General features: G+C 44.4%; 1 protein-coding gene and 1 pseudogene across 2 annotated transcripts; both read left to right on the plus strand.

Moving 5' to 3' along the window:
- The first annotated feature begins 6,203 nt into the window (after positions 1 to 6,203).
- Positions 6,204 to 11,786, plus strand: LOC311121956 (zinc-binding protein A33-like; annotated as a pseudogene). Its single transcript, XR_014615274.1, has 6 exons — positions 6,204 to 6,573; positions 8,896 to 8,991; positions 9,494 to 9,723; positions 9,880 to 9,902; positions 9,995 to 10,113; positions 10,312 to 11,786. The product of XR_014615274.1 is annotated as a zinc-binding protein A33-like (transcript).
- A 9,232-nt stretch (positions 11,787 to 21,018) lies between these two features.
- Positions 21,019 to 51,504, plus strand: LOC311121636 (multiple epidermal growth factor-like domains protein 8). Its single transcript, XM_084157983.1, has 43 exons — positions 21,019 to 21,451; positions 22,562 to 22,742; positions 22,935 to 23,098; positions 23,346 to 23,555; positions 23,927 to 24,107; positions 24,536 to 24,624; positions 25,588 to 25,801; positions 31,305 to 31,488; positions 31,780 to 31,925; positions 32,103 to 32,213; positions 32,306 to 32,457; positions 32,931 to 33,032; positions 33,214 to 33,361; positions 33,492 to 33,655; positions 34,584 to 34,787; positions 34,912 to 35,115; positions 35,264 to 35,509; positions 35,624 to 35,742; positions 35,865 to 35,996; positions 36,189 to 36,386; positions 36,627 to 36,866; positions 37,041 to 37,225; positions 37,361 to 37,574; positions 37,742 to 37,985; positions 38,135 to 38,267; positions 38,427 to 38,677; positions 38,829 to 38,939; positions 39,027 to 39,145; positions 39,346 to 39,583; positions 39,764 to 39,935; positions 40,236 to 40,399; positions 40,574 to 40,709; positions 40,814 to 41,045; positions 41,220 to 41,346; positions 41,493 to 41,709; positions 41,833 to 42,047; positions 42,235 to 42,430; positions 42,619 to 42,787; positions 43,900 to 44,092; positions 45,805 to 45,975; positions 46,195 to 46,325; positions 46,566 to 46,698; positions 46,892 to 51,504. The coding sequence occupies exons 1-43, from the start codon at positions 21,428 to 21,430 to the stop codon at positions 48,389 to 48,391; spliced, it is 8,664 nt and encodes a 2,887-aa protein (XP_084014109.1). The 5' UTR covers positions 21,019 to 21,427; the 3' UTR covers positions 48,392 to 51,504.
- The last annotated feature ends 20,585 nt before the right edge of the window (positions 51,505 to 72,089 follow it).

The raw sequence follows: 72,089 nt of genomic DNA on the forward strand, positions 1-72,089 counted from the left end.
TAACGAGTGGAGGACAGAGGAGCCTCTTAAAGAAGAAGTTACAGGTCTGTGAGAGCCAGAAATCTTGCTTGTTTGTAGGTGACCAAATACTTATTTTCCACCATAATTTGCAAATAAATTCATTAAAAATCCTACAATGTGATTTTCTGGATTTTTTTCTTCTCAATTTGTCTGTCATAGTTGACGTGTACCTATGATGAAAATTACAGGCCTCTCTCATCTTTTTAAGTGGGAGAACTTGCACAATTGGTGGCTGACTAAATACTTTTTTCCCCCACTGTATCCCGCATTCATTAAGATACTGTATCATCCAACAATATATTATCAAGAGATAAAGCATTGCAATGGCAGGACATTATCGTAGGCCCCTAACACTAGCTATAAGAGACAGTTTCAAGGACATGACAAACAGGAGACCACCTAAAGTAGAATACATGATACAGACTCCAGACAAAACACCTACATGCAGACAGTGAAAAACTAAGCGGTACCAAAACCTCACATTTCTTGTGCGGCTCACTCAACACTATTGTTCAGAATCTCTGTATTTTACTGTTACAACAAACAAGGCCACCCAGGACTCTAACAAAAGACTTGAACAAAACTTGGTTCACTAGGATCTGACTTCCTGTGTCTCAGTGAGTGTAAGAGGATGAGCGATAGATAGCTGTGACCCTAGACCAGGGGTAGGTAACCCTGATCCCGGAGTGCCGCAGGCACTTCATGTTTTTGATTTAACCAACCTGGAAAACCAGGTGTGTTGAATTCAGGCAATCACTGAACTGATCAATTAGCTCAGTTGGTCAGGTGTGGTGCCTAGTTGGAACAAAAGCCTGCAATACCTATGGCACTCCAGGAACAGGGTTGCCTACCCCTGCCCTAGACCCTTTGACTGAAAAGAGATTTGAGTGTGTCAGAGTACTCATCTCAACATCACAATCGACGGCTGCACCATCCACTCCAACTCCACAGTCAGGAACCTTGGTGTTACATTTGACCCAAGTCTTTCATTTGAACCCCACACCCGGAACATCACCAAGTCAACTTCTTCCACCTCAAAAACATCTCACGACTCAGACCCTCTCTCATTGACCCCACTGCTGAAACCCTCATTCACGCCTTTGTTTTATCACGCCTGGACTACTGCAACGCCATTCTCTACAGACTCCCCACCAAAACACTGGACAGATTTCAACATATTCAAAACTCAGCTGCACGAGTCCTCACATACACCAGACCTCGGGGACCACATCACCACCACCCTTATTAAACTCCACTGGCTCCCAGTTCAATACAGGATCATCTTCAAATTGTTCATGCTCACCGACAAAGCACTCAATGGACTGGCGCCCACATACCTTACTGACCTCCTGCACCCCTACACTCATAGCCAAGGGTGCTGAGGGTGCTGCAACACCCCCTGAAAAATCAGAATTGTTAAAAAGTAATTCATTTTGTCTATATACACTACCGGTAAAACGTTTTAGAACACCTACTCATTCAAGGGTTTTTCTTTATTTTTACTATTTTCTACATTGTAGAATAATAGTGAATCTATCAAATCTATGAAATAACACATATGGAATCATGTAGTAACCAAAAAAGTGTTAAACAAATCAAAACATATTTTATATTTGAGATTCTTCAAATAGCCAGCCTTTGCCTTGATGACAGCTTTGCACACTCTTGGCATTCTCTCAACCAGCTTCATGAGGTAGTCACCTGGAATGCATTTCAATTAACAGGTGTGCCTTCTTAAAAGTTTAATTTGTGTAACACCAAGGTTCCTGACTGTGGAGTTGGAGTGGATGGTGCAGCCGTCGATTGTCATGTTGAGATGAGTACTCTGACACACTCAAATCTTTTTTCAGTCAAAGGGTCTAGGGCAGGGGTAGGCAACCCTGTTCCTGGAGTGCCACAGGTATTGCAGGCTTTTGTTCCAACTAGGCACCACACCTGAACAAAAAATGGTTCTCCTATTGGCTCAGCCGAATAACCCTTTTAGGTTCTAGATAGTACCTTTTTTGTTCTGAGTGTGAAGACACACCTCTTCATACAGGCTTAGCTTTTACCCTCTGTAGTTCACTAAACATGAGGACATACTAACCATGGAGAACACTAATCAGACAAACTAGGGAAGTGTTCTCCATGGTTAGTCTGTCCCCATGTTTAGTGTTTTCCATGGTTAGTCTGTCCTCATGTTTAGTGTTCTCCATGGTTAGTCTGTCCTCATGTTTAGTGTTCTCCATGGTTAGTCTGTCATCATGTTTAGTGTTCTCCATGGTTAGTCTGTCCTCATGTTTAGTGTTCTCCATGGTTAGTCTGTCATCATGTTTAGTGTTCTCCATGGTTAGTCTGTCATCATGTTTAGTGTTCTCCATGGTTAGTCTGTCCTCATGTTTAGTGTTCTCCATGGTTAGTCTGTCCTCATGTTTAGTGTACTTTTATATACTTACTTATTTTAATGTGTGATTGTATTGCTTTTTATCCTGCTGATTTTCTTGTGTATGTAATGTGACTGAGTGTTGTGAAAAGCAATTGAAATAAAATGTACTGTTATTATTATTATTAATGTCAAAGATGAGTCATAAGGGAACCTCTCTCTCTCTGAACCACTGTGCCACTTAAAACCCTAAACTTGCCCACTTCCTCACCCTTTCTTTCCTCTGCCGCCTGCCTGCCTGTCGTCTATCTCTAATAGTTGCTCAGTGAAACGACCTGTCCTGATTTGTCATTGACGCTTGCTAAAAAACTTGAATGAGCAAGCCTTCCTTCATGACCTGGCCTCTGTAAATTGGTATAGAATCAGCTTGATCCCCTCTGTCGAAGACGCTTGGACCTAATTTTTTTTATATTTTCAGCGGTATTGTTAACAAACGCCCCCATAAAGAAAATGAGAATTAAAAACAGGTTCAGCCCCTGGTTCGACTGTGATCTGGCAGAGTTTCTCCACCTCAAGAATTCCATTTGGCGAAAGGCTCAGCCCACGTATACTCAGGCTGACTGGCTCTCGTTCAGGCAAATGAGAAATAAGTGCACTCTGGCTATCCGGAAGGCCAAAGTTAGTTACTTTAAGGAGCAGTTCTCTCTCTGTGGGTCTAACCCCAAGAAGTTCTGGAAAACGGTTAAAGACCTGGAGAATAAACCCTCCTCCTCACAGCTGCCCATGTACCTTAATGTTGATGATGTGGTTGTTACTGACAAGGAGCACATGGCTGAGCTCTTTAATCACCACTTCATTAAGTCAGGATTCCTATTTGACTCAGCCATTCCTCCTTGCCCGTCCAACATTGCCTTGATGACAGCTTTGCACACTCTTGGCATTCTCTCAACCAGCTTCATGAGGTAGTCACCTGGAATGCATTTCAATTAACAGGTGTGCCTTCTTAAAAGTTGAATTTGTGTAACACCAAGGTTCCTGACTGTGGAGTTGGAGTGGATGGTTCAGCCTTCGATTGTCATGTTGAGATGAGTACTCTGACACACTCAAATCTTTTTTCAGTCAAAGGGTCTAGGGCAGGGGTAGGCAACCCTGTTCCTGGAGTGCCACAGGTATTGCAGGCTTTTGTTCCAACTAGGCACCACACCTGAACCAAAAAGGGTTCTCCTATTGGCTCAGCCGAATAACCCTTTTAGGTTCTAGATAGTACCTTTTTTGTTCTGAGTGTAAAGGCTTACCTGGATTCTCTGTTGTCTTAGCTTTTACCCTCTGTAGTTAACGTCCCTAGTTAGTCTGTTTAGTGTTCTCCATGGTTAGTCTGTCCTCATGTTTAGTGTTCTCCATGGTTAGTCTGTCCTCATGTTTAGTGTTCTCCATGGTTAGTCTGTCCTCATGTTTAGTGTTCTCCATGGTTAGTCTGTCCTCATGTTTAGTGTACTTTTATATACCTACTTATTTTAATGTGTGATTGTATTGCTTTTTATCCTGCTGATTTTCTTGTGTATGTAATGTGACTGAGTGTTGTGAAAAGCAATTGAAATAAAATGCACTGTTATTATTATTATTAATGTCAAAGATGAGTCATAAGGGAACCTCTCTCTCTCTGAACCACTGTGCCACTTAAAACCCTAAACTTGCCCACTTCCTCACCCTTTCTTTCCACTGCCGCCTGCCTGCCTGTCGTCTATCTCTAATGGCTGCTCAGTGAAACGAGCAGCCATTACACAGCTAGCCGCTAACCTGACACACTGACACAGTCAGACACAGCTGGAATCAAAGGGGATGACAAGCTCTATCTAGTTATGAAACTATAGCAATATTATTCTAGTCATCTGTAATCATCTGAACCCTGTTAAATCTTGCACAGGAGCTGATATCCTTGCTATCAATTATATTCTGAGTAATTGCTTCATTACCAGAGTAATTATGCCTATTTCTCCAATCATCAACTTGACAGGGGTGTACATCCACAGACATGGTGTGTCTGTGTGTGTTTGGCCACTGGGGTGATGTGTAGTGTGTGCTCTGCTGTAGCCTTTGTGTGACAGAGATTAGTTTGTAGAGTCCACAACAGATCCACACAGATATATTTCTATATATGGTCTGGTCTAGATGTGTGTGTAGAGGATGTTGTAGCGTGTGATCCCTATAGTGTGTGTTTGTGTGTGTGTGTAGGGGACGGGCATATAACCCTTTTACATAGTCTGCTGCACTTTTGTGGGTTTCCTGTGTGTCTCTTTGCCTGAGGCCTTTTAAGCTTAAAGCGTTGGTTTCATACTAGTATTACTCAGTGCTTGACTTGGGCCCGAGCTTACCTGAGCAGAATACAGCTTGAGTTCCGGTTCCTCTTATAAAATATTAAATCAAAAAGTATTTTGGAGCTCCTGCACCTAAATATAAACAGTACCGGCACCCAAAATGAGTACCGGCACCTATTTCAGTCAAGCACTGCTATTACGATCAAAATGATGTCATATTGTGTCTAAGGCTACTACACACAGACCACAAGGGGTGGGAGGTTGCCTAGCGGTTAAGAGTGTTGGGCCAGTAACCGAAAGGTTGCTGGTTCAAATCCCCAAGTTGACTAGGTGAAAAATCTGTCTGTGCCCTTGAGCAAGGCACTTAACCATAATTGCGCCTGTAAGTCACTCTGGATAAGAGTGTCTGCTAAAACGCAAGGGAGATTTAGCGCTGAAATGGTAGCCAGTCAGACCACGGGATCAGATCCTATTAGCAACATATAAAACCAGTATTACTTTGTAATAACTGTGCTCAACAATGTAGTGTGTCTAAAGCCTGACTGATTCGATTTGTTTTTTGAAATAATGAGAACTTGTATAAATAAATAAATATTATTGGAAATATTGAAAAATAAGACGTTTCCATGGTGATGGACCCTGATGCAGAGTGGGGCCATGGAGTGACTCATCCAGCAGATGAAGATCATTTGATTGACAGTGAGACACGTGCATTCACATAATGTGGAATTCAGGTCTTACTGTCACTGATTTTTAATTTAAATATACTTACAATAATAAAAATGTCTTAAACTCTTCACAATATAGAAATAAGAAATCACGTGCATTTCATTTTTTTGCATTTAGAAATATTTGATACTGGAAAAATAATTTCACAATTTCATTAAATAAATGTGATTCATAAATCAAACAATGGTAAAACTCTTATGAGCATCATTTATAAAAAGGTTTGGGCTCCCTCTGTTGGAGAGAAAATATTGATCATGAACATACATGTAGTCTATTTCTAGGCCTAAATCTATTTAGGAGGATTTCATGGATTGTGGGAATAAGGGTGGAAACAGCAATGACAGCAGCAATTTTCCCGCTGGCACAATGTGCAAAATGTAATGCATGTTGACACAGCATTCAATCATGTATACTTTACTTTGCATAACTTGTACCAATTCAATAGCAACGTGTATAATACATGGTTGTACACCCTAAACTCCGCTAGGGACTGTTGTGCACCATACACACACCCACTCCATTGCGGAAGGAAGTCTGAAGGGAGGTCACAGTTGGAACTCCAGGTTACGGCTCTCCAAAAAGGCAAATTTTACCTGTTTCCAAACTAAAGTTTTGTGTTGGCGTCAACAAATCTACAAAGAATAAAGGAAAACCGTCAAACAGAACGGAAGAGTGTCTCTGGACAACTGTCAGCGTATAAAAAGGAGCATTTTGAAGAAAGCGAAAGTAAACTTTACGCGTTATCTGAAAGGGCCTGCAGAGCGGACAGCGACACCATGGCTGAAAGTGCTTGGAATTAGGAAATGTCAGAGGGTTCATTCCTCCTTCAGGAGGACCTGACCTGTCCGGTGTGTAAAGATCTTTACCGGGAGCCCGTGCTTCTTTCCTGCAGCCACAGCTTCTGCAAGGAGTGCTTGGAGAAAAGCTGGAAGGCGCTGGGGCAGAACTGTCCCGTGTGCAGGAAGAGCTGCGACGGCGAGCAACCAATCTCCAACCGGGCGCTGATGGCCGCCACCGAGTCCTTTCAGAAGGAGAAGTGCTGGCGGGGACCGAACGCAATCAGTAACGTGCCTCTTTGTAACCTGTGTCCCTCTACATCGGACTCGCGAGCTGCTGCCACTCAACAAGGGGGCGCCGTTTTGTAAGGTGAGAGTGAGGAGATTCCCATTATCTGGGCCGGGTTTCCGCGGTGGGAGGAGTTTGTGGGCGGGTGAAAAGTGATTGCATTAGTTTTGGACCGGTTTGCCTCCCGGGCTTGAGCCAGGTGCCACGCTCTGGCCGACGGCGAAGTCGGCTCAATACATAAATTGACATAGGTTAAGCACGTGGAGTAATTAATAGGATGCTGTGTTTTGACATACAAAGTGATTGCTTTTAATAAAAAACGCTTTATCTGTCTTCCCAATGAAAACTATTTTGAAAATTATAACATTTATTTTACGGAAAATAGATGTTGTATGTTTCTGAACGATGCACCATGCTGCCTTGTTGACAACATGATAAAGCGCTGCAGATTACTGTTCATTTGAGAAGGGCGCTACTCCCTCACCGCTTTGGCCCTTCATAGGTGGTTTGAAGTCAGATACAAATCTGATTCCTGGGCATGCGACTTGTGTCTGAACTGCTGTGGCTAGCCAAAAAGGACTCGTTTTGAAAGTTGGATCATCTTATCCTTTGAGGCTTTAAAAGTGTTCTTACGCTATGATTTGGAACATTCAAAGCACCTGGGAAACGTCCATGGCAGGTCTTCTTCTTCTTCAAGATTGTATTGGCGGACTACATCCAAAAGGGTATTGTCGCCACCTACTGGGTGGGGTAGAACTGAGAACGAAAATTAATAAATAATAATAATACAAAATAAAACACTCATATTATTCTCAAAAAAACAAAACAAAAGTCAATGTACTCCTTCACTTAGTCAAATGTACTCCGATCCCTACACAGGTTCTGGGGCCTGAGAGGGGGAAGCATCTTCAGACATTATTCCCTGCAAAGTTTCAGATGTGAAATCCTGGTGATCTAAGAAACTTTTAGCCGCTTTCACAATGATTTCCAGTTTCTTTGATTTTTGTTGTTGTTAGTTTGTCCTGTACAATTAAACACCTGCGCAATGAACGCAACAAAATCAACCTTCACGATCAGTGTTTCAGGATCTCTCAACTGACTGACATCCACAGACTGTTGGGTATCCACTGCCATAGCTTCATCATCTCTACTCACTGCTTCGACAATTTTCACTGACTCTGAATAAGAGACCTTCTCAACAGCCCTGATCCTTGCTACTTCAACCTCCTTCACCCTAACAGGGCACTCAGGGAACTCTGGAACGTGATTCCCATCACAATGGTAACATTGTGCATCCTCAGACTCTTCATCAATTATATTCCGTTTGCAAACACTTGACACATGGCCAAACTTTTTACATTTATGACATTGAAGTTGCTTTTGTACATAAGCTCGCACCACATATCTCATATATCCCAGCTTTACATGGGTTGGGAGAAATTCTTCATCAAACATCAATAACACAGAAAGGTTTTCCTCCTTTCCATTCACAGTGTGGGTTAAGCGACGTGAATCAACTACTCCTGGCATGTGCATCTTAAACCATGAAGCCTCAATAGCCATAGAGATGCCAGATATGACACCTTTTATTGGTGACCTACTCCGATAATCATAGCATTCCACTTCATACATTGATAATTTGTGCTTTCTCCTTTTGTTCTGTTGACACACATGAAATCAACATCATACCACTCCTGGTCAATCTGACTCCACTTCTCCCAATGCATCCTTCACCATCTTTGTGACCGCAAACGGGTTTCCCCAAAAAACATCCTTCCTCATGAATCGCACTCCAACAAGGAATGAGGCGTTATCATACTGAAGCTTATCTTCATTTACAACTTTAGCCCTTTTAGCTCCATTCTTTGTGAAATACTGAAATATCTATCTTCACTCGCACCAACAGAATCAAGCATTGCTTCTGCTTCCGCCATTGCTCTCCCTCCCCAAGTTAGTGCTTATAGCAATAAAACTTTCCCGGCAGGCATTGTTGTCTCCTTAGCTTGCTACATAACTTCTGAGTGATAGGAACCACGAGCACCACCACCAATCAGCCTACACCACTGTGGCCACACCTGTCATTACTATGACAACTAGCGTAGCCATGTCAGCAAATGACTGCTGTCTGAACACACACATCTGATTTGGTCACTTGTAACTTGCTGTTTGGACAGTCAGCATTCCAAAACAGATTTGAAAAACAAAACTGATTTCAGCATTAAGGCCTGCAGTGTGAACAAGGCTTTATTGCCCCGAGTCCCCACCCCCCCTTAGTCAACACCCAATTGCTTAGGACCTGAAACAATACTGCAAATAAGTTGATGTATGTTTTTTTATTATCTGGTAGTAACTAGATCACAAACTAATATGGATATTAATTGTGTTTTATGTGTTCTATTGCAGGAAGAACTGACAATTAAAGTCAACATATTGGAGGAGAAAGTGGAGTCCTTCAAGAGAATGAAAAAGAAATGCCCTAACACAGTCGATTTCATAAAGGTACTATAATATTGTATCTGTTTGACCTGCTGACATCTACACAGTAGGACCTATCCATTACCATGACTAATGCCCATGTGTCAATGTCATGTGGACAAATCTTGGTGAAGGTTTTGTGTAAGATAATGGGATTTGTTAGAGCTCTTTGATGCCCTCACTAGTTATATCTAGATGGGTGTGCCCTATCCAGAGCCCAACAGTTTGATGTTCGTCATACTGTCATTTGTTCTGTAATGAGATATGTGAACCAACCTGTTTGACTGGTTATGAGTATGGACAAGCTGAGAGTCCTTGAGCCTCCAGAAAGAATGGGAAATAAACAGAATAGTTGACTGTAGATCAAACCTAGGGCCTGGAGTCCTAACAAGGAAAAACTCTAGGAAAGCCTCTAGATGAAACTATAATTATAGTCTATAGATGAGTTATGTTGTATGATATATGAATGAGGTATGTCAGTATCATTACAGAACATCACTCTTCCTCCAACCTCTCTCGTACCCAGAGCCAGGCCGAACAGGCAGAGAAGCAGATCAAGGCAGAGTTTGAGAGGCTCCATCAGGTGTTGTGTGTAGAGGAGGCTGCCAGGCTGAAGGCTCTGGCAGACGAGGAGGAGGACAAGAGATCCAGTATGGAGGACAGGATCTACTCCTTGACCTGTGACATCGCTGCCCTCACTAAGCTGGTCCAAACAGTGAAGAGGGAGATGGGGCGGAGGATTTAACCTTCTTGAAGGTAAGCAGGAGGGGTCCCCTCATGGGGGGGGGTCTCCCTCTCTCATCCTAACTGTACATTGTCACTGTGCATGACAGTGAGACATTTTTGAATGCAAGCATTTGTCGATCTTATTCACAATGAACTAATGGATTCAATTGTGTTGTTATTTTTCAGAACTTCCCAGCCTTAAAGAAAAAGTAAGTACAGTAACATCCTATCAGTTGCCCTACAGTTCATGTACCCTCCCTCTAATATCATGGTCATCTTCTATGATGGCATGTTTTCACAGAGCCCAGTGGCCTTGTGAAGACCCCCAAAATCCCTCAGATGCTCTCCTGAACATGGCCAAGCACGTGGGCTCTCTGGGATACAACATTTGGAAGAGCATGCAGGCTCACGTCACATGCAGTGAGTACATGTACTAAAGGACAAGGGGTTAGGTTAGGGTTATAACTTGCTACGTAAGTTATGACACACAATAAAATGGGTGTGGAAGGCTATATAACGTGTAAGGGGTCAATGTTTTGAATGAAGGAGGAAACACTTTGAGCAACAGTTATGCTTCATTCATAATGTTTTGTAACACATCTCTCTCTCTCTCTCCAGTCCCAGTGGTGATGGACCCTAACACGGCCTCTCCCTGGCTCTCCATGTCCCCAGACCTGGCCAGCGTACGGGACAGCCCAGAGCGCCAGTCCCTCCTGGACAACCCCGAGCGCTTCGACCCCTGTGTCTTCGTCCTTGGAGCTGAGGGCTTCCGCTCCGGCAAGCACCGCTGGGAGGTCCATGTCGGAGACAACCCCAAGTGGATCCTGGGAGTCTGTAAGGAGTCTGTGGCTCGCAAGAGGAAGTTCACCGTGTCCACAGACAGGGGAGTGTGGACCATCGGGCTGAGCAAAGGGGTGTACAACGCCCTGACGGGCAAACGCACTGTGCTGGCCGTGGAGAGGCGGCCGGAGAGGATCCGGGTCAAGCTAAACTTGGATAAGGGGGAGGTGTCATTTTGGGACGCAGGCAACGGTGGGAAGCACCTGTGCACCTTCACACACGAGTTTACAGAGAGAGTGTTCCCCATATTTGGTCCTGGGCTCCACAGCACCCCGATGGAGGTTAACCCGGCCAAGGTGACCATTCATACTGCATGACAGGGCAGTGTGACAGTCACTACAGCTTGCTAAGAGTCTGGTTCAATAGCTGATAGGCAGTAGTAGTACTCACTTAGATAGAGGTCACATGTTATAGTCGGAAGGCAGCCTAACATGGATGTAAAGTGCTCCTGAATAGATGGGGCCTTACTCTGTTTAAGCTGTCAGTGTGGTGTGGTTGTATTCTAGTATGAGTTTCACTGTGGCTATAGGTTTGCTTTGAGGAGGTTTGGATCAAGGCCTTTTGTATGGTGACAATCATATTTGAAAATGTGCCATAGCAGTATTCCTAGGCTTTCCATAGGATGTACAGTATGCAGGCATGTATTACATGAGGGAATGTTTTGGCAATTATATTCTTTAACTGGTATGTTTAGATTGCTGAGCTATTATACATAGGGATTTTCTAGGACTAGAGGGTTCCAGTGGTAAGAATTTATTTTCTGTCTAATTTAGTTGTGTTCGGGGATTTATTGATAGGTTTACTGATTTAATTATGTATCTGTGTGTAATTAATTATATGTGGAAAAAACAAATCAATTTTTTTTTGTCACATTCGCCGAATACAACTGGTGTAGACTTTACCGTGAAATGCCCTTCCCAACAATGCAGAGTTTAAAGATCAAAATAAAATAGTAACATAAGAGGAATAAAATAAAATACACAAGAATGGAGCTATGTACAGGCAGTACCAGTACCAGATCATTGTGCAGGGGTACAAGGTATTTGAGGTAGATATGTACATGAAGGCAGGGTAAAGTGACTGGTCATCAGGATAGATAATAGAATAGTAAAATAAAAAACAGAGCAGCAGCAGTAAATGGGTAAAAGTGCGTGTGTGTAATGTGTATGTGTGTATGTTTGTGTTGTCGGTTTGCGTGTGTGTGTGTGCGTGCGTATGTAGTGAATGTGTGTGGGATTTGTGTGGGAGTGTCGATGTAGTGTGTGTGAGTGAGTGTGTATATGGTTGTGTGTGTGTGTGTGTGTGTGTGTGTGTGTGTGTGTGTGTATATACATTCACACACACACACACACACACACACACACACACACACACACACTACCGGTCAAAAGTTTTAGAACACCTACTCATTCAAGGGTTTTTCTTTATTTTTACTATTTTCTACACTGTAGAATAAAAGTGAAGACATCAAAACTATGAAATAACACATATGGAATCATGTAGTAACCAAAAAAGTGTTAAACAAATCAAAATATATTTTATATTTGAGATTCTTCAAATAGCCACCCTTTGCCTTGATGACAGCTTTGCACACTCTTGGCATTCTCTCAACCAGCTTCACCTGGAATGCTTTTCCAACAGTCTTGAAGGACTTCCCACATATGCTGAGCACTTGTTGGCTGCTTTTCCTTCACCCTGCGGTCCGACTCATCCCAAACCATCTCAATTGGGTTGAGGTTGGGGCATTGTGGAGGCCAGGTCATCTGATGCAGCACTCCATCACTCTCCTTCTTGGTAAAATAGCCCTTACACAGCCTGGAGGTGTGTTGGATCATTGTCCTGTTGAAAAACAAATGATGGTCCCACTAAGCCCAAACCAAATGGGATGGCGTATTGCTGCAGAATGCTGCCTTGAATTCTAAATAAATCACAGACAGTGTCACCAGCAAAGCACCCCCACACCATAACACCTCCTCCTCCTCCATACTTTACGGTGGGAAATACACATGTGGACATCATCCGTTCACCCACACCGCGTCTCACAAAGACACAGCGGTTGGAACCAAAAATCTCAAATTTGGACTCCAGAGCAAAGGACAAATTTCCACCGGTCTGATGTTTCTTGGCCAAAGCAAGTCTCTTCTTCTTATTGGTGTCCTTTAGCAGTGGTTTCTTTGCAGCAATTCGACCATGAAGGCCTGATTCACACAGTCTCCTCTGAACATTTGATGTTGAGATATGTCTGTTACTTGAACTTTGTGAAGCTTTTTTTGGGGGCTGAAATTTCTGAGGCTGGTAACTCTAACGAACTTATCCTCTGCAGCAGAGGTAACTCTGGGTCTTCCTTTCCTGTGACGGTCCTCATGAGAGCCAGTTTCATCATAGCGCTTGATGTTTTTTGCGACTGCGCTTGAAGAAACTTTCAAAGTTCTTGACATTTTCCGGATTGACTGACCGTCATGTCTTAAAGTAGTTATCTTTGCTTATTTGAGCTGTTCTTGCTATAATATGGACTTGGTCTTTTACCAAATAGGGCTATCTTCTGTATACCCCCCCTGTTAATTGAAATGCATGTACAGTTGAAGTTGGAAGTTTACATACACCTTAGCCAAATACATTTAAACTCAGTTTTTCACCATTCCTGACATTTAATCCTAGTAAAGATTCCCTGTCTTAGGTCAGTTAGGATCACCACTTTATTTTAAGAATGTGAAATGTCAGAATAACAGTAGAGAGAATTATTTATTTCAGCTTTTATTTATTTAATAACAGTCCCAGTGAGTCAGAAGTTTACATACACTCAATTAGTATTTGGTAGCATTGCTTTTAAATTGTTTAACATAGGTCAAATGTTTCAGGTAGCCTTCCACAAGCTTCCCACAATAAGTTGGGTGAATTTTGGCCCATTCCTCCTGACAGAGCTGGTGTAACTGAGTCAGGTTTGTAGGCCTCCTTGCTTGCACACACTTTTTCAGTTCAGCCCACAAATGTTCTATAGGATTGAGGTCAGGGCTTTGTGATGGCTACTCCAATACCTTGACTTTGTTGTCCTTAAGCCATTTTGCCACAACTTTGGAAGTATGCTTGGGGTCATTGTCCATTTGGAAGACCCATTTGCGACGAAGCTTTAACTTCCTGTCTGATCTCTTGAGCTGTTGCTTCAATATATCCACATAATTTTCCTTCCTCATGATGCCATCTATTTTGTGAAGTGCACCAGTCCCTCCTGCAGCAAAGCACCCCCACAGCATGATGCTGCCACCCCCGTGCTTCATGGTTGGGATGGTGTTCTTCGGCTTGCAAGCTTCCCCCTTTTTTCTCCAAACATAACGATGGTCATTATGGCCAAACAGTTATATTTTTCAGACCAGAGAGGACATTTCTCCAAAAAGTACGATCTTTGTCCCCATGTGCAGTTGCAAACCGTAGTCTGGCTTTTTTTATGGCGGTTTTGGAGCAGTGGCTTCTTCCTTGCTGAGCGGCCTTTCAGGTTATGTCGATATAGAACTCGTTTTACTGTGGATATAGATACTTTTGTACCTGTTTCCTCCAGCATCTTCACAAGGTCCTTTTCTGTTGTTCTGGGATTGATTTGCACTTCTTGCACCAAAGTACGTTAATCTCTAGGCGACAGAATGCGTCTCCTTCCTGAGCGGTATGATGGCTGCGAGGTCCCATGGTGTTTATACTTGCGTACTATTGTTTGTACAGATGAACGTTGTACCTTCAGGCATTTGGAAATTGCTCCCAAGGATGAACCAGACTTGTGGAGGTCTACAATTATTTTTCTGAGGTCTTGGCTGATTTCTTTAGATTTCCCCATGTTGTCAAGCAAGGAGGCACTGAGTTTGAAGGTAGGCCTTGAAATACATCCACAGGTACACCTCCAATTGACTCAAATGATGTCAATTAGCCTATCAGAAGCTTCTAAAGCCATGACATCATTTTCTGGAATTTTCCAAGCTGTTTAAAGGCACAGTCAACTTAGTGTATGTAAACTTCTGACCCACTGGAATTGTGATAGAGTGAATAAGTGAAATAATCTGTCTGTAAACAATTGTTGGAAAGATTACTTGTATCATGCACAAAGTAGATGTCCTAACTGACTTGCCAGAACTATAGTTTGTTAACAAGAAATTTGTGGAGTGGTTGAAAAACGAGTTTTAATGACTCCAACTTAAGTGTATGTAAACTTCGACTTCAACTGTAGCTGGTTGAGAGAATGCCAAGAGTGTGCAAAGCTGTCAAGGCAAAGGGTGGCTATTTGAAGAATCTCAAATATAAAATATATTTTGATTTGTTTAACACTTTTTTGGTTACTACATGGCTCCATATGTGTTATTTCATAGTTTGTCTTCACTATTATTCTACAATGTAAAAAATAAAGAAAACCCCTTGAATGAGTAGGTGTCCAAACTTTTGACTGGTACTGTATATTATATACAGGTGCAGCTCAATAAATTAGAATATCGTGGAAAAGTTAAGTAATTTCAATAATTCAATTAACAAAGTGAAACTCATATATTGTGGATTAATTGCACGAAAAGTTAAATAGTTCATGCCTGTATTTGTTTTAATATTGATGATTACGGCTTGCATTTCATGAAAACCGCAAATTCAATATCTCAGAAAATTTTAATATGACATTAGACCAGTGAAAAAATGAAATGTAATACAGACATGTTGGCCTTCTGAAAAGTATGTTCTTGTACATGCAGTCAATACTTGGTTGAGGCTGCTTTTACATGAACCACTGCATCTATGCGGCGTGGCATGGAGTCGATCAGCCTGTGGGACTGCTGAGGTGTTATGGAAGCCCAGGTTGCTTCGATAGCGGCCTTAAGCTCGTCTGCATTGTTGGGTCTAGTGTCTCTCATCTTCCTCTTGACAATATCCCATAAATTCTCTAAGGGTTCATATCAGGCGAGTTTTCTGGCCAATCAAGCACAGTAATCCCATGGTCATTGAACCAGGTATTGGTACCTTTGGCAGTGTGGGCAGGTGCCAAGTCCTGCTGGAAAATGAAATCAGCATCTCCATAAAGCTTGTCAGCAGAAGGAAGCATGAAGTGCTCTAACATTTCCTGGTAGACGGCTGAGTTGACTTTGGACTTGATGAAACACAGTGGACCAACACCAGAAGATGACATGGCTCCCCAAATCATCACTGACTGTGGAAACTTCACACTGGACTTCAAGCAACTTGGATTCTGTGCCTCTCCACTCTTCCTCCAGACTCTGGGACCTTGATTGCCAAATGAAATGCAACATTTACTTTCATCTGAAAAGAGGACTTTGGACCACTGAGCGACAGACCAGTTATTGTTCTCCTTAGCTCAGGTAAGACGCTTCTGACGTTGCCTCTGGTTCAGGAGTGGCTTGACACGAGGAATGCGACAGTTGTAGCCCATTTCCTGGATACGTCTGTGCGTGGTGGCTCTTGATGCACTGACTCCTGCCTCAGTCCACTCCTTGTGAAGCTCTCCCACATTTTTGAATGGCCTTTGCTTGACAATCCTCTCAAGGCTCCGGTTATCCCTGTTGCTTGTGCACCTTTTCCTACCACACTTCTTCCTTCCACTCGACCTCCCATAAATATGCTTGGATACAGCACTCTGTGAACAGCCAGCTTCTTTAGCAATGATCTTTTGAGGCTTTCCCTCCTTGTGGAGGGTGTTGATGACTGTCTTCTGCACAACTGTCAAGTCAGCAGTCTTCCCCATGATTGTGAAGCCTACTGAACTGGACTGAGAGACCATTTAAAGGCTCAGGAAACCGTTGCAGGTGTTTTGAGTTAGTTAGCTGATTTAGAGTGTGACACCTTGAGTCTACAATATTGAACTTTTCCACAATATTCTAATTTATTGAGCTGCACCTGTACAGTGTATTCGGAAAGTATTCAGACCCCTTGACCTTTTTCCACATTTTGTTACGTTACAGCATTATTCTAAAATTGATTTTTTTTAAATCCCCCCCCCCATCAATCTACACACAATACCCGACAATGACAAAGCAAAAACGGGTTTGTAGACATTTTTGCAAATGTATTACAAATAAAAAACTGCTAGCACATTTATATCGATCCTAACTAATCTCCCAGTTCCTGCCGCTGAAAAACATCCCCACAGCATGATTCTGCCACCATCATGCTTCACTGTAGGGATGCTGCCAGGTTTCCTCCAGACGTGATGCTTGGCAGAGTTCAATCTTGGTTTCATCAGACCAGAGAAACTTGTTTCTCATGGTCTGAGAGCCCTTTAGGTGCCTTTTGACAAACTCCTAGCGGGCTGTCATGTGCCTTTTACTGAGGAGTGGCTTCCGTCTGGACACTCTACCATAAAGGCCTGATTGGTGGAGTGCTGCAGAGATGGTTGTCCTTCTGGAAGGTTCTCCCATCTCCATAGAGGAACTCTGGAGCTCTGTTAGAGTGACCATCGGGTTCTTGGTCACCTCCCTGACCAATGCCCTTCTCCCCCGATTGCTCAGTTTGGCTGGGCAGCCAGCTCTAGGAAGAGTCTTGGTGGTTCCAAACTTCTTACGTTTAAGAATGATGGAGCCCACTGTGTTCTTGGGGACCTTCAATGCTGCAGAAATGTTTGGGTACCGTTCCCCAGATCTGAGCCTCAACACAATCCTGTCTCAGAGCTCTACGGACAATTCCTTCGACCTCATGACTTGGATTTTGCTTTGACATGCACTGTCAACTGTGGGACCTTATATAGACAGGTGTGTGCCTTTCGAAATCATGTCCAATCAATTGAATTTACCACAGGTGGACTCCAATCAAGTTGTAGAAACGTCTCAAGGATGATCAATGGAAACAGGATGCACCTGAACTCAATTTCGAGTCTCATAGCAAAGGGTCTGAATACTGATGTAAATAAGGTATTTCTGTTTTTTATTTTGAATACATTTCCTAAAATTAAGAAAAAACTGTTTTCGATTTGTCCTGATGGGGTATTGTGTGTTGATTGATGAGGGAAAACATTTGTTTAATCAATTTTAGTATAAGGCTGTAATGTAACAAAATGTGGGAAAAGTCAAGGGCACTTTCCGAATGCACTGTGTATGTATGTATATATATATATATACAGTGGGGGAAAAAAGTATTTAGTCAGCCACCAATTGTGCAAGTTCTCCCACTTAAAAAGATGAGAGAAGCCTGTAATTTTCATCATAGGTACACGTCAACTATGACAGACAAAATGAGGAAAAGAAATCCGGAAAATCACATTGGAGGATTTTTAATGAATTTATTTGCAAATTAACTGGCTAGGCCACTCCAGGACCTTGAAATGCTTCTTACGAAGCCACTCCTTCGTGGCCCGGGCGGTGTGTTTGGGATCATTGTCATGCTGAAAGACCCAGCCACGTTTCATCTTCAATGCCCTTGCTGATGGAAGGAGGTTTTCACTCAAAATCTCACGATACATGGCCCCATTCATTCTTTCCTTTACACGGATCAGTCGTCCTGGTCCCTTTGCAGAAAAACAGCCCCAAAGCATGATGTTTCCACCCCCATGCTTCACAGTAGGTATGGTGGTGTTTGGATGCAACTCAGCATTCTTTGTCCTCCAAACACGACGAGTTGAGTTTTTACCAAAAAGTTCTATTTTGGTTTCATCTGACCATATGACATTCTCCCAATCCTCTTCTGGATCATCCAAATGCACTCTAGCAAACTTCAGACGGGCCTGGACATGTACTGGCTTAAGCAGGGGGACACGTCTGGCACTGCAGGATTTGAGTCCCTGGTGGCGTAGTGTGTTACTGATGGTAGGCTTTGTTACTTTGGTCCCAGCTCTCTGCAGGTCATTCACTAGGTCCCCCCGTGTGGTTCTGGGATTTTTTCTCACCGTTCTTGTGATCATTTTGACCCCACGGGGTGAGATCTTGCGTGGAGCCCCAGATCGAGGGAGATTATCAGTGGTCTTGTATGTCTTCCATTTCCTAATAATTGCTCCCACAGTTGATTTCTTCAAACCAAGCTGCTTACCTATTGCAGATTCAGTCTTCCCAGCCTGGTGCAGGTCTACAATTTTGTTTCTGGTGTCCTTTGACAGCTCTTTGGTCTTGGCCATAGTGGAGTTTGGAGTGTGACTGTTTGAGGTTGTGGACAGGTGTCTTTTATACTGATAACAAGTTCAAACAGGTGCCATTAATACAGGTAACGAGTGGAGGACATAGGAGCCTCTTAAAGAAGAAGGTACAGGTCTGTGAGAGCCAGAAATCTTGCTTGTTTGTAGATGACCAAATACTTATTTTCCACCATAATTTGCAAATAAATTCATTAAAAATCCTACAATGTGATTTTCTGGGAAAAAAAATCTCAATTTGTCTGTCATAGTTGACGTGTACCTATGATGAAAATTACAGGCCTCTCTCATCTTTTTAAGTGGGAGAACTTGCACAATTGGTGGCTGACTAAATACTTTTTTAACCCACTATATATATATATATATATATATATATATATATATATATATATATATATATATATATATATATATATATATATATATATATATTAGTCTAGGGAGTGTGCGTAGGGTCAGTGCAAGATGGAGTCAGTGCGGGTAGTTCGGGTACCATTAATTTACTAATTAGTCTATGCCAAATTGTCTTAGTCTTTGTACAAGCCTATTCTATATGATGCTTTATTTGTTCGTCTAATGTAAAATAAATCTAGTAAGGCACATGATTGCATATGTTCTTGACAGTGTTGTATGTTATTATAGTGACTTGATGTAGGTTTTTCTTTGAAACATTAAGTGACAATTTGATCATATGACATGAAATAATGCATTATGATAATTTCTTACTTTTCATTGTCTTTCAGTGTTTTGCTCTCAATCAAATTGATTGTATTTATATTATTCATTCATTATTTAATTTTTTAAACATACTATGGGAAACTAGAGTTTGTCTTTTTATGTTTAATTGTTTTTTTTAAACAATACAACTGTTGAATCAGTCAAGCTTTGCCTCTGGGGGATGTTCAGACACTATTCAATGTTTGTTTAACCAGTAATCTATGTTGGAATAAGTTGTATGTACTGATACTGATTTTGTAAAATGATGAATAAATGGATTGAGTGTTTAAAGCCTACATACACCTGATTCACCACCAATGCACTTGTTGGGTGATGCACAGCAGCTATAGCTATGGTAAATAAGGTTTAACTGGTAGACACTACATCTGATTAAAAATCAAAACTACCACACTTTGCATTACACCGTTTCTATTTATCAATATTCATACTTTCTCAGGTGTTTCTCTCAGAATGCTATTAGGGAGGGCAATGCTGCGGTTTCCAATTTATTTGGTCAATTTTTGAACGTTTAAATATATATATATATATTTTACAATTTTTGTGATGGATAGATGAGGAGCCTTTTGAGGTTGAGGTGGCCAGGGTCAGAGTAGTGCAGAAGGTGTCGTATGTGGTGGATGCCATTCTATTGACTCCATTCCAGACATTATCATGAGCCGTCCTCCCCTCAGCAGCCTCCACTGATATAATGGAACAGAAGGAGCATGCTCTGCGACTCAATAATATAGTGGATTGGAATGTGTCGTGTGTGGATCTTCGAAGCATGGCGCCTATCAAGGGTGTTATCTATGGGATGGCGCTAGAAGTTAAAGCAAAGAGTATATGGGAATAATTGGATCAAGTGGTTTGTGCGTACTGACTGACCCGCATGGTGGATGGAGCGCACTCCATCCGTTCTACTGTTTTTTGATGAAGAGTCTCTCCCTTCTCACGTGCATTTGGGTTTTATGAGATTCCCTGTGAGAGCCTTCGTGCCCAAACCCATGCTGTGTAATAAATACAAATTATTTGGTCATGTGTCATGTGTATGTAGACGGGAGGGGTATCATATGCCAGCTGAGCCCAAATGCTGCAATTGTGGAGGTGAACATGCACCTACATTTCTGAAGTGTCCTGTTAGGGTGAAGGAGACGGAGGAGGCAAGAGTAAGGGCTGTCCAGCATGTCTCCTATACAGAGGCGGTGAGAAGAGTGGAAGAATGGAGTGAAATTGAAGAAGTAATTGTGGTAGGAGTAGAGACACCAGATAATATTCCTTGTCAACAGAGGGATACTGACATGTTGCATGTTAAGAAAGTGGACTTGGTAGCGTTTATTGCATTGGTTATCAACTGAACAGCGCAAACAGAGAGGAAATCTGTGACTGAAGGAGTGGGATGTTTTTTATTTTTTTGTTTTTTTATTTTGTATGACGTCGGCCCCCCCTTCCCGCAATGGAATATGTTTTGTTTCAATGCCCCGTACAGTAGGTGGCGGCAAGACACCAAAAGGTGGAGTCTGCCATAAAACCTTAAAGAAGAAGAAGAAGAAGCAGCGCGTACAATGGAATATTTTTTGTTTTTGTTTCAATACCCCGTACAGTAGGTGGCGGCAATACACCAATAGGTGTAGTGTGCCATAAAACTTGAAAGAAGAAGAAGAGGAGCCTTTTGTGTGAGAGGCTGCCATATACAAAAACAACAAACATTACATGGCGTCAGGCAATGTGCTAAGGCGTAAGAGCGTAATGTATGGCTAAATTATGAAGATGTGTCTGAAGCTGCGACAGATATATTTCATTATTATTATGATTTAGCTAACCATCTTTGAATAGATGGCCAACGACTGCGCTTTTGTATCAGGAGTAAAGTTAGCTTGCTCGCTAACTGGCTAGCAGCCAACCAGTAAGCGCGAGTCCCTACGGAGGGTGGTCCGTGACCTCCCGTGATTCCGGACGCCTGGGACTGGATTCCAGTGCTGGATTCCGACGACCCTCTTTGGTAGCCACTTCTAGCTAACCTTAGCTACCTCACAAGCAGTTTTGCATTGTGTCGCTCATAACTCACTGACAATGTAAAATATCATGGGGACGGAGACACGGGATCTGGTGAGTATCACAAATGCATGGGAAGGTAAGCTAACGTAACGGTTCTAGGCTCTGCTAGTGTGGTGACTGGTGTCGCTTTCAAAATAACAGCAAATCCGCTACGCTAGCTAACGTTCAATACTCGCTTGCTGGCTAACTGGTTATAACTAACTAGCTACTAGCAACGTGCAAAGTTTGTATTTAGCTGTTCTGTTAATGGCAAGTTAGCTAGCCATAGCAAAAACAGTTAAGGTTAGCTAGTTAGTTAGCGATTGTCTGCGGATAGTTAGAATTGTTTTGATAGCTACTAGCTAGCTGCTCGCTCACCGTTTCCTGGCATTTAGCTATATATGCGTTTTCTTATTCGTTAAAATGATCTGCTAAACGTGATTCAATTGAGATTTTTGCTGATTAGTAAACTAGGAACAGAGCAGCACCCATAGACAGAATAACTGCGATGATGATTAGCTATGAATATCTATCTAGAAAATTTATTAAAGTGTAACTAGTAACTATTTGAATATGTTTGAAATTCAAATCAATGAGTTTTTGTCATATTGACAGAACCCGAATCTTCTACAGTGTGGGGGTGACACGTTGTCAGATTACTACATAACCTCTGGCTCTGACTGTTGTCACTTTACAAAATGTGAATAATTAATGTACCTTTCTTAGAGACATAAATAATTGGATCCTTAGTAACACTAGTCTCATATGAAAAGCACATTCCTCAAGTTGTCACTGTGCCATGGACATAAATGAAATAATCTCTTCTCTACCTGCCAGCACAGCTTTTTTTAGCCTGTTTGGTTACTGCTGTATGTGACTGCAATATGTATTTGGCAGATTTTTGATTGCAAGTTATTGCCTAATGCCTATCTTGCAGAGTTTTAGATTTTTGACTCTGTACATATGGTGCTGTAACCAGAATGCAACACTGATGTGACATATAGGCAAAACTAGAGCATCTTTCATCCTATGTTGAAATGTAACCTCTTTGTAAAATATTTTTAGCAATGTAGTCCATCTCACTGAAGTTGCATTGCTTGTTTGAACCGTTTCTAGGTTCCCGGCTTGTGAGCAAGGTAATCAGACAACCCCATCTTCTTCACCCTTCTCCACCTATTCCAGGTGGGGGAGAGGATGGCCTCCCTCCTCCATGTCCCCCTGCTGGGCTTGCTGCTGGTGGCCCCTGGGTGTTGGGCAGGAGACTGTAAGGGCCACAGACAGGTGCTGAGGGGCCCCCCAGGGTACGTCACAGACGGGCCAGGGAACTACTCTGTAAACGGGAACTGCGAGTGGCTCATCAAAGGTGAGTGAGACACTGGTGGGAAAACTGAGTGCTGTGATGACAGTGTGTGTTGATAGATTAGTTGTCATGGTTGAATGTCAGTTTAATGTGAATACATGGATCTCAAGATATGCCAAGGAAATTCCTGTGTAGAGCAAATTAAGTAAACTCTAAATTATCAGACTGACATTTATTTCCTGTATTCTCTCCAAGCCCCCAGCAGCAATTACCGTATCGTCCTGAACTTCACCTTCATGGAGACAGAATGCACCTACGATTACCTGTTCGTCTACGATGGAGACTCCTACCAGAGCCCTCTACTGGCCAGTCTGAGTGGCACCACCCTGCCGCAGCCCATAGAAGCCAAGTCTGGCAAGGTAACCACATCATTATCTATGGAAGGTGGAACTAGACATGTTCTGAGATGTCAGATATCAACCTCCGACTGCTGGGGATTTGAGTGGGGAAACTTTTCATACCAGCAGTAAATGGATGGATGGATTGACGGGTTTCTATGGCCTCAATTTGATTTCAGCACACATAATTCAGAGTGACAGCTAGAGGTTTCTGACTCGAAGTTGTCATTGCCCCCTTCACATCCTTTCTCTCTTCTCCTCCCTCCAGATGCTGCTCCACCTCTTCAGCGATGCCAACTACAACCTCCTGGGCTTCAATGCCACCTACTCGTTCTCTGTGTGCCCTGGAGCCTGCGGAGGTCACGGGCGCTGTGACACAGCCTCATCCCTGTGCCAGTGCCACCTGGGCTGGGGAGGAGCCGACTGTACCACCCCTCTGTGTCCCCAGGCCTGCATCCTGCATGGCACCTGTGACAAGGTAAGAAGAGGAAGGGATAATTTATTATCCACATTGGAAACTGTGCAGGCTTTAGACAACATACAGACAAGATGTTGGTTTATTACAGTGCAATAAAACAAAGGTTGGGATGAGTTAGGCGATGATGGAAAGTGGACAGCCAACAGATGCTGGAGACAGCTAGCTGAGGGAACCTATGTACAAGGCTACCTAAGGAGTTTAATTATTAAGCAGGGTATACATTTGAGTTCAAACACAGAAGGGGAAACCAGCACAGCAGCAACATAAATAGGGGTTGAATGACCCTCCTTTCCTTTACATATTGTAATATCATTGATTGCTGATTTCTCTCACACTTTCTTTCGTTCTCCTTCTTTCTCTTCCTCTCTCAGAGAGGAGAGCGTTGTCTCTGCAGCTCGGACTTCCTGGGCCAGAGCTGTCAGTTGGGTCTCCGTGATGACAGTGGGGCGGGGCAGTGGTGGCAGGTGAGCGGGGGCTACCCCTACACTCCCCCCCGGACCGGCTCTGCTGGGGTCTACCTGTCCTCCACTGGAGCCATGTACCTGTTTGGAGGTGAGGGATAGAACACTGAACAACTGTGTTTAAAAAATATATATATATATATATATATAGTGGTGGATCCCATTGTACAAATATTTTACATGCCCAAGGTATACCAATACTGTATACTATTCTAATTCAGGTGTTGTTAGTTAGGAGGGTGTTGTTAGTCAGGATGTTAGGGTTGATTTGTTTTCACTTTATGTGCTGATTCATTGTCTAACTGGACCCGGTACCGACCCACTCAGGAGTATTGTTTGGCTTGGTTAACATTAACCCAGTTTAGATGAGGCGAGTAGCAGTACACGGCTTCACAGAAGACCTTGACCTTATTGCTGTTGGACAACTGGCTCTGCATAGTAATCATTGTGGCTTTCAATGCATGTCATGATGTAATTGGTTAACTGGTTCTGTATGGTTGGTGCTGTTTGATATTTCAGGGTTTGACTTGAACCGAGCTCTGGGGGACCTGGTTAAATACAACTTCAGCTTGAACCAGTGGGAGAACAGATCTTATGGACACTCCCCAGTAAGTGCCTGCCGCATGCCAGAAATGTCAGACTGTTCTATTTTAGTTATTCTTTCCTGTGTTTATCTTATGCTTTGATATTCTATTCAAGATCCCAGCAAAATTCGGATTTTCATTTATCTGACTTTCATTTAACTACATGTCCAGCCCTTATATTTAGCCTCACAATATTTTCAAGACAACCAGGGCTACAAGTAGAACACAAAATAATTTGACATAAACAGTTGCATTCATGAGTTTTATTGGCAAATGTCAATTTAAAAAATAAGGTCTGCCAAAGCAAAAACCTGATAAAAATGAATTTATATGAATGCTGGAAGTACAGAAATGGTTTGCTCATTGGGAAATTAATATCCAACTAGTCAGTGACAACTGTTTGGTGTTTGTGACAGCAACTATGTGAGCTTATTACAGTATTATAGACACGATGTCCTGGGATTTCCTATGATCTTCTATGTAGAAGAACCCCTTACCTTCTAACGACTCTTGTGTATCTTGTGAGTCTCATAGACCAAAATATGTTACATGTGCATGTTCGTGTGAGTCTCAGCTTTTAATAGTTTGTAGCTCAAACCGTTTGGACTCTACAGACATTTTTGTATAAAAGACCCGGCCCAGGGCCCCTTCGGGATCCGCCATTGTCTCACAAACACCACTCTAGCTTCGCCCCCATTATTCACACAGACTAATAGGGGTTAGTTAAAAACACGCCGGCGATGCGGTGGGACTCACTGGACTAAACCAATGCTCCTAAACATCTCTCTTTCCCTCCCTCTCCTGTGAACCCCTTTCTACATCTCTCCCTATCTTACTGTCTCACTCTCACCCCTCCTTTCTTCTTGTTCCCACTTCCTCTCATCCTTCCCTTTCTTCCTCCTGCCCACCCCATCCCAACTGTCATCTCTCTTCTTATCACCCCCCTCTTCCTCTCTCCCTTCTTTCTTTCCCCCCTCCCTCTGTCAGGCGGCTCGTCACTCCCACACGGCAGTCGAGTGGAAGGGGAACATGGTGATCTTCGGAGGAGAGCTCGCGGGAGCCGCTTTAGCCAGCGACGTCTGGATGTACCGCCCAATCCAGGATGACTGGCAGCAGCTCGGCCAATCCCATTCGCACGGGGCACCGAGAGTGGCCAACCATGCAGCAGCTGTAGTGGACAACTATCTCTACATATTTGGAGGTAAATAAGTAATTGAAATGCAATGTTGTTACCTGAATTTGTAGAATATTTTTTTACTGCAAACATGACTTTACAGGTGTGTGTATATGCAGTGAAAACTTCTTGCAGAGTATGTTTCTAAACACTTCTCCATTAATGTGGATGCTACCATGATTACGGATAATCCTGAATGAATCGTGAATAATGATGAGTGAGAAAGTTAGAGGCATAAGTGCTAACCTCCCCTGTTATTGTAATGGTAAGAGGTTAGCAAGTCTTGGGGGTATGATATTTGTGCATCTGTAACTTTCTCAGTCTTACGCTGTACTGTTAGATTTTAGATTCCAAAAAGCAAGTCCTGCAGGCTCTAGTTTTTTCTTGTCTTGATTATTGTCCAGTCAAGTGCTGCAAAGAAAGACCTACAGTGAGGGAAAAAAGTATTTGATCGCCTGCTGATTTTGTACGTTTGCCCACTGACAAAGACATGATCAGTCTTTAATTTTAATGGTAGGTTTATTTGAACAGTGCGAGACAGAATAACAACAACAAAAGTTTTGAGGCTGACGTTTGGCAACTCAAAACTTCAGCTCCCTCCACAGATTTTCTATGGGATTAAGGTCTGGAGACTGGCTAGGCCACTCCAGGACCTTAATGTGCTTTTTCTTGAGCCACTCCTTTGTTGCCTTGGCCGTGTGTTTTGGGTCATTGTCATGCTGGAATACCCATCCACGACCCATTTTCAATGCCCTGGCTGAGGGAAGGAGGTTCTCACCCAAGATTTGACGGTACATGGCCCCGTCCATCGTCCCTTTGATGCGGTGAAGTTGTCCTGTCCCCTTAGCAGAAAAACACCCCCAAAGCATAATGTTTCCACCTCCATGTTTGACGGTGGGGATGGTGTTCTTGGGGTCATAGGCAACATTCCTCCTCCTCCAAACATGGCGAGTTGAGTTGATGCCAAAGAGCTCAATTTTGGTCTCATCTGACCACAACACTTTCACCCAGTTCTCCTCTGAATCATTCAGATGTTCATTGGCAAACTTCAGACGGGCATGTATATGTGCTTTCTTGAGCAGGGGGACCTTGCGGGCGCTGCAGGATTTCAGTCCTTCACGGCGTAGTGTGTTACCAATTGTTTTCTTGGTGACTATGGTCCCAGCTGCCTTGAGATCATTGACAAGATCCTCCTGTGTAGTTCTGGGCTGATTCCTCACTGTTCTCATGATCATTGCAACTCCACGAGGTGAGATCTTGCATGGAGCCCCAGGCCGTGGGAGATTGACAGTTATTTTGTGTTTCTTCCATTTGTGAATAATCCCACCAACTGTTGTCACCTTCTCACCAAGCTGCTTGGCGATGGTCTTGTAGCCCATTCCAGCCTTGTGTAGGTCTACAATCTTGTTCCTGACATCCTTGGAGAGCTCTTTGGTCTTGGCCATGGTGGAGCATTTGGAATCTGATTGATTGCTTCTGTGGACAGGTGTCTTTTATACAGGTAACAAGCTGATAGTGTGCTCCTAATCTCAGCTCGTTACCTGTATAAAAGACACCTGGGAGCCAGAAATCTTTCTGATTGAGAGGGGGTCAAATACTTATTTCCCTCATTAAAATGCAAATCAATTTATAACATTTTTGTCATGCATTTTTCTGGATTTTTCAAATATTTATTTTCTCACTGTTCAAATAAACCTACCATTACAATTATAGACTGATCATGTCTTTGTCAGTGGGCAAACGTACAAAATCAGCAGGGGATCAAATACTTTTTTCCCTCACTGTAGTTAAGCTGCAGCTGGCCCAGAACAGAGTGCCACATCTTGCTCTTCATTGTAATCAGAGGGCTAATATAAATACTATGCATGCCAGTCTTTCTTGGCTAAGAGTTGAGGAGAGACTGACTGCATCACTTAATATTTTTTATAAGAAACATGAATGTGTTGAAAATTTCAAATTGTTTTTGTTGTCAACCTACACACAGCTCTGACACTTACCCCACTAGACATGCCACCAGGGGTCTTTTCACAGTCCCCAAATCCAGAACAAATTCAAGAAAGCGTACAGTATTATATAGAGACATTATTGCATGGAACTCCCTTCCATCTCATATTGGCAAATAAACAGCAAACCTGGTTTCAAAAACAGACAAAGCAACACCTCTCCCCAATTTGACCTTGATATTTTGTGTGTATGTATTGATATGTAGGCTATGTGTGCTGTTTTTAAATCTATCTAGTTCTGTCCTTGAGCTGTTCTTGTCCGGGTTTGGCCTACCCCGACGCTGGGCCAATTGTGCCGGGCCAATCACGGCCGTATTGTGATACAGCCTGGAATCGAACCAGGGTCTGTAGTGACGCCTCTAGCACTGAGATGCAGTGCTTAGACCGCTGCACCACTCGGGAGACCGTTTACATACAGGACCAGTCAAAAGTTTGGACACACCTACTCATTCAAGGGTTTATCTTTATTTTTACTATTTTAGACATTGTAGAATAATAGTGAAGACATCAAAACTATGAAATAATACATATGGAATCATGTAGTAATCAAAAAAGTGTTAAACAAATCAAAATATATTTGAGATTCTTCAAAGTAGCCACCCTTTGCCTTGATGACAGCTTTGCACACTCTTGGCATTCTCTCAACCAGCTTCACCTGGAATGCTTTTCCAACAGTCTTGAAGGAGTTCCCACATATGCTGAGCAATTGTTGGCTGCTTTTCCTTCACTCTGCGGTCCAATTCATCCCAAACCATCTCAACTGGGTTGAGGTCAGGTGATTGTGGAGGTCATCTGATGCAGCACTGCATCACTCTCCTTCTTGGTCAAATAGCCCTTACACAGCCTGGAGGTGTGTTGGATCATTGTCCTGTTGAAAAACAAATGATAATCCCACTAAGCGCAAACCAGATGGGATGGCGTATTGCTGCAGAATGCTGTGGTAGCCATGCTGGTTAAGTGTGCCTTGATTTCTAAATAAATCACCCACAGTGTCACCAGCAAACCACCCCCACGCCATCACACCACCTCCTCCATGCTTCACGGTGGGAACCACACATGCGGAGATCATCCGTTCACCTACTCTGCGTCTCACAAAGACACGGCTGTTGGAACTAAAAATCTTAAATTTGGACTCGTCAGACCAAAGGACAGATTTCCACCGGTCTAATGTCCATTGCTCGTGTTTCTTGGCCCAAGCAAATTTATTGTTCTTATTGGTGGCCTTTAGTGGTGGTTTCTTTGCAGCAATTCGACCATGAAGGCCTGATTCACACAGTCCCCTCTGAACAGTTGATGTTGAGATGTGTCTGTTACTTGAACTCTGTGAAGCATTTATTTGGGCTGCAATTTCTGATGCTGGTATCTCTAATGAACTTATCCTCTGCAGCATAGGTAACTCTGGGTCTTTCTTTCCTGTGACGGTCCTTATGAGAGCGAGTTTCATCATAGCGCTTGATGGTTTTTGCGACTGCACTTGAAGAAACTTTCAAAGTTCTTGAAATGTTCCGTATTGACTGACCTTCATGTCTTAAAGTAATGATGGACTGTCATTTCTCTTTGCTTATTTGAGCTGTTCTTGCCATAATATGGACTTGGTCTTTTACCAAATAGGGCTATCTTCTGTATACCCACCCCTACCTTGTCACAACACAACTGATTGGCTCAAACGCATTAAGGAAAGAAATTCCACAAATTAACTTTTAACAAGGCACACCTGTTAATTAACATGAAGTTGGTTGAGAAAATGCCAAGAGTGTGCAAAGCTGTCATCAAGGCAAAGGGTGGATACTTTGAAGAATCTCAAATATATTTTGATTTGTTTAACACTTTTTTTGTTACTACATGATTCCATATGTGTTATTTCATAGTTCTGATGTCTTCACTATTATTCTACAATGTAAAAAAAATAAAGAAAAACCCTTGAATGAGTAGGTGTGTCCCAACTTTTGACTGGCACTGTAAGTATTCAGACCCTTTGCTATGAGACTCGAAATTGAGCTCAGGTGGATCCTGTTTACATTGATCATCCTTGAGGTGTTTCTACAACTTAAGAAGGCACATGACAGCCCGCTTGGAGTTTGCCAAAAGGCACCTAAAGGACTCTCAGACCATGCGAAACAAGATTCTCTGGTCTGATGAAACCAAGATTGAACTCTTTGGCCTGAATGCCAAGCGTCACGTCTGGAGGAAACCTGACACCATCCCTACGTTGAAGCATGGTGGTGGCAGCAGCATGCTGTGGGGATGTTTTTCAGTGGCAGGGACTGGGAGACTAGGCAGGAAAGATTAAACGGAGCAAAGTACAGAGAGATCCTTGATGAAAACCTGCGCCAGAGCACTCAGGACCTCAGACTGGGGCGAAGGTTCACCTTCCAACAGGACAATGACCCTAAGCACACAGCCAAGACAACACAGGAGTGGCTTCGGGACAAGTCTCTGAATGTCTTTGAGGCCCAGCCAGAGCCCGGACTTGAACCAGATCGAACATCTTTGGAAAGACCTGAAAATAGCTGTGCAGCAATGCTCCCCATCCAACCTGACAGAGCTTGAGAAGATCTGCAGAGAAGATTGGGAGAAACTCCCCAAATACAGGTGTGCCAAGCTTGTAGCGTCATACCAAGAAGACTCGAGGCTGTAATCGCTGCCAAAGGTGCTTCAACAAAGTACTGAGTAAAAGGTCTGAATACTTATGTAAACGTAATATTTCAGTTTTTTTTTTATATATAAATTTGCAAACATTTCTAAACAGTTTTTGCTTTGGTATTGTGTGTAGATTGATGAGGGGGGAAAACAATGTAATACATTTTAGAATAAGGCTGTAACGTAACAAAATGTAGAAAAAGTCAAGGGGTTTGAATACTTTCCGAATATACTGTATGTCATGTTTTGTGTGGACGCCAGGAAGAGTAGATGCTGCTTTTGCAACAACTAATGGGGATCCTAATAAAATACCACTTTATTCACGATTCATTCAGGACTATCAGTAATCATGGTAGCATCCATGTTAATGTAGAAGTTTTTAGAAACATTATGTTCTTATTTACAATAAAAGTGACTCTAAAATGACACTACATTATTTAACATTCATTTATATTGGGCACACTAATCTGAAACACAACCAAAACAAACAGCAAATGCATCCAACACGTTTGTAGAGTCACAAGCTTGATGTAATCATTGTGTACTAGGAATATGGGACCAGATACTAAACTTTTTGACTACTTTAATACACATGTAAGGGAATTATGTGCAAAAAGTGCTGTTCTTTCTAAACGGTTCACCCGATATGGATTAAAATACCCTCATATTAAAGCTGATAGTCTGCACTTTAACCTCATAGTCCATTGTATCATTTCAAATCCAAAGTGCTGGAGTACAGCACCAAAACAACAACAAAAAATATGTCACTCTCTCAATACTTCACTGTATCTATTCCAAGATGCCGCCTATCCGTTTTGAATAAGTACTCTTGTAATCTGTTCTATACATATAGTAGGAACAAAGTTTTTCTCCTCTCCCATCTGCAGGTCGTACGGAAGAGGACATGTTCTCGTCATCACTGTATCGGTTTGGTCTGCGGGGGTCTGGGGTGTGGGAAGTGGTGCAGCCCACCGGTGGGAAGCCCCCCGCCACAGCAGGTCACTCCATGGTGTTCCACCCCCCGTCCCGGGCCCTGCTGGTCTACGGGGGCCACAGGCCTACCACCGCCAGGTACAGTTGGAGGAGGGGATTGTGGGACTGTCTTGTGTTTATTTTCCAAGTTAAAGTACACACTGAGAGTACACATTGAGTCGTGTGTGTGTGCGTGTTTGGTGCTATTTGGTCATGGAAGAACAGGTTCTCGCTAGGTTCTTGGCTTCTCCAAGGTTCAGTGTCCATGTGATTCCCAATACTGTTTGGTATCTGTTTGTGTCTCAGCAAGTGTCTGTGTGTTAATGTTTGAGAGTGTTTCTATAGTCTCTCAAATCATCTGCTTCCTTCCTGCCTCTCTCTCCCCCTCAGGTTCAGTGTACGTGTGAACTCCACGGATGTATTCCACGTGGACCGGAGGTTCTGGACCTCGTTCCGCTCCCGTTTCCCAGCCACAGGCCCCAGGGAGAGAGCCTTCCACTCAGCCACCGTCATCGGCAACTACATGGTGGTCTATGGTGAGGGGACAGATGATAGAGATGGAGATGGTCATCACAGAGAATAAAGGATAGGGATGGAGACCTCTTGAATGGATTCATACAATTGTTTGCTGTCCAGCCCCTTTACCGTCTAATATCGCTCCTATTCTCCCTATTCCATCTCTTCCCCCCCCCCCCCCCCCCCCCCCCTCTCAGGGGGGAATGTGCACATCCACTACCAGGAGGAGAAGTGTTATGATGAGGGAATCTTCTTCTACCACCTGGGCTGTCACCAGTGGGTGTCTGCTGGGGAGAGCCTCCAGCACAGTGAGTCCCTACACACGCACACATTCTCACTTGCTCATACAGACATATTCATGTTGCTTTATGTTGAATCATCTCTCTCTCTTTCCCTTCAGGAGGAGAGGCTGTGAGAGGGCGGTACTCCCATGTAGCTGCTGTGATGGAGGGCAGGGTGCTGCTGGTTGCCGGGGGTTACAGTGGTATTGCCCGTGGAGACCTGGTGGCGTACAAAGTTCCTCTTTTCGTGAGTAGCGACCCAGGAGACCGGGTGAGTCAAGAAGTAAGGAGGAGAGAAGGAGGGAGGGATGGAGAGTTTATTAAGGAATATTATTGCATGGTGGACAGAGGTATATTGAAAGGGGGAGAGGTGGATGGTTGAAACTGCAATGCTCTCATCTCCTGAAGCACAATGTTTTTCAGTGATACTGTTTTTTGGGGGTTGAATGCAGGATTTGTAAACAGTTTATTTCTTGTGCACAATTTTTGGTTAGTTCACAGTATAGTGTGGTGCAGATCTCTCCAACCCTGTTCCTGGAGCGCTACCCTCCTGTAGGTTTTCGCTCCAACCCCAGTTGTAACTAACCTGATTTATCTTATCAACCAGCTAATTATTAGTATCAGGTGCCCTAGATTAGGGTTAGAGCGAAAACCTACAGGACGGTAGCTCTCCAGGAACAGCGTTGGAGAACCCTGCTGTGGTGTGTGTATCTTTGTCTGACTGTGTGTTTCTGTGTGTGTCAGGACGCTGTGTGTGCCGAGGCACCAGACGAGAGCGTGTGTCTGAAGAACCCAGAATGCAGCTGGTGTGAGGGCCGCTGTCGGGAGTACCAACCCACCAACCCGGTAACACACCTATCCAACACCCTACTTTTTCCATCCCTTTTTCTCCATCTTCAACCCAAACCTCATCCATCTGTCCTCCCTATTCACCTTCTCCTAAGAACCTAACATGACCATGGATAAAAACAATGTTTAACCTGAGTTCCCTGTTGTATAAAAACAGTGTTTAACTGTCTCTCTCCAGTGTGGCAGCACAGGGTGCCTGGGCCTGGCCCGCTTCCTTTCTGACTGCCAGTCCTGCCTGGTGTTCAGTGGGGCTCCAGGTTCCCTGCCCCGCGCCCCCGGTGACTTCGGCTGGTGTGTCCAGAACGAGTCCTGCCTACCTGTGTCAGGTGAGATGCACAGAGGGAGGGAGGAGAGGAAATAAAAATATAAAAAGCTGAAATGCATGGGAGATAGAAGACATGAGGGACCACATGAGAAACAAAAATACTGAGCTCTCCCTCCCTCTCGGTATTGCAGATCAAAGTGCTTGCCGTGTGGACCAGATCTCAGGGGCGTACGGCTGGTGGGGGGAGCGTACCCGTTTCCTTACCTCAATCCTTTCCTGTCGCACTGAGAACTATGTCCCGGGACTGCACCTGCTCACCTTCCAGCACCCCCGCAATGACTCCCAGCCTGACAAGGTACAGAGGCCCCGCGAAGTAGGGTTGTCACGATACCAACATCGCGATACTACGATAACTGATTTTCCATAGCAAAAAGTTAAACACAAAGCAGACTCTTTGGTCCTTTAAAAACTTACTGTACATACAGTGAGGGAAAAAAGTATTTGATCCCCTGCTGATTTTGTACGTTTGCCCACTGACAAAGAAATGATCAGTCTATAATTTTAATGGTATGTTTATTTGAACAGTGAGAGACAGAATAACAACAAAAAAATCCAGAAAAACGCATGTCAAAAATTATATAAATTGATTTGCATTTTAATGAGGGAAAGAAGTATTTGACCCCTCTGCAAAACATGACTTAGTACTTGGTGGCAAAACCCTTGTTGCCAATCACAGAGGTCAGACGTTTCTTGTAGTTGGCCACCAGGTTTGCACACATCTCAGGAGGGATTCTGTCCCACTCCTCTTTGCAGATCTTCTCCAAGTCATTAAGGTTTCGAGGCTGGCGTTTGGCAACTCGAACCTTCAGCTCCCTCCACAGATTTTCTATGGGATTAAGGTCTGGAGACTGGCTAGGCCACTCCAGGACCTTAATGTGCTTCTTCTTGAGCCACTCCTTTGTTGCCTTGGCTGTGTGTTTTGGGTCATTGTCATGCTGGAATACCCATCCACGACCCATTTTCAGTGCCCTGGCTGAGGGAAGGAGGTTCTCACCCAAGATTTGAAGGTACATGGCCCCGTCCATCGTCCCTTTGATGCGGTAAAGTTGTCCTGTCCCCTTAGCAGAAAAACACCCCCAAAGCATAATGTTTCCACCTCAATGTTTGAGGATTTTCTTAGCTTTCTCTGCCTTTACATTTGACTTCTGTACCTTGCTGTGAGACGTGCCACTCCTAATGTCGGTTGGAACACCTCCATCCCCCTTGAACCTCCACCCCTTCAGGTGTCCATACTGCGCAGCACCTCCATCATCCTCAGCCCCACCACAGAGATGGACGTCACCCTGCAGTTCCGGGGCTTCATCCACCCCCTGTGGGGTGCGCCTCCACCTGCACCCCCTCCCACCGAGACAGTCTCCATGTGGGCCCGGATACAGAGGCTACACTTTGAGGCCCGCATGGCTGCTGGACCCAATTCCCTGCAACTGGTGAGAGAGGGAGAGAGAGAGGGAGATGGGTGCTTACATTACACGTTTTTGAGAGATACGAGTAGAGCCAGACAGTCATTTGTTTTTACTGAACTCTCTCCCTCCCTCCTCCTCCTACCCTCAGAAGGAGGTGGTAGGTCGCTGGGCAGCTCACCAGGAGAAGGAGACGAAGCTGCTGTCCCGTCCTGACATGGGTCGTCTGTTTCCCAACCTGACCCGAGGGAACCGATACCTGGTCCAGGCCGAGGGATACCTCAACAACTCAGGCTCTGGACAGACCAGTGAGATGGCCCTGACCTGGAACAGAACCACCCTGCCCGGCGGAAGTGTGAGTACCAGCTGACAATTACAGATGTTATAAACAAAAGGTTTATACTGTAATACTAAGGCTCAATACCCTTAACATCAATACTGAAGAAGTTTGTTTCTCCCACTGTCTCTCTATCCCTTTTTTCCTCCTTTCTTTCTCTCTGTAGGAGATTTCCTTCCTGTTCTTGGAGCCGTACCGTTCTGGCTCTTGCTCGGGGTACCAGTCATGCTTGGCGTGTCTGTCAGACCAGTCCTGTGGCTGGTGTCCGTCTCTGGGCCGCTGTCTGTTCCGTGCACTGCCTGACCTGGAGCCCTGCCCGGAGGACCAGGGGGAAGGGGAGTGCCACCTGCTGCTGGCCCCACCGCAATGCACCCTCTGTGAGGAGTACAGGGATTGCTCCGCCTGCACTCAGGTAATAAACATACAAAACACCTCACTGCCATTAGCTTCATAAAACATTTTATATTTTTATTACTCCACTTATAGATCTAGTAGACCTTTGACCTTTATGATCTTTGGCCGACAGGACCCCTACTGTGAGTGGCAGATAAACTCCAGCAAGAAGGGTGACTACCAATGCAGCCGACGGGGGAGACTGGAAGGATCCATTCGCGACCCAGGGGGGTGCCCTAAAGTCTGCAACCAGTGAGTACCCACTGTCGGGCTGATCGTAATATAATGTTGCTTGGGGCAATTACTCATACACTATGCAACTCTCTCACACTCTCTCTCCACCTCCCCCCCCCCCCCCCCCCCCCCGGTAACAGGAGGAGGACGTGTGGGGAGTGTTTGTCTAACTCCAGTCAGTGTGCGTGGTGTGAGTCGGCCCAGGCCTGCTTCTACTTCGCGGCCTACCTCACCAAGTACCCCTACGGAGAGTGCAGGGACTGGTATGACAGGTAAACCATTAGAACCAATGAGCTGAACTCCTGTAGTCAACAACGAAACTTGGAACCGTTTAGAATGGAGATTTAATCGTATTTCCCTTTTCTCTTTGCAATCTATTATGTACCAACAACGTGCAATAACCTTCTCTGTCTTCCTCCCTCTCCCTCCATTCCCTGTCTCCATCCCTCTCTCCCCCTCTCCAGTGTCCACTCAGTGCCCCAGTGTAAGCAGTGCTCAGCTCTGGTCACCTGTACAGACTGTCTCCAGACGTTCCAGTGTGGCTGGTGTGGAGACTACAACAACCCCACCATCGGCAGGTGTCTAAGAGGAGACTGGGCAGGGATGGACGACCCCTCTGTGTATAACTGCAGTGTGGCTGTGGCTGAAGTACGGGCTACCAGGTATAATGACCAGCAAACCACCCACACTTCAAAATGCTTACTTACCCAGGTTTGACTTCAACTGAGGACAAGCCCACAAAACGGGCTGTGGTGATGAAAAAAAATAATTAACTGAGCAGGTCAAGTGTAAGTAATGCCTAAGTCCAATGGACCTGCCTGTGGAGTTACCATGTCAATACCAGACCACCTCTCTGCATTAGGAGATAATACTGAACCTTGTTATTCCTCCTCCCCCTCTAGTCCTGAGCCCCAGACCTTGGCCCCCCCGCGGCCCATGGAGATGGAGCTGGAGCTGGAGCACCTGGAGGAGGGGGAGAGGGACGCAGTCTGGTCCTACCCCACCTGTCCCGATGTGGAGGAGTGCAGGCTGGGCCTCCACAGCTGCCACCCCTTCGCCACCTGCGTCAACACCCCCACCTCCTACGAGTGCCACTGTGAGAGGGGCTACACCGGGGACGGCACCCTGCACTGCAACCAGACGTGAGCCTCTCTCTCTCTCTCTCTCTATTTCACTCCCTGTCACTCTTTCTTTTCCTCCATCTCTCTCATCCTCCCTATCATGACAAGCCCTTGTTCTGTCTACTAGCTTTTATAATATCTGGTTCTCTGGATAACTCCATTCTCCTAAAGCTGACCTCTCTCTCTCTGCTCCAGTTGTTATAATGAGTGTCGTGAGGGCCAGTGCAGTGGCAGCCCGCGGTTTGAGTGTGAGTGTTCCCTGGGCTGGACATCTGACCCAGCCACCCTGGTGCTGAGCGGGGTGGAGTGTGACGTGGACTGTGGCTGTAACTTCCACAGCACCTGTATCACCGCCCCAGGCATCTGTGATCACTGCCAGGGTGAGACAGACATACAATATCAACCCGTTACAGCAACACACCAAGATGACCAGAAAAACAACATATTTTATTCATTTCATAAGACATCATTTTTTCTCATTAGTTCATGCTCTCTCCGTTCTCCGTTCTCCTTAGATTGGACAACGGGTCCCCAGTGTGAGCACTGTCGACCAGGGAGTTTTGGTTCTGCACTGGCCGGGGGCGGGGGCTGTGTGCCCTGCCAGTGCAACGGCCATGGAGACCCCCTCCAGGGCTACTGCCACAATCAGACAGGCCAATGCTTCTGCACACACCACACCCAGGGACCACACTGTGAATCCTGCCTGCCCGGATACTACGGAGACCCCAGGTGAGGGGGACAGACAATGGGCTCTGGATGGATGGATTTATTTTTTGCAGGATCTGTTTTATAGAACAGTATGTGTACTGTGCGCATCAGCAACTAGTTGAATCTGAATGATTGAATTTCTCTCACTTAATGCATATCACTTATCCAACTCTCACTCTCTCCCTCAGGAATAATGGCACCTGTTTCCGTCAGTGTCAGGGGCGCTCTGTGATCCTGTCCCACCAGTCACCCCTCTCTGAGCTCCCCATCTCGTCCTCCCTGGGGTGGCGAGGGGGCGTCGGGGGGAAGGGGGGACTCTCCCACTGTCTGTGGGTCCTGTCTGTCTCTGAGAACCTGGCCCCCTGTGTGCCGGGCGAGCTGTGCCCTCCTGTGGCTCTCACCCTGCACCCAGACTCTCACACACAGTGCACTGTGAGTACTGACCACACACACACACACACACACACACACACACACACACACTAACTCCTACAACACAGACTGATGTTTATTGTGCTGTAGTGAACAGAGCCACTAGTGTTCCCATGGCCTGAGATGTCCTTTCTGTCTCTCACATACAGAGCTCCTACGTTTACGTGTTTGACGGCCTGCCTCGTTTCTTGAGCAATGGGGTGGTGCACTCAGACCACAACCTGATTGGAGCGTTCTGTGGGACGACCCGGACTCAGCCAATCACTGTGGAGGCCACTTCAGGTTACCCTAGCGATTTGTTTGTTTGTTTATTAAAACTTCTGGTCATTTTTTAAAATGTTTTAAAATAAAGTTTTTCTCCTACTTATTTTCTGACTGTAAATATCATGAGTAGTATTGAAAGATTCCCTCTCTGATTCCTCTGTTCTCTCTCTCTCCCAGGTGTGATCTCTGTCTACTTTGAGGCCAACGTCTCGTCCGACCACCCTCAGGGTTTCAACGCCTCCTTCTGGGTGCGACGCTGTCGAGAGGGTTCTGAGGCAGGCGAGGATGGGTCACCGGTGTGCCAGGGAGGGGCGCAGTGCAGCGGGGGGCTGTGCCAGTGTCCTCAGGGGTACGGGGGGCCGTACTGCGACAGGCCCCTCTGTCCCGAGGACTGTGGGCTAGCAGAGGTCCGAGGCTCCTGCAACTTGGTGAGTGCAAGACTGTGTGAATGCAAATTGTTGTTTTTGTTGGTGTTTTTATATTTTCCTCTTTGCTTATCCTGGTCCTATATATTGGAGTCTCATGTGTGTCTCTAATGTTAACTCTCTCTCTCTGTCTCTCTGTGTGTGTGTGTTTTAGTCTCTGGGAGTGTGTGTGTGTGCAGACGGTTGGGGCGGCTCGGACTGCTCCACTCCTCTGGACTCCAGTAGCCTAGTTTGGGAAACCCTACTGGACACACAGCTCACAGCGGTAAGAACCAGGACACACACACACACATATATATATAAAAACACTCCCACCACAGTGTCACAGTGTCACTTCCCCCTCCCTCCACAGAATCAGGCCCACAGGTTCCTCCACCGGATGGGCCATTCTCTAGTGTCTGGGCCCCAGGGGAACCTCTGGATGTATGGAGGCCTCTCTCTCTCAGAGGGCATTCTGGGAAACGTCTACAGGTGGGGGGATGACTTTAATGGTGTTGTTTTTAGTAGCGTTCATTTAAAGATGCCTTTTATGAGACAGCGATTTCTTTTTATAATTGTCTGAAATTACCAGTAACTCATATCAGTTAGTTTGTCTGTATGTCTCTCTCTCTTTCCTCTCTGTGTTGATTGGTGGGTTCATGTCCTCTCTCTGTGTTGGTTGGTGGGTTCAGGTACTCTGTGTTGGAGCGGCGCTGGACTCAGATGCTGACCAGCTCAGTGGAGGAAGGCTCCACCCCCAGCCCACGCTACCACCATGCCTCTGCCCTTCTGGCCAGTCACCAGCCTCTCTCCGGCGCCCAGGGAGCCACTCACAACCTCATGCTGGTGGTGGGCGGTGTCACGCAGAAGGGCGTCGCCCTGGATACGTGGAGCCTCAACCTCAGCAGTCTGGTGTGGAGACAGCACAAGGTCAGAGTTGGTTTGTTTGGTTTTAGCAATCCACCATCTTGCTTTACTTGGGAAAATATATGAACAACAAAACACTAAACATAAAATATTGGTAGTTAACGGTCAGCCTACACCCCACGATTCAATTTACTATAGACTTGTTCTATGTAACCAATTAGTCTGTGTCCTCTCCCCCCACAGAGCTCAGTGCTGCCACCGGTGGCAGGTCATACTCTAACGGTGCGTCGGGACTCCTCTATGCTGCTCATCGGAGGTTATTCTCCAGAGAACGGCTTCAACCACCACCTGCTGGAGTTCAACATCCACTCTGGCAACTGGACCGTTGCCTCCCACACCGGCACGCCTCCTACAGGTCAGAAGGACCTATCTCCACCTGCACTCATTAGCAACGTATTGGCATTAACTCACTTTGTACCTGCAATTCTGGAAAGTCCCTACTCACCTTTCGCGGAACCTCTGTCCCACTAAATATGCATAGAATATAAAGATTGAGGTGCATCCATTCTGGTTGGAGCAAAGTGTCATTTCTGACAACATGAACCGCAAACTCCTGTCCCTTATGATGTTGCATAATTTACCAGTCTGTTGATTAACCCTTAACCCTCCCATGTTGCCTCCTGACTGACTCCTGTGTGTCCTGTCCTCTCTTCAGGTCTGTATGGCCACTCTGCTGTGTACCACGAGCAGACGGACGCCGTGTACGTGTTTGGAGGCTACCGCTTCCACGTGGAGACAGTGGAGCCCTCAGGAGAGCTCTACAGTCTCTACTATCCCAACCTCACCTGGTCCCTACTGGTCCCCTCACAGGGGAATAAGGTAGGTACTACTACAGCAGCTCTACCACGAGAACATGCTTCTTTCACAACTAGCTTACCGGTATTTCAACCGTTTTTACATGGTCCCAGGCTGGCCTTAATTGATGACATCGTCATTATATCGGAACATTTATTTTTCTTATATTAACGCTCTGTCTCTTTTCTCTCTCCCCAGCCCCTGTCTCGTTTCTTCCATGCTGCAGCCCTGATAAAAGACACCATGGTGATCGTGGGAGGGAGGACAGGAGAGGAGGACTACAGCAACACAGTGTCTCTGTACCAGATCAACTGTAACACCTGGATACAGCCAGGTAACTGTCTGACTTACACTACATGGGGCTGGCCAAAACACTGCATATATGCTCAGTTTGATGATGATATGGAGATGATTCTAAAGTTTCTCCCTATCTCTCAGACTCGGCGGTGGGCGAGCCAGTTAACCGTTCAGTGTCTCTGGCCATGGCGGGCTGGGGTGGGCGGCTGTTCCTCTCTGGGGGGTTCAACGGGGTCACCCTGGGGCGTCTTCTCACCCTGACCCTTCCCTCTGACCCCTGTGCCCTGCTGCCCACGCCCGAGGCCTGCAACACCACCACAGGTAGCTGTGTCTGGTGCAGGGGCACCTGCGCCTCCTCTGATACCGCTGAGAGGTACAGCTATGGTTGTTATGGAAATGACTTATCTGTCGTTTCCAAGTTGTTGACTGTGTCTTTCTTTTATTTTGGAGGTGTTTCTTGGGGTTGTTACTTTGTGTAATCATATTTATTATTGACAAACTATCCCTTCTCTCCCCCTCTCTATGGTGTTTTGTCCCTCTCTCTCAGACTGGGCTGTTCAATTGGTCAGTCTCCCTGCTCCCCCACCCCTCGTCTACCAGACCAGTGTCGAAGACTGAAGACCTGCAGCGAGTGTCTGGCACGCCACCCCAGGACCTTCTCTAGCCCCTCACAGGTAATACACATTTCCGCACACAAACACCAGCCCAGACAGTACCCCCCCCCCCCCCCCCCCCCCCCCCCCCACACACACACACACACACACACACACACACACACACACACACACAGACACACTGCTAACCTCCCCCTCTCTGTCAGTCCCAGTCTGCTCTGCAGTGTAAGTGGTGTACAAACTGTCCAGAGGGAGCATGCATCAGCAGTACTGTCAGCTGCACCTCAGAACACGACTGCAGGATCAACCAGAGAGAGATCTTCCTGTCCAGCAACTGTACTGAGACCAGCTGTGAGGCCTCCGACTGCCCCAAGTGCACCGCCTCAGGGAAGTGCATGTGGACACGCCAGTTCAAACGCACTGGTGAGGGACACCTCCATTCACCTTCTATTGCTAGCGACAGAAGTCTTAGCTTGACCACTAGACTAAGTTGTGGCTGAATAACTGAGAACCACTCTCTTACATCTTGTGTTGCGGTTCCTTCAGGGGAGACCAGGCGCATCCTGAGTGTGAACCCCACCTACGACTGGACGTGCTTCAGCTACGCCCTGCTCAACGTGTCCCCCATGCAGGTGGAGTCCTCCCCCCCTCTGCCCTGCCCGCCCCCCTGTTACCACCTCAGCACCTGCAGCCTCTGCCTGGGCTCCCGGGGCTCAGATGGGGGCTGGCAGCACTGTGTGTGGAGCATGGCACTGCAGCAGGTAAGACAGAGACAGACTGAGTGTGTCTCGTGTGGGTGGTGGGGTGGGTGGGTGTGTGGGTGGCTGGCGGGGTAGGGGCATATCTGTGTCTTATTTTTTCCTGAAAATATATTTCTGCATTGTAGCTTCAAAAACAAATGAATGAGAATATATGTCTGCCCTCCCTTCCCCCGCTCCTCTCCTCCAGTGTGTGAGTCCATCCTTCATGCCTCTGCGCTGTGAGGCGGGTCAGTGTGGTCGTCTGCTGTCTGGTGGGGACTCCTGCTCCCCACAGTGCGCCCAGCTCACCCAGTGCTCCCAGTGCATCGCATGGCCCCAGTGTGGCTGGTGTGCTGCCCGCGGGGGCAATGGGGCTGGACGCTGCCAGCAGGGAGGCCTCGACGGTGAGGGGAACAGAATTGAATAGACCTTTTGAATATTGTTTTATAGGCTAGAATAATAGATCCTCATCCAGTATGTGTATGTATGTGTGTGTGTGTGTGTGTATTATGATTAAAATATAACAAAGCTTTATAGAATATAACTTTATTGTCCAACATTTAGGGTTATATTCTCTACTCTACTGTGTTAGGTGTGAGTGAGGGAGTGTGTCCCCAGAGGAACAGCAGCTGGTCATTCCTCCACTGCCCAGAGGAAGATGAGTGTGCCAACGGCCACCACCACTGTAACAGCACCCAGGACTGCCATGACCTGACCCAGGGATACCACTGTACCTGCAAGCAGGGATACGTTCTCAGCCGGTAGGAAGGAACACGTCACAATCATCATCATTAATGGCAGAAGAAGTAGCACTTGGATACCTCAGCAGCTATACACACACACAACCTCATCATCATGACATCATCATCACAATCATCAGTAATACCACCTGTCCTGCAAACAGGGCTACATATTCAGTATGTATACATACATAGAATCCTGAAAAGGTTATACAGCTGTACCATTGAGAGCATATTGACTGGCTGCATCACTGCTTGGTATGGCAATAGCACCGACCTTGATCGCATGGTGCTACAGAGGGTTGTGCGGACAGCCCAGTACATCATTGGGGCCGAGCTCCTTGCCATCCAGGACATCTAAATCAGGCGGTGGGAAAAGAAGGCCCGGAAAATTGTCAAAAACCCCAACCACCCAAGCCATAGACTATTCTCTCTGCTGCCGTATGGCAAGAGGTACCGGTGCATCAAGTCTGACACCAACAGGCTCTTGAACAGCTTCTATCCCCAAACAATACGACTGATAAATAGCTAACAAAATAGCTACACAAACTGAGTTTCCCTTGTATCTTTATTGACCTTTTATTTCAATATTTGCACTGTCTCTATGCACACTCATAGGGCCCTACATACTCACACACGGTCACTCCAACACACACACAAACACTCACTCCATCATCTGCTCACTCACACATAATATGCACATGCATTTATACTGACTACACACACGCACACCCACTCACATACAAGCTGCTGCTACTCTGTTTATCTTATATCCTGTTGCCTAGTCCCCCTATCCCTTTACATATCCACCTCCATCACTCCAGTATCCCTGCACATGTAAATATGGAATTGGAACTAACTTTTTAAATATTTCCTGTATATAGTATCCTTACTTACTTTATTGTGTATTTCATATTTCCTCTTATTTCTTGTGTGTTTTATTCTAGTAATTCATTGATTATTGCATTGTTGGGTTTTGAGTTTGCTAGAAAGGCATTTCACTGTACTTGTGCATGTGACATTAAAACTTGAAACTTGAGAACAAACAGGGCTACATATTCAGTAGGTATACATACATGCATACATAGTATCCGTTTAAGTTTCTCCTCTTTCTCTGTACTCCCTCCCTGCAGTGTGTCAGGCCAGTGTGAGCCGGTGTGTGCTCAGGGTTGTGTCAACGGGACGTGTGTGTCCCCGGGAGTGTGTCAGTGTCACTTTGGCTTCGTGGGGGACAACTGCTCGTCTCAGTGTCGCTGTAACAAACACAGCAACTGTAAAGGAGTGTCTGAGCCTGACAAGTGTCTGGAGTGTAGAAACAACACCATGGTGAGTGGGGCACACACACACACACACACACACACACACACAGTACCAGTCAAAAGTTTGGACACACCTACTCATTCCAGGGTTTTTCTTTATTTTTACTATTTTCTACATTGTAGAATAATAGTGAAGACATCAAAACTATGAAATAACACATATAGAATCATGTAGTAACAAAAAAAGTGTTAAACAAATCAAAATATATTATATATTTGAGATTCTTCAAAGTAGCCACCCTTTGCCTTGATGACAGCTTTGCACACTCTTGGCATTCTCTCAACCAACTTCATGTTAATTAACAGGTGTGCCTTGGTTAAAAGTTAATTTGTGGAATTTCTTTCCTTAATGCGTTTGAGCCAATCAGTTGTGTTGTGACAAGGTAGGGGTGGGTATACAGAAGATAGCCCTATTTGATAAAAGACCAAGTCCATATTATGGCAAGAACAGCTCAAATAAGCAAAGAGAAACGACAGTCCATCATTACTTTAAGACATGAAGGTCAGTCAATCCGGAAAATTTCAAGAACTTTGAAAGTTTCTTCAAGTGCAGTCGCAAAAACCATCAAGCGCTATGATGAAACTGGCCACAGGAAAGAAAGTCCCAGAGTTACCTCTGCTGCAGAGGATAAGTTCATTAGAGTTACCAGCCTCAGACATTGCAGCCCAAATAAATGCTTTACAGAGTTCAAGTAACAGACACATCTCAAAATCAACTGTTCAGATGAGACTGCGTGAATCAGGCCTTCATGGTCTAATTGCTTCAAAGAAACCACTGCTAAAGGACACCAATAAGAAGAAGATACTTGCTTGGGCCAAGAAACACGAGCAATGGACATTAGACCGGTGGAAATCTGTCCTTTGGTCTGATGAGATTTTTGGTTCCAAGTTGGTGAACGGATATCTCTGCATGTGTGGTTCCCACTGTGAAGCATGGAGGAGGTGGTGTGGGGGTGCTTTGCTGGTGAAACTGTCTGTGATTTATTTAGAATTCAAGGCACAATTAACCAGCATGGCTACCACAGCATTATGCAGCGATACGCCATCCCATCTGGTTTGGGCTTAGTGGGACTATCATTTGTTTTTCAACAGGACAATGACCCAACACACGTCCAGGCTGTATAAGGGCTATTTGACCAAAAAGGAGAGTGATGGAGTGCTGCGTCAGATAACCTGACCTCCACAATCACCCGACCTCAACCCAATTGAGAGGATTTTGGATGAGTTGGACCGCAGCGTGAAGGAAAAGCAGCCAACAAGTGCTCAGCATATGTGGGAACTCCTTCAAGACTGTTGGAAAAGTGTTCCAGGTGAAGCTGGTTGAGAGAATGCCAAGAGTGTGCAAAGCTGTCATCAAGGCAAAGGGTGGCTACTTTGAAGAATCTGAAATATAAAATATATTTTGATTTGTTTAATACTTTTTTGGTTACTACATGATTCCATATGTGTTATTTCATAGTTTTGATGTCTTCACTATTATTCTACAACGTAGAAAATAGTAAAAAATAAAGAAAAACCCTTGAATGTACTGTATACACACACACACACACACAGTATTTCAGCACATCAACTGTAAGATTATGCATGTCACAGCCCAATGTGTTTCTTGAGTGCCAAAACACTAGTGACACACTGGTGCTGATCCCAGGTCAGATTCTCAGTTCACTCAGTGCATCATATACTGATGATTGCGGTTTGTGCCTCTCTCTCCTGTTCCAGGGTGATCACTGTGAGAAGTGTAAGCCCCTGTATGTGGGGTCGGCGGTGGGTGGGGGGACGTGCCGCCCCTGTCGGGAGTTCTGCAGGGGGAACAGCGCTGTGTGTCTGTCCCGGGACGAACACAAGAGGGCGGTAGACCACCCCCAAGACCACCCTCTGGACCAAGACAGCGTAAGTGGCTCACTGTCTGTTTTTGTTCATTTATATGTTCTCTCTATCTTGCTTTGAGTTTATTAATGGATTACTTTGGATCTGATCAACAGCATCTTTTGTGGTCATATCAGGATTTATGTGCTAGCTAGAAACTCACTGTGTAGGAACAGGAATACCATCTTGGATGTCATTTAACTGCATTTCTTTTGTTGAACTCCCTCTCCTTCCCTTTATCAGATTGTTCAGTGGGTGTCGGAGGGTCCTACAGAGGACGCAGCGGTTTGTGTGAGCTGCCAGAACAACAGCGTGGGGGACAAGTGTGAGAGCTGCCTTAGCGGCTACTTCCTACTGCAGGGGAAGTGTGACAAGTGAGTAGTGATTCCTTTAAAATTAACCTCTAGCCACATCTAATTCACTTGTAATTAAAGGATGAAATTGATGAAAGGGACATGGAGCAATATTGTGGTGTTCACACCCATCTGATTCTTGAGTTTTCCAGACTGCACTTCAGAAGAGTGTTCTTGATGAAGGGGTGATTCTGTAAAAATCACTTTGGAGGGCTGAATCCCACAGAAAGCTGAAATGCTATTTGTTCCTCCCACCTGCAGGTGTCAGTGTAACGGCCATGCTGACACGTGTAATGAACATGACGGCACAGGCTGCCCCTGTCAGAACAACACAGAGACCTCTTCCTGCCTCAGCAGCCCGCAGAGCGACAGGAAGGACTGCTACAGAACACAGGTATGGATAGGACTGGTGCAGTCACTAGGCTCAGTTTACAAGCAGGTATACTGATACAGCAGAGGGAGAACTGAATAAGGATACCTTGAATTTCCTGGTTGTAAAGACCACATCCATATACGGGCAATAAGCACAGTACTTAAATGCACTTGTATTTCTTGTTTCTTCTCCCTCTCTGGAATCCTCCTCGCAGTGCGCCAAGTGCAAAGACTCCTTCAACGGCACACCGGTAAACGGGCGCCAGTGCTACCGGCAGTTCAACGTGGACAATGAGTGCTGCTTCGACCCCACCTCCCAGACAAACTGCTTCCACGACCCCACCATCCGCAATCTGCCCAAGGGACGCACCGTCTTCTTCGCTGCCCAGCCAAAGTTCACCAACGTGGACATCCGGGTCACCATCGACGTGACCTTCGGGGAGGTGGAGGTGTACGTGTCCAACTCCCACGACACCTTTATTGTAGAAGTGGACCGCCACACAGGCATCCACGCCATCAAGATCGAGGACGAGTCAGCGGCCCGAGGTGGGGTGAGCGGGGGGGATAAGGAGACGCCTCCATCACCTATGAAGGTGTATGCCAACTCCTCATCCAGTCTGGGTGGGCCCATGCTCCTCAACACCCCCCTGCAGCTCCACGCCAAGCCCCAGGGGGCAGAGAGGGAGGTACGGGAGGCCAGGACGGAGGGGCTGATCTCTTACATCACGGTGTGGAAGCCCCAGACGGTGCTGATCGTTCGAGGTGTCCGTGACCGCGTGGTCATCACCTTCCCCCATGAGGTCCATTCCCTGAAGTCCAGCCGCTTCTACATCGCCCTGCGCGGGGTAGGCACCAACGAGAGACAGGGCGAGTCCCAGGGCCTGCTCTTCCTCCGCCAGGACCAGGCCCACATCGACCTGTTCGTCTTCTTCTCTGTTTTCTTCTCCTGCTTCTTCCTCTTCCTCTCCGTCTGTGTCCTCCTCTGGAAGATTAAGCAGTTCATGGACTTCCGCCGAGAGCAGAGGCGTCATATCCAGGAAATGACCAAGATGGCGTCCAGGCCCTTCGCCAAGCTCACTGTCTATTTGGAGCCAGAGGAGCCCCAGCTCATCTACCTGCCCTCCACAGGGGGCGGAGGGGTGGGGGGCAGTGCCGTGTCCCTGGCCCATGCACGCACAGGCAAGCTGGGGGGCATTGTAGTTGGCCAGAGGGGGAGAGCTGGAGCCGTCTCCTACAAACACGAGCCAGGCTCCGGCCCCACCATCCACCACCACCACCTTACCTTGGGCGGAGGGGGCAACAGTGGGCAGCACCTGCCCCTGCATTACCTCAACACCCACCACTATGTCCCCACCACCGCCAACACCACAGCCTCGCACCACCACCACCCGTCCTCCCACAGTGGGTACCAGCACTTCTGCCGCTCCGACCCCTTCCTGTCCCAGCTCTTGGGCTTCTCCTACTCCACCTTCAAAGTGGGGCCCATCACCCTGGAGCCCACGGACGACGGCATGGCCGGGGTGGCCACCGTCCTCATCCAGCTGCCGGGGGGCATCCTGGCCCCTAACCGTGCCTGCCTGGGGTCCGCCCTGGTCACTCTACGGCAGAACCTCCAGGAGTACTGTGGTCACGGCAATGGAGGGGGACACCCCGGAGCGGGAGGGGTGCGCAAAGGCCTGCTAGGGCATCAGCACCTCACCACCATGGCTATGTAGAGAAGGGGGGAAAGATAGAGAGGGGTATGTGGTAGTAAGATGTTAAGGGGTTAGAAGAGAGATGGGGAGTTACATGAAAAAGGCCATAAAGGAGGAAGTTATATAAGAGCCCGTTGAAGTTGATATGATCGTGCCTGTATATACACTGTTTCAATATTGAGTGTATTTTATTCAGTTATGTATCACTATATTTCAAACGCTACACGTGACCAAGCCAGCTGTCTCTAGAATGCACTACAACTACACGTTATATCAGCTCAACGATTCAGTTGCATCCTGTCTTCGTCCACTATCGACGTATGAGTGCAGTCGACAACCAGACACATAGAGACTTTTGTTGCACTGTCGTTTTTGGAATTACCAATAAAAGTAGGGATGATAACTACTGGGGTTGGAACCAGCATGTGCTTTATACCCCAAAAAGTGACAATCAAATATTGCCATTAAAAACAGGAGACAAGGCTCAGTCCGCCTCAATGTGCAAAATCAAATTGACGGAATAGGGGGAAAAAGAAAAAGTGATGCTAGTTTGTCAGACGTTTTTTATGTCATGGTGGTAATGATGAGTGAACATAATATATGGCAGGCTTTTAAGCTACGTGTCTGGTTATTAACTAAAAGCCCTAAGTATATATTTGTGCATGTTCATTTACACGACCTGTTACATGGTTCTTTATCGGTTGCTGTTGTATTTGTTTCTCTGCTCGTCTGCCTTCGGTTCTTCTGCCTTTGTGAACTCCCAGGCCTACACCTAACAATCCTGTTGTGTATAGTTTCCTATTGTGAGGCTTATGGAGCACATATAAAGCAAAGCAACACATTTGACACATTTCATGTCTGTTTAAATTGATTTAGTTACAAATGAAGGATTTAACTTGTTTGTTATCAGACTTCTGTCTCTGTAGCCATTTTGAGTGGATAACATAACACACTACAGTGGGGGAAAAAAGTATTTAGTCAGCCACCAATTGTGCAAGTTCTCCCACTTAAAAAGATGAGAGAGGCCTGTAATTTTCATCATAGGTACACGTCAACTATGACAGACAAAATGAGGGAAAAAAATCCAGAAAATTGTAGGATTTTTAATGAATTTATTTGCAAATTATGGTGGAAAATAAGTATTTGGTCAATAACAAAAGTTTCTCAATACTTTGTTATATACCCTTTGTTGGCAATGACACAGGTCAAACGTTTTCTGTAAGTCTTCACAAGGTTTTCACACACTGTTGCTGGTATTTTGGCCCATTCCTCCATGCAGATCTCTAGAGCAGTGATGTTTTGGGGCTGTCGCTGGGCAACACAGACTTTCAACTCCCTCCAAAGATTTTCTATGGGGTTAAGATCTGGAGACTGGCTAGGCCACTCCAGGACCTTGAAATGCTTCTTACGAAGCCACTCCTTCGTTGCCCGGGCGTTGTGTTTGGGATCATTGTCATGCTGAAAGACCCAGCCACGTTTCATCTTCAATGCCCTTGCTGATGGAAGGAGGTTTTCACTCAAAATCTCACGATACATGGCCCCATTCATTCTTTCCTTTACACGGATCAGACGTCCTGGTCCCTTTGCAGAAAAACAGCCCCAAAGCATGATGTTTCCACCCCCATGCTTCACAGTAGGTATGGTGTTCTTTGGATGCAACTCAGCATTCTTTGTCCTCCAAACAAGACCATATGACCATATGACATTCTCCCAATCCTCTTCTGGATCATCCAAATGCACTCTAGCAAACTTCAGACGGGCCTGGACATGTACTGGCTTAAGCAGGGGGACACGTCTGGCACTGCAGGATTTGAGTCCCTGGCGGCGTAGTGTGTTACTGATGGTAGGCTTTGTTACTTTGGTCCCAGCTCTCTGCAGGTCATTCACTAGGTCCCCCCGTGTGGTTCTGGGATTTTTGCTCACCGTTCTTGTGATCATTTTGACCCCACGGGGTGAGATCTTGCGTGGAGCCCCAGATCGAGGGAGATTATCAGTGGTCTTGTATGTCTTCCATTTCCTAATAATTGCTCCCACAGTTGATTTCTACAAACCAAGCTGCTTACCTATTGCAGATTCAGTCTTCCCAGCCTGGTGCAGGTCTACAATTTTGTTTCTGGTGTCCTTTGACAGCTCTTTGGTCTTGGCCATAGTGGAGTGTGACTGTTTGAGGTTGTGGACAGGTGTCTTTTATACTGATAACAAGTTCAAACAGGTGCCATTAATACAGGTAACGAATGGAGGACAGAGGAGCCTCTTAAAGAAGAAGTTACAGGTCTGTGAGAGCCAGAAATCTTGCTTGTTTGTAGGTGACCAAATACTTATTTTCCACCATAATTTGCAAATAAATTCATTAAAAATCCTACAATGTGATTTTCTGGGGGGAAAAATCTCAATTTGTCTGTCATAGTTGACGTGTACCTATGATGAAAAGTACAGGCCTCTCTCATCTTTTTAAGTGGGAGAACTTGCACAATTGGTGGCTGACTAAATACTTTTTTTCCCCACTGTATGTATTGTTTATTTTCTAAGCCTTTTATTTCAGTTATTTGATATGAACTGTATGTGAACTTGTATGGTTTTGTTTTTGGCACTCTGGATTGGATGATTGTTATCAGCCAATGAGAGCTATGATTAGAACTTAATTCTCTTTTTTGATTTGTCTTGTGACAAATGGAACAAGAAATAAAATTCAGTATGTGGAACAAAAAATGGTATGGAAATTGTCAGATTATAATGGAGACAAGGAAAGGGACAAAATATGTGCAAAGCTGCATCTTCCTGGTGAGAGAGAACATGAATGAAAAACGTGTTATTTTCAAGGAGGGTGTGTTAATTTTTTTGCAGTCTTCGGAAGGAATTTGCCTTTCACCCAATTAAGGAAAACTGTAACACTATCTTTAGCTACCCTTGAGTCCGGTCATAAGCATTATTAGACTGGTTAGATTGTTATAGTCTTGTTTTGTATTTGTTTGTTGCTTCGTTTACGTGTTATTTAACACCTTTTTTTATTTTATTGTATTTTTCATTTGCTCTTGTTTTTTTTTAAAGAAGGGAACGGTGATGTACAGAAGATGCCCGACTCTCTGTCCTGGTGATGAGTAGGCTACAATATTAAAAGTCCAGGAAAGATGACACACCTGTGTGGTTTTGTGCATGTTTTCTTTTAAGTGGAATAAGAGACATCAATGTGGTGAGAGTAGGAGAGTAGAGTAGGAGATATATACCAGTACAGTGGGATAGGCAAGCAAGCTATATATGTTTCAGTAAGATTGGGTTTTTAGCGTTTTATAGCAATGGTTATTAATTGTACTGCAGGGATGGAACGCAAATCGAAGAAAATTGAGTTTGTGGTGGCAGCTGCAGAGAGATATTTGGGTGTGCGAGACTTGACAGCAGAAGAGTTACAGGGAGTGTTAAGTGGTGATGTCCCATCATTTCAGGTTGAGGGCATGAGGTAGGAGTGAGTATATTTAAATAGTGGAGAAGGGTGGGGTTAATTAGTAGTAGTAGTTTTGAAGTTGTGAGTGTAGTGTTAGATGGTAGGATATTTATATGCTTTGTTTTATTTTATTTTTCAAGAAAAGATAAGATAAGGGAGTTGTACTCCAGTCTAGTAGGTGGCGGTAATGCAACAAATTGGATGCCAACCGCCGTTAAACCTCATTGAAGAAGAAGGAGAGGTCGTTATCTGATTGGTCATGTTTCACCTATGCAAAGAAAGTGCAAACAGCGGTCTTCCGGTTACTGTGTTTGGTTTGAATCGAAGAAGGTAAGTGAAGCTATTTTCCCTTCTGTCCGTGAACGTTTTGCTTAGAAAACAATTGTTTACTCTCATCGTTGATGTCTTTATAAAAAAGTTACACGTTGGGTGGGTGACCATCGTCAAATGTAGTGTCAAAGTTGCGTCAATTCAAATCTGGTATTAGGAACAAAAGAGGTCAACACGACGCTGAGCGTGGTTTAGACTTACTCAGCCAATCCGTTGGCGCACAGGCTAGTCCCAGCCCCTTAGCGCATTCCTGTTGCCAGGCATACGTTTATCATAACAACCTGTCATGGTGAGAAGAGCCAGCTCCCCTAGACACAATTCCTACGTCCAAGGATGGTTCACAGATCACAAAGAAACAGTATAGTCTAGTATTTGGAGACACAAATGATGATCTTATCTTAACCCCTAAAACAGCTCTTCACATCAATCACAGCTTGCCAGGTGACACAACCTACATCAGCCCAGTCTAGAATGCATTCTTTCTAAGTTAGTCATCCCATCAATTATGAGAATAATAAATCCCCCATAATCCCCCTTTTCACACCCACTGGGTGTGATTCAAAATAAGAAAACACAGGGTGTCAGTCATTATAATACAATACAAACAAAAAAAATCACACTTTTATTAATAGGCCATAATGATACTAAAAATAAAAACCCTCAGTCCATCCATACCCAACTTGCAAATTGTTACCAGTCACCAAGGAACTTCAACCATCACATAAGGAAAGACAAACATTCACAATGGTTAACTTAATTAATAAAGCATAAAACACAGGATTAATAGAACACAAAACATACGATTATTAAAACATAAAACACAAACAGAGAAGTACATTTTGGCCCCCTTTAGACACCCTCTAGTGTCACTCCACCAAGCCTGGTAGGTCATATCCTCCATTCCTAGGTTGGAGTCCAGGATTGGGCCGTATCTCACCATCTGTTGGGAAACCACCTTCTCCATCTCCTTTCTCACCAAACCTCAGACACTGGAAATAAGACAACATCCACAAAGAACAAGTATACCCATAGAAGCTATAACTTCATCCAGAATAGTTACAACAATAGTTTTCCATTTACCAAATATGTTATCAAACCAACCATTTATGGAGCTATCAATACCAGAGTTCTCAGCCAGTTCGTTCGTCAACGTGGTTACTCCCTGAAGCTCTTTTGTCACGGACCCGTCCGGTGCTATGTTATTTTGAGGATGAAAGTACAGCACATATATCCAAACAGAACACAAACTCCGCCCCGTTCAGCCAAAAGCATATCTAAAGATATTCTATTCTGCCATGTCATTAAGCTAGTTGCCGCTGTCTGCTCAGCTAATCTCTTTATTGCATCACGAGTGTGGTTTATAAATCTTTATAATTTATCCAATCTACGTTTTTATTCATTGTTGACCACCAAAAAAGACTTGATTCAAACTCAGCTGCGATCTGATTTCTAGCTTTGAATTGTTCTGGAACCCCTCGAGGTACTCCTATCCCATTAATATATATATCCTTTCATCAAAGGATCCCGGGAGGAGGTCCCACTTTCTACGTGACAACTCACCAGTCTCTGACACGTTTGATTGTTTACATATGTAGGTGAGTTCACAATCAGTTATCACCACACAACCATCAGATGTCAGCACGGGCCTGGTTTTGGTTCCTAAAATCCTCTGGCTGCAACAAAGAGGAAAGATTAGTCATGGTCTTTTTTAGTTGTGATATTCTCTGTGTGGGAGCAGGAGCTAAGATGCCCTACCCTGTATCCTTTCTTACTAGTCCTATAAAAACAATTAGAATCCCCTGAGACTTCAAACGGAGGCGGCCTTGGTTTGGCTTTCCCACAGGCATAACAGTCCTCTTTAGACATTTCTTGCCGTATACTAAATCCATTCCAACCACCGGTCAAGATTCCTACACCCCGTCTCCACCTGTCCTACTTTCTTCAGGTCTATAGTTTGCACTGTCTCACTACCTCCCTCAGAGAGGTTTACTCTATAGGGTGCCCCAGTTGAAGAGGATAGCTCACTTGTCAGGTCTGTAACCTGTTTTTGCGTACTTCAGACTTTCAGACAGTACCTACCCTTCTATGGGTCGCACTGCCATTTCTGGTAATTCCCTACTTTCACAATACTACACCTGTCCCTAAACTGTGTATGGAGATTGACATATCCCCCCCCCCCCCCCCCCCCCCCCCCCCTCGGTATGAGCAACTACATAGTCCCAGGATGTACATGGTGACATACATATGGTGATGTCCTTCCCTAAAGTCCCTAGTACTTCCCCTACGTCTAGCTGTCTCCTATGCCTTCGTAGACTGTGCTCAGGTATTATTTTATCAACTTGTGTTAGGTTAACTACTACTTCTGACTGATCAGGAGGGTTTGAGTGTGTTAGGAATATGGCCCCCACAATCAGACAGCTACCTACCGTCGGGAGACCTGTGAATCCCCACCCTCGCCCTGAGAACATGTCAGACGCCAGAGGCCAACCCATTGCTTTACCTTCTATCGAACTCACACAGGGATGATCAGACAGGGTAAGGGAATCTTCGTTAAGGAGCCAACCCCCGAGCCCTAGTGGTGATCGGTTCTTTCTCCTAACTCTGTGTTTGTTCATCAGGTGTAACTGGGTTTACCGTTTTGCAGTGTGTGACATGCACCCAGGTGGATCTAATAGGACTTGATAGGGCCCTTCCCAACAGGCCTGCTTCCAGTTTTTCTTCTTTAGGGACTGGATCCACACCCAGTCTCCTGGTTAGATAGAGTGGGTCACCTTCTCCTTTAGTTCACCTGTGGGGCACAAAACCTCTGACATACGGGTGTGGTTAATAAACTATCTTCACACATACATGTTCAGCTCTCAATTTCTATTGTTTTTTGTTTTTTGTTTTTTAAAAGTATTTTGTCCTCTCCTTCGTATATATTTATTATTTAATCATATCTCTCCCCTTTTGACACATGATTTGCCCATGTGTCAATATTACCACCTACCTAAACAATCCCTTAGGTAATTTATCATCCAATTGCCATGCCTTTCATTTTTGAGATTGTCTTTTGCTTCTTTATTGCTCCTCCCACTTCCTTTGTCTTTTATGGCAGCTAAATTCAACTTTCATCCAGTTCAGAATCAATTAGTAATCCAATCATCAATCTCTTATCTTGTAAAAACACTTATGTTTAGTTCAAACTCTGTTCTACCCAGGCTCTCCCGGGCTTGACCTGAAGACTGATTGTTGGACATGACAAGTCCATATTTAGGTCACCTAAGTCTTCTGCCTAGCAACAAAGAATAAAAACCTCTATGTTCATGATTAACCCAGTTATATCTAATAGCCCACCAAAAAAAAAAACCTCATCTTTAAATCACGACCAATGTCATATCCCTCTTTACTCTCTACCATTTGGATAACATCCCTGATGTATGTATGCCTCCTTAGAGTTCCAAATGATTTTACCATGGGCTGCCATTGCCTTCCCATAGATAAGATCACTTAATTTACCTGTATGCAGTACATAATGGAGTACCCAAGCTTTACAGCAGTTTATCATTACCAAAAAGCTCATCATTTGTTTTTTGTTTAACGGTTTTGGCGCTTCAAGTATAGCAGTTTTCCTGGATGAGTTTAACATTCCCCCCTCCTGAGTTATAGTGTGTCCTAGGTAAATGACCTCGCTCAGCCAAAGTTGAAGTTTATTTTTGCTCACTGTGTGTCCCTGTTCTGCCAGGAAGGTTAACAATTGGATTGTATCCCTCTTACATCCCTCCTGAGTGGGATTAGCCAATAGAATATCATCTACATAAACTAACATTTGGCTTCCTTCCCTAGGTTCAAACTTTCCCAAATTCCTAGTTATAGCCTGAGCAAAGATTGTAAGACTTTCCGAGTAGCCTTGAGGCATCCTAGCGTAAGTCCATTTCCTTCCCTGAAAAGTAAAGCCAAACCACCCCTGACTATCCGGATGAACTGGGATACTAAAGAAAGCATTAGCTAAATCTATCACTGTAAAATAGGAGTTCTCTGGTTTCAATTGGTTCAGCAATGTATGTGGATCTGGTACACATTGAGCTCTGGGAATTATATTTCTATTAACCCCCTGCAAGTCCATGACCATCCTCCAGTCGGCGCTAGGTGCCGCCTTTTTAACAGGAAATACTGGAGAGTTGCATTGTGCCTCATCTCCAGGAATTATCACCCCTCCCTTAAGTAAATGCTCAAATGTAGGTGTTATCCCTTTTATTGCTTCTGGTTTCATAGGGTATTGCTTTTGGTATGGTCTATGATCGGATCGAGGAATCACTTGTACTGGAGCTACCCCCTTAATTAGTCCTACATCGGCTGGTCCTTGTGACCATAATTTGAACGGAATTGCTGCTAACTCAGCCTCCTGTTCCTGAGTTAAGAAAATCTCTTCCTGTCATCCGTTAAAACTTGTCTCCAGGTGGACCCCGGGCAGGGTTTTTGCTCTCCAATTCAACTTTCTTCTATATCTCCCAGTGGAGTGGCTATACTGATCCCCATTTGGTGTATTCTGCCAGTCAGTAATGTTTTTCCCCGGTTTTATCCATTTACCTAGTGATAACCATTCCTCTGAATGTTCTTTCACTAGGGCAACATGGGGGCTCCACCTTTCTCTGTACAGCCTCTGGCTCTGTGAACCCATTTTAACCCAATTGTTTTTTCTGTGGTTTTTAACACTTCTTCCTCATAATCTGGGTTAGGGCCTGGGTGCTCATTACACCATACTGTACAGTGTAAGTAACCTACTGTCATCTTAGTTGATCCAATCACTAACTCATTTCCTAGGTCTATTAGTGCTTTCGGTATGTCTGTAAGTCCCCCTCTTAGCAGATCCTGGCTATACCAATAGCATGGTTTTCCCTCCCCGCTCAATACCATATTATCCCTTACGACATATGCCTTCATACCCCTCAGCGTAGGCTTCACAGCTACGTTCAACCGAGTCATGGCATCCCTTCCTAGTAAATTTACTTGGCACAGGTTTGATACCAGTACAGGTATGCATACCTCTCCCCCTGAATCTTCATGTTGTAAAGTCACAGGGGCTGATAATCGCTCCATAAATTGATGGCCCGAGGCCGAGCGTACCATGATTTTTTACCCAAAATAATTAGAATTAATGGGGATGTCGGCTACACAGATTGCTGTTCGACATGCCCCTGTGTCACACACGAATTTAATATTTTTCCCCAATATTGTTAAGGTGAGGTATGGTTTCTGTTCTCGCTGCAGAGCCAATTCAATTGTTTCCAATTCAAACACTTCCCTCCCCGTATCAATGGGTTCCTCTGACCCCTCTCCTGTCTTAGGGTGCACTACACCCTCTATAGCTCTTACTACATCTCGCTGTGTCCACGCCCTATATACATCCAGTGTGTCTGGTGCATGCTCCTCCCCAGCCCTTGGGTTCGGCAAGGCTATCAAAGGGTACTGGTCATCCCCTTCCTCATCATCTAACCACTCTCTCTTCCCTGGCTTATTATAGTCTTCTAATCTCTTCAACTCCCTGTGTTTAAACTCTCTGTGTTTACTTTCTCTAGCTCTTCCTGCCTCTTTCTCGCTATCCTTCTATCATTACTGAATCAATGATAATAACTGCAATAACTATCAATAATAATTATAATAACTATTACGAATTATATTGTGCCCTTTTTCTGATGTTATAATTGTAGGCTATTCCATCACTTTAGTTTAAAATATAAATGTATTTATAACAAATCCAGAACCCACCACAGGCTGGCGCTATTTCCCCAGCACAACAGCCAATGCCACTTGCTTCCCCGTAACGAAAATAAATTATCGTTCTAAAATTTTCCAACTATTTTGTATTTTCCCGCTAACCCATTTCAGTTCGCTATTCAATCTCTTTAACCGTTCTCTCTTATTCGGCCCTAATTAATAAAACAAATAATTGCTATCGTTGATAAGCATACATTTAATGATGTTCCTATCATTTGAACTATGTACTGTCTCTCACCTCTCCTCCCCCCTCCTGCTCCTTCCTACATTATGGGGGAGGCGCGGGAAACTTCCCTACAATCTTCCTTCTTAGGAAATAATGTCATTCGTACTTGTAACATATTTTCATAGACCTATCTAAAATACTACTAAAGCTATCTTATGCAACTTTTAATACACGTAAAAACTCTCTCTCTCTCCACCCATTCCCTATTGAATAAGTGAGTTTTTTCTATTTAACCCCAAAACACGCTACAAATAGTCCATTCAACATTACCAAACCAAATACTCCATCGTACCCATTCAATCAACACATCAGCAGTGGAATTTACACTCATAAATGCAGATTGTTACTCCATGCCTTGAAATGATAAATAGATTTCCACCAATAGCACCATTACAATGATTTCTCATCTTACCCTCTGACACAAAATGAAGTTCCCTCACTGTACTACGTTAGCTCTACCATGATAATTAGTTCAATTGAACCCTCTATTTGCTTTGTACTATATTATACATTACGTCTAAAACAACATTACTTATGGTCAGTTTATTCCACCATCACATGATCCAACAACGCCACAACCTTAAACTCATATGGGGCGGCAGGCAGCTTAGTGACCAATAGCGCCGCGCCAACAACCGAGAGGTCGCCGGTTCCAATCCCCGAGCCGACCAGGCGAAAAATCTGCCGATGTGCCCTCGAGCAAGGCACTCAACCCCAATCGCTCCTGCAAGTCGTTCTGGACAAGAGCGTCTGCCAAATTACCAAAAATGTAAATGTAAATATTCTCTACTTTCTCACCCATGACGTACGTCTACGTTCGGGTGAGCAAGTTTAGAACATCTCTCGTCAGAAACCCACATGCACCTCTCAAATAATCACCCCGTGTGGCGTTCCCAGCCAACTCCCAGTCTTTCCTGGCTCCAAAAGCCACACTTTCGCTCTCTCCAGCCCCTCCCCTCGCAACTCTACCTTCCGTGTCCTCTGAGGAGCTGTGTTTCTTGTTTTAGTGTTTTCAATATTCTGCCGTTAATTAAGGTACTTTAGTCTATTTATTTAAATCAAATAATTCCCACCTAATTAGTTAGTTGGTGCACGTTTATATTTAAACGATAAACTGAATTATTTCTGTCTAATTGTTTGAAAGCAGTATTCTTACAGTGCCACACATCAAATGGTAAATCAAAACAAATAAACCAAAGTGTTTCAATTATTTAACCAATGGTTGATACGTCAAATTAAACACCACACATCAAATGGTAAATCGAACGAATAAACCCAAGTGTTTCAATTATTTAACCAATGGTTGTTATATCAAATCAAGCGCCACACCATATCACTTCAATTTACTTATTTAAAACCAGTATTATGCTATGTCAAACATCAAACGTTACAATTCAATTATATCAGTTCAAACATTTCAGTTTAGTCACACAATTCATCACTTTAGCTTTATGTTCCTAATTGTTATTAACGGGTTATATGGTTTAAGCAACCACAAACCCAACAGTTATCCCCAAATTATACAGTTTGGACAGCCACAGACGTCTTAATATACAGGTTTATTATTTTTAATAACCCCTATTCACTATTTTATTTCGTCTGTGATCATTCACGCACTCATGCATACAACAACACCCAGTGTCCCCCTGATCCTAGCCGTATCTAGCCCTCTGATACGTGTCAGTAGCGTAACACTATCTAAAATGTAAGTGCCCGTTATGATCCTAGCTGTATCTCAGTGGATATGTGCCACAACTTTACACTTTGATCAATTAATCCCTGTATCTCACAGTTCCACCATTGGTGGTCCAGAGACTTCAGTATTTTTTCTCCGAACCTAGCCATATCTCTCTGGATATGTGTCAAAGGAACAATACTCAACTAAAATTTTGGCGCTCCTCTGATCCTAGCCATATCTCGATGGATATGTGTCAGTAGCCAACGCCCTTGGCCAATATTTCCCTGTGTCCACAGTTCTCACCCCTGGTGATCCTAGCTTGGGGACTTCAGTATTATTTCCCGATCCTAGCCGTACCTAGCCTTCTGGTACGTGCCGGTGAAACAATACTCTACGGTACCAAGGTTTAACATCACATTCACCAAAGGTTTGCATGTCACAATATTGTGCTTATCTACTCATAATAGTTTCATTATTTAGTTCACTTACATCAAACAGGTGTTTCACAAAATTAATTTGGATAAAGCCAATGTGCAGAATTTTAGTTATATAACAATAGGTTTCTGCTTACCTTTTTTAGTAGTCCGGACTCTTTGTGAAACACACCGTCCAATGAAAGAGGTGACCAAATGGGCCGGACAATACCCAGCGAAGTCCCTTTACCAGATCACGTCGGGGTCACCAATTGTCAAAGTTGCGTCAATTCAAATCTGGTATTAGGAACAAAAGAGGTCAACACGACTTCTAAGATATACTAGTATTTTAATTAATGTAAAACCTTCAATGGTAAATATGATGTTCGTATATACGGGCTCCTTGATATACCTCGCAGGGCACTCAGAGAACTAAATCCATTGTTACAGGTTCTTCCTCAAATACTCTGACAGAGAGAGAGTTCCCACCTCTCTGCTGGCCAATCAGAGTAGACGCTGAGCGTGGTTTAGACTTACTCAGCCAATCCGTTGGCGCACAGGCTAGTCCCAGCCCCTTAGCGCATCCCTGTTGCCAGGCATACGTTTATCATAACAACCTGTCATGGTGAGAAGAGCCAGCTCCCCTAGACACCATTCCTACGTCCAAGGATGGTTCACAGATCACAAAGAAACAGTATAGTCTAGTATTTGGAGACACAAATTATTATCTTATCTTAACCCCTAAAACAGCTCTTCACATCAATCACAGCTTGCCAGGTGACACAACCTACATCAGCCCAGTCTAGAATGCATTCTTTCTAAGTTAGTCATCCCATCAATTATGAGAATAATAAATCCCCCATAGTAGCAAGCTCTGTATTTTGGTTTATCCAAGTTTCATCAAGATCACGCCACGTGATATGTGTTTTTGTAGCTAGCTCGCGCCGTTTTAAACCAACAAAGACCACACATCTACTAGCGAGATTCTAGACAGCTTGTCTACCGTAACTTCAATTTAACGTCGTCTCAAATAGCTGCCTGTCCCTTTTAATAGCCGGTCAATGGCACACATTTCAGCAAATATACGCCTTTTTCAAATAAACGCAAGGTCTAAATGTAATTGTTTAAGTGGTTAACATGTATTGTTTACGAGGTTTGTTTGATTTGTTACATTTCAATTATTCAGTAATGACTTAATGGCCTTTTCGCAAGTAAAAAACTGGTAGTACAGATCCCTAAAAATCGGCTGATTTGTACATTGAAAGAGAATAATTATTGTCAAGGAATATATTGTTTCTATTTAGCCATACTAGGACGATAGAAACGTGACAGTGTAAGTGATACAATTTATTAAAATGTTGGAAGTGAATGCTGGAATAAACAATTAACTATGCAAAGCTGTGTGCATTAAGACAATACACTGAACAAAAATAAATGCAACAATTTCAGATTTTACTGAGTTATAAGGAATTCAGTCAATTGAAATACATTAATTGGGCCCTAATCTATGAATTTCACATTACTTGGAATACAGATATGGATCTGTTGGTAACATATACATTTTTTATTTTTTTATGTAGGGGCGTGACTCAGAAAACCAGTCATTATCTGGTGTGACCACCATTTGCAGCATGAAACATCTCCTTCGTGTAGAGTTGATCAGGCTGTTGATTGTGGCCTGTGGAATGTTGTCCCACTCCTCTTCAATGGCTGTGCGAAGTTGCTGGATATTGGCGAGAACTGGAACACGCTGTCGTACACAGCGATCCAGAGCATCCCAAACATGCTCAATGGGTGACATGTCTGGTGAGTATGCAGGCAATGGAAGAACTGGGACATTTTCAGCTTCCAGGAATTGTGTACAGATCCTTGCGTCATGAGGTGAATGCGGCTGATGAATGGCACGACAATGGGCCTCAGGATCTCGTCACGGTGTCTCTGTGCATTGAAATTGCCATCGATAAAGTGCAATTGTGTTTGTGGTCCTTAGGTTATGCCTGCCCATACCATAACCCCACCGCCACCATGGGGCACGTTGACATCAGCAAACCACTCGCCCACAAGACGCCATACAAGCTGTCTGCCATCTTCCATGTACTGTTGAAACTGGGATTCATCCGTGAAGAGTACACTTCTCCTGTGGTCATCAACGGTGAGCATTTGCCCACAGATGTCGGTTACGACGCCAAACTGCAGTCAGGTCAAGACCCTGGTGAGGACGACAAGCACGCAGATGAGCTTCCCAGAGTTTCTGACCGTTTGTGCAGAAAACAAAGAAATAAAGTATGAAATGTATGCACTCACGACTAAGTCGCTCTGGATAAGAGCGTCTGCTATTTGGCTAAAATGTAAATGTAATCATGCTGTTTAATCAGCTTCTTGATGTGCCACACCTGTCAGGCAAAGGAGAAATGCGCACTAACAGGGATGTAAACAAATGTGCGCAATTTATTTTGTTGAGAAATAAGCATTTTGTGCATATGGAAAATTTGATCTATTGTTTTATCTCATGAAACCTAGGACCAACACTTTTCTGCATTTATATTTTTGTTCAGTGTAGACGCCTGGTTCAAATAGAAGCCTGTCTCTAATAAGCGCCTATTGTGTAGAGTGATTTAAGAAAATAAATGCTGCCCATTAATTAAATTTTTATGGTAATTTAAGACTACTAGCCTTGTTAATTGAGTGTTTTGACTTTTGGCTAATAATGCATAATTGTGTGTTCTTCATCTTTGCAAAGCAGCCTAATTCTGCAGTGTTGTGTGTGTGTATAGGCTGTTACGGTCCCGGGACACACTCTTTTCATGGCACTTCGATACCAAGTGGTTTTCATAGCAGGTAAGGAGCGCATTTTCCTAACCTTAATTTCAGTCTCCTAACCTGCTATGTTAATTATCCTAACCTGCTGTGTAAGTTCTCCTCACCTGCTATGAAAACGTCACTAAAGTATCGAAGTGCCATGAAAAGAGTTTCCCTTATGGTGCCTGACCTAGTCTAGCTCTTGTCTTGGTAAGGCTGATGCTCACTGAAAATCTGCTTCTCTTTTCACTCAGAATGCCAGTAAGGAGGAAAGTGTTTACATTAGAGGCACTTTAGTCAACAAGATGAAGATCAAACAACATGCACAAACTAAACCAATGCACAATAAAACCAAGGGGACTAAACACCATGGAAACCTGGGTATAACACACACAGAACATGACCCACAGTCAGGCGATGACTCCACCGGCAGAGATGAATCAGACTTTACCCAAGCCCTCTCCAAAGAGCACCAGTTCAAATCATCATTCAGATTCTAGTCCACTCCACAAGGATCCTGTGGTAGTGCTAACCAGGTTGGCTGATGTAAGTAGGATTAGTGTTTTCTAATGTGTCTAGTATCGTGGCAAGATCATTAAGATTGTTAATGCATACTTGTAGTTTCTGTCTCTTTCTAATCCACAAGGTGGTGGTTAAGACACTTCTGAGAGACATTAAAGTGTGTTTGGTGAAGGAGGAGACGGATGCCAGGAGGGATGAATGCAACAATGGAGGTAGGACATACTGTTTATCATACTCCAGTCTACTCCCAACAGTGCAGTTTAAATGATTGATGGTTACTGGAACATTCATATTAACCTCTATTGGATCGGTGTCCCATATACGGGACGGTTGCGCTAACGTGCGCTAATGTGATTAGCATGACTGTTGTAAGTAACAGCAAACTTTCCAGGACATAGACATGTCTTACATGGGCAGAAAGCTCAAATTCTTGTTAATATAACTGCACTGTCCAATTTACAGTAGCTATTACAGTGGGAAAATACCATGCTATTGTTTGAGGAGAGTGCACAACAACAAAACGTGTATATCCTTGCTTCAGGTCTTGAGCTATAGGCAGTTAGATTTGGGTATGTCATTTTAGGCGAAAATTGAAAAAAGGGGTCGGATCCTTAAGAGGTTAATAAGGTTTTAATTTGATATGGGCAATGACTATTGAATGAGGAAAATGACATTTGCTATTATTGTCTCTTCCCTTCCTCCCCTCTTATCATACCCATCTCTTCTCTCTCTCACTCTCAGGTTCTTCTCAGTTTTTTCCTTGTCCACACTGCACCATCTCCTTCACTGACTGTTATTTCCTGGAGAACCACATCAAGACCAAACACCAGAAGCAGTACCTGGCCATATTGAAAAGCCAAGTCTCAAAGAGTAAAACCGTGTACGGCCCCACACACAGCTGTCCCCACTGTAGCTGCATGTTCCATACACCACGACAGCTATACATACACACCCGCAAGGCCCACCCCTCTGCCCTTGCCCGGAAACCTGCCCCTCCCCGGAAACCTGCCCGTCCCCACAGGGTTCAGAAGTTCCACACCTGCCCACAGTGTTCCCGCAGATTCAAGTACCTGGGCAGCCTGCTGAAGCACTGCAAGAGTTTGCACAAAATTGCCGTTGTTCTCACCAATGGACACATTAGTTGCGCGGACTGTGGGAAGAGCTTTGAGAATTGCTGGGGCCTGGGGCCTCACCGGTGTCACGAACCAGAGGGTTCTAAACCTAAGGACACTAAACCGATGGTCTGTCTGGAAGTCGGCTTCCAATGCTTAGAGTGTGGCAAGATCCTCACTACTCCTACGAGCCTGAACACTCACATACGCATCCACACCGGAGAGAAGCCCTATGTCTGCAAGGAGTGCGGCAAGCGCTTCTCAGATACCAGCGCTTACCGTTATCACTTGTTAATACACAATGGGGTCAAGCCATTCAAATGCCAGGACTGCGGGAAGTCTTTCAAACAGAAGTCGCTCCTCAGGAAACACATGACTGTTCACTCTGGTGAGAGGAAGTACTCCTGCTCCCAATGCGACAGGCAGTTTGCATACAGGGAGAGTCTGAAGCTTCACCTGCGCACACACTCAGGGGAGAGACCTTTCAAATGTACTGTGTGTGGTAAAGACTTTGCTGACAAAGGTTATCTGAAAACTCATCTGAAGATCCACAGCAACCAGAAAAACTACCATTGTGGGGTTTGTGGGCGGAAGTTCATAAGGATTGGGGTGCTGAACATACACCTGCGCTCACACACCGGGGAGAGGCCTTACCACTGCACAGTGTGTGACAAGCAATTTTCCCGACTCGACCACCTGAAGAACCACCAGCGCACTCACACAGGTGAGAAACCATACACCTGTACAGAGTGTGGTAAAAGCTTCACTCAGTCTGGAGATCTGGCCAAACACAAGCGCCTCCACACTGGGGAGAGGCCATTTGAATGTTCTGAATGCCACAAACGGTTTATCTGTTCAGGTTCTCTGACCCTGCACATGAGGACCCACACTCACCGTGATGTAAAGCCATACTCCTGCCAAGAGTGTGGGAAGAGCTTTTATGAACAGAGTCACGTTAAAGGCCACATGAAAATCCACAAGGGGAAATGTTATTCCTGCCCCCACTGCTTTATCAGCTTTGCTCGCAAGTCCAACCTCTCCAAACACCTGCTTAGATGTTGTAAACCTAAATGATTATGCTGTATCTTTTTTACATGACTCCTTTTATAATAATAATATGCCATTTAGCAGATGCTTTTATCCAAAGCGACTTACAGTCATGTGCGCATACATTTTTACGTATGGGTGGTCCCGGGGATCGAACCCACTACCCTGGCGTTACAAGCGCCATGCTCTACCAATTGAGCTACAGAGGACCATAAACTCGGTTACTCTTATGAATTAATAGGAGGGGAGTCTGATCTCTTTAGTCAGTGATAGATGTGACAACAAATGCTAATGAAATTTTGCTCCCCTGTTTATGGTAACGCCACAATGTATTAGCAATCCTCCAGTTGGGTCACACAGTGAGCTCCAAAAGTATTGGGACAGTGACATGTTTTGGCTCTGTACTGCAGCACTTTGGATTTGAAATGATACAATGACTATGAGGTTAAAGTGAAGACTGTCAGCTTTATTTTGAGGGTATTTTCATACAGTGGGGAGAACAAGTATTTGATACACTGCCGATTTTGCTGGTTTTTCTACTTACAAAGCATGTAGAGGTCTGTAATTTTTATCATAGGTACACTTCAACTGTGAGAGACGGAATCTAAAACAAAAATCCAGAAAATCACATTGTATGATTTTAAAGTAATTAATTTGCATTTTATTGCATGACATAAGTATTTGATACATCAGAAAAGCAGAACTTAATATTTGGTACAGAAACCTTTGTTTGCGATTACAGAGATCATATGTTTCCTGTAGGTCTTGACCAGGTTTGCACACACTGCAGCAGGGATTTTGGCCCACTCCTCCATACAGACCTTCTCCAGATCCTTCAGGTTTCGGGGCTGTCGCTGGGCAATATGGACTTATGTTTTCTAGAGGTTTCTCTTGATCAAAACGTCTGACCCCATCGCTGTGAACGTCTCACAGAGCTCTAGATTGGCTTCATTGAACTCGTTAGGAACTCTCCTTCCATCTCATATTAATCTTTTTTTGTTAAAAATCTATGAATTATTTTAGGTTAATGGCTATAAATCCATCTCTTGAGTGTGCTACTGTGATGAAACCACTGTCTATTTGGAGCCAGAGGAGGCCCAGCTCACCTACCTGCCCTCCACATGGGGTGGGGGGGGGCAGTGCCGTGTCCCTGGCCCATGCACGCACAGGCAAGCTGGGGGGGAATTGTAGTTTGCCAGAGGGGGAGAGCTGGAGCCGTCTCCTACAAACACAAGCCAGGCTCCGGCCCCACCGTCCACCACCACCACCTTACTCTGGGCGGAGGGGGCAACAGTGGGCAGCACCTGCCCCTGCATTACCTCAACACCCACCACTATGTCCCCACCACCGCCAACACCACAGCCTCGCACCACCACCACCCGTCCTCCCACAGTGGGTACCAGCACGGGAGGGGTGCGCAAAGGCCTGCTAGGGCCTCAGCACCATGGCTATGTAGAGAAGAGAGGGAGGAGAAGGAAGGAAGGAGGGAGAGAGAGAGGGGGGGGTATGTGGTGGGGTGGTAGTAAGATGTTAAGGGGTTAGAAGAGCAATGGGGAGTTACACGAAAAAGGCCATAAAGGAGGAAGTTCTATAAGAGCCCGTTGATATGATCGTACCTGTTTCAATATTGAGTGTCTTCTATTCAGTTGTGTATTGCTATATTTCAAACTCTACACGTGACCAAGCCAGCTGTCTCTAGAATGCACTACAACTACACGTTATATCAGCTCATGGGGGGAAAAAGAAAAAGTGATGCTAGTTTGTCAGACGTTTTTTATGTCATGGTGGTAATGATGAGTGAACATAATATATGGCAGGCTTTTAAGCTACGTGTCTGGTTATTAAATAAAAGCCCTAAGTATATATTTGTGCATGTTCATTTACACGACCTGTTACATGGTTCTTTATCGGTTGCTGTTGTATTTGTTTCTCTGCTCGTCTGCCTTCGGTTCTTCTGCCTTTGTGAACTCCCAGGCCTACACCTAACAATCCTGTTGTGTATAGTTTCCTATTGTGAGGCTTATGGAGCACATATTAAGCAAAGCGACACATTTTATTTGTGTTTAAATTGATTTAGTTACAAATGAAGGATTTAACTTGTTTGTTATCAGACTTCTGTCTCTGTAGCCATTTTGAGTGGATAACATAACACACTATGTATTGTTTAGTTTCTAAGCCTTTTATTTCAGTTATTTGATATGAACTGTATGTGAACTTGTATGTTTTTGGCTCTCTCGATTGGATGATTGTATCAGCCAATGAGAGCTATGATTAGAACTTAATTAGCTTTTTTGACAAATGGAACAAGAAAACAATTACAGTATGTGGAACAAAATTATGATACGTCAGATTATAATGGAGACAAAGAAAGGCACGAAATATGTTTAAAGCTGCATCTTCCAGGTGAGGGTTAACATGAATGAAAAAAAGTGATTTATTTTCATGGAGGTTGTTACATTTTTTGTTTGTAGATTTTTTTTGCACTATTCGGAAGCAATTTGCCTTCTGTTTCTCAAATGAATCGCTATGAGATGAATCCCCCACATTATCTTGGAACAATTTGAATGGTGCTACTGGATACACTACACAAAACAACCATTGGGCTACAAAATGATTGGTCGTTCAGAGAGAATTCTCACATGTATTTAATCGAATATATATGTATATCTCAAATAACAGCTTACTTGTTTAGGAGCATTGCACCCAATTAAGGAAAATTGTAACACTATCTTCAGCTACCCTCGTCCGGTCACAAGCATTATTAGACTGGTTACATTGTTCTTGTTTTGTATTTGTTTACATGTTTTTTAACACCATTTATTCCTGACCTGCAAACCGATAGGCTATTTAATTTCAGAATTGGTTAAAATTAGGTTAGGGTCAGGTTTAAGGTAAGGTTCAGTTTTAGATTTTTATTATATTAGCTAGTTGTTTTGCAGGTCAGTAGGTACCCACACTTTTCGGCGAGTATCCCTTTAAAATCAATCAGCAGGCTAAATCTTTCAACATATTCCAGGGGGTTACCTGAGTGTTCATTACCAGGTGGAAGATGGGAGAAACTTGGAGAGGGTGGGGGGCCTTCAGGTTCCTTGGGGTATACTTTGATACTAGACTGACCTGGGCAGAACACATTGAGAGAGTGGTGGGAAAGTGTAAAAAGGTGCTAAATGTAATGCGCTGTCTGACGGGGAAGGAGTGGGGGGCTGGGCGTTCCTCATTGAAGACCATGTATGTTGCATTGATCCGATCTGTAATAGACTATGGAAGTATAGCATATGGTTCGGCAGCCCGGACCTCACTGGAAAGGCTAGATGTCATACGGGGGCAAGGACTCAGAATATGTAGTGGGGCGTTTCGGACATCCCCAGTGGCTGCATTACATGTGGAGATGGGGGATATGCCGTTGCAGATTAGGAGACAGCAGCTGGCAATGAATTACTGGGTCAACCTACAAGGACAAGGGGTGTCTCATCCTGCAAAAGGGATTTTACAGGCATGCTGGGAACATGAGCGAAGACCGAACGCGAGCTTTGGGTGGGTGGGTAATACCCAGGCGAAGGAGATGGGACTGTATGGAAGGGAGTTTAGTCCAACGGTAGTTATTCCTGTAAATCCACCATGGTTACTCCCGTCTCCAGTAGTTGATCTAGAAGTGTTGGAGAGACTACAGAAAGATAGGCAGGTTGTTGATCCAGCTGATTTCTTTAAGAGAAGGCTGGAAACTGTATCAGGATTTTGTGGCCATTTACACAGATGGTTCAAAAGATCCAAGGACAGGACGTACTGGGTCAGCATTTGTAGTGCAGGAATGTGGGGTGGAAGTCAAGAAACGTTTACAGATCATCTGGCTGTATATACGGCGGAGCTGATGGCCATACTGTTGGCCTTGCAGTGGGTGGAGGAAGTTAAGTCAGACAGAGTAGTTATTTGCTCTGATTCATGTGCAGTGTTAATGAGTCACCAGTCCTTTAGCTCACGTAGCAGACAATACCTGCTTTATGAGGTGATACAAACCCATGGCAGGATTAAACAGATGGGTATTCAGATAAGATTTACTTGGGTTCCAGCCCATGTGGAGGGGAACGAGGCGGTAGATGAACAGGCTAAATAAGCACTTAGTAGTGGGGTCTCCTGAGTGGCGCAGTGGTCTAAGGCACTGCATCGCAGTGCTAGCTGTGCCACTAGAGATCCTGGTTCGAATCCAGGCTCTGTCGCAGCCGGCCGTGACCGGGAGACTCATGGGCAGCGCACAATTGGCCTAGCGTTGTCCAGGGTAGGGGAGGGAATGGCCGGCAGGGATGTAGCTCAGTTGATAGAGCATGGCGTTTGCAACGCCAGGGTTGTGGGTTCGATTCCCACGGGGGACCAGTATGAAAAAATATATATATATATATATGTATTCACTAACTGTAAGTCGCTCTGGATAAGAGCGTCTGCTAAATGACTAAAATGTAAATGTAATGTTGATGTTCAAGTGTCAATGAGCAAGACAGAGGCAAAAAGACTGATATATACAGTGATGGTAAAGAGATGGCAGGAGCAGTGGAACAGAAATAAGGGAAGGCATTTATTTCAAGTACAGATGAAAGTCAGGGAGGGGAGGATGGCAGGAAGGGACAGAAGAGAGGAGGCTATTTTTACAAGATTAAGGGTGGGACACAGCCAGTTGAATAAGACATTAAATGTGATAGGAAAGTGTGATTATTGTCAGGAAATAGAAACTGTGGAGCATGTATTGCTACAGTGTTGGCAGTATCAGAGGAAAAGAGAGAGGATGAGGGAGAAGGGGATACAGGAAATTAGTTTAAATAGTATATTGAGTAGAGCGTCATTAGATATAGTCTCAAATATTTTGTTATCTTTTCTAAGAGAAATGTTGTTGGCAGGTAGGATTTAGTTTATCCCTGTCTCTGGCCCACACTCCAGTACGGTAGGTGGAAGTAATGCACCATAACATTTGATGCCAACCGCCGATAAACCCCACTGAAGAAGAAGGGTTACCTGACCCATGCAAAGGAAGTGCAAACAGTGGTCTTCCGGTCCCTGTTTTGAATCGAAGAAGGTAAGTGAAGCTATTTTTCCTTCTGTCCGTGAACGTTTTGCTTAGAATACTTTTTTTTTTGTTGCTCATCGTTGATGTCGTTATAACAAAGTTACGCGTTAGGTGGGTGACCATCCTCAAATGTAGCTACATAAGCTAGTTAGCAAGCTGTGTAATTTAGTTTATCCAAGTTTCACCAAAACCACGCCAAGTGATGTATGTGTTGTTTTTGTAGCTAACTCGCGCCGTTTTTCACCAACAAAGATCACACACATCTGCTAGCGAGATTCTAGACAGCTTGTCTACGGTAACTTCAATTTAAGGTCGTCTCAAATAGCTGCCTTTGCCTGTCCCTTTTAACAGCCGGGCAACGGCACACATTTCAGCAAATATAAGCCTTTTTTAAATAAACGCCCGGTCTAAATCAATTGTGGTTAACATGAATTGTTTACTAGGTGTAATGTTTGATCTGTTACATTTCAATTATTCAGTAATAACTCGCCAGTTAAAAACTGCTAGTGCAACTACCTAAAAATCGGCCTATCGCCATCTAGTGGCGGAAGTAACTGCCAAAATGTACAGTCAAATAGAATAATTATTCTGTCAAGGAAAAGGTTATGTTTTTTAGGCATACTAAGACAAAAGAAACGTGACAGTGTAAGTGATAACGCATTAGTTCAGGAAATGAAAACAATGTATTTAAATGTAAGTGAATGCTGGAATTAAACAATGAACTATGCAAAGCTGTGCGCATTAAGAAAATACACAACAAAAATAAACGCAACATACAACAATTTCAAAGATTTTACTGAGTTATAAGGAAATCTGTCAATTGAAATAAATTCATTGGGCCCTAACCTATGAATTTCACATTACTGGTAATACAGATATGCATCTGTTGGTCACATATACATTTTAAATAAAAGTAGCGGCATGGATCAGAAAAGCATTCAGTATCTGGTGTGACCCCCATTTGCCTCATGCAGCATGACACATCTCCTTCGCATAGAGTTGATCAGGCTGTTGATTGTGGCCTATGGAATGTTGTCCTGCTCCTCTTCAATGGCTGTGCGAAGTTGCTGGATATTGGCGGGACTTGGAACACGCTGTTGTACGTGATTATCCAGAGCATCCCAAACATGCTCAATGGGTGACATGTCTGGTGAGTATGCAGGCCATGGAAGAACTGGGACATTTTCGGCTTCCAGGAATTGTGTACAGATCCTTGCATCATGGGGCCGTGCGTTATCATGCGGAAACATGAGGTGAATGCGGCAGATGAATGGCACGACAATGGGCCTCAGGATCTCGTCAGGGTATCTCTGTGCATTCAAATTGCCATTGCTAAAATGCAA

Source organism: Coregonus lavaretus, assembly GCF_964263955.1.
Source record: "Coregonus lavaretus genome assembly, chromosome: 3".
In the NCBI taxonomy this organism is placed as follows: Eukaryota; Metazoa; Chordata; class Actinopteri; order Salmoniformes; family Salmonidae; genus Coregonus; species Coregonus lavaretus.

Coding starts and splice junctions, on each gene's coding strand:
- LOC311121636 (XM_084157983.1), top strand. CDS start 21,428: ATGGGGACGGAGACACGGGATCTG. Junction 24,108..24,535: donor AGCCATGTACCTGTTTGGAG/GTGAGGGATAGA, acceptor TTGATATTTCAG/GGTTTGACTTGAACCGAGCT. Junction 46,699..46,891: donor AGGACTGCTACAGAACACAG/GTATGGATAGGA, acceptor TCCTCCTCGCAG/TGCGCCAAGTGCAAAGACTC.